The sequence below is a fragment of the Platalea leucorodia genome, assembly GCF_965183815.1.
Source record: "Platalea leucorodia genome assembly, chromosome: 1".
Taxonomy (NCBI): Eukaryota; Metazoa; Chordata; class Aves; order Pelecaniformes; family Threskiornithidae; genus Platalea; species Platalea leucorodia.
In genome coordinates, this window is record NC_138823.1 from 81,016,414 (window position 1) to 81,088,502 (window position 72,089).

Below are 72,089 nucleotides of genomic sequence, written 5' to 3' on the forward strand. Positions count from 1 at the left end.
AAGGAAAAATGTTAGCAAGACAACTATTATCTCAGGAAATATCAATTATTTTCCATCTCTAACACATCTCATGCCAGCTTTTACATATTTAACTAGTTTGGAGGGGGAAGGGGAATAACAGGTATTTATGCAGTCTGAAAGACTCAGAAAGGATATGAAAGATAAGGTCATCAGGGCTACAGTGAGAAATTTTCCCTAGGACACAATAAACCTCTTGTTCTTTTAGTTCTTTCCAGGTATGACTGATGTGAACTAGGATAGATGCCTTAACCATGGAGTTCAAAAATCGTGAATGATATGGGAGAATTTTATCCAAAACTACCAAAGCTCCATTGAAGTGCTAAAGCATTGATTTTCTTCAAAGCTTCCCAAAACATTAGTATTAATCTGTGGCTGTTCTGAAGGATTTAAAATGTGCTGAAGGTAGATAATAAGCAATATGCTTAAATTGAAGCATAACCAATTCAGTCAAAAATCTGTAGAGCTTCTGTTTTCAGAAACTAATGCTACCTGACAAAAGCTGGCTGTTAATATTTACGTATTATGTCTTATTATTCTGTGCTAGGAAAAAAGCAAAGAAAAACAAACCAAACCAAAAAACATTCAAAAAACATTCTTATTCACTAAGAATAAAATAGCTTTTGTACTACTACTGAACAGTAGTATCTGAGGTGCCTAAATACTTCTGTGGACCTGAACCTATGCACCTAAGTCAAAGCTTAGGAACACTTAATTAAATTATTCATAAGTATTCTAAGTCAGCTGATGCTGACACTGTCACTCCAATGGGATCAAATCTACTTCACTTTTAGGTATGCTTTCATATTACTTTTAAAGAAAAACTTACAGTAAGTGACAATGCCTCAAAGTTTCAAATACCACTCAGTGTGCTGTTCAGAAGAATGAAAGTTCAGCACCCGTATTGTTCATGGAAAAACAAAGGCAAACATAAATGTTCTCTTTAATCTAATATGGCACTATCAACTCTTAAGACCACCAACACAGTTTAGTGTGGCATTAGAAGCTGGCTGCCTGTCATGAATAACTTGCTGTTCTTGGCACAACCTTGTCATAAGGAAATAAGGAGCCAGTATTTCCTACCTTGAAGAATGTTTCAAAGGGCTGTGAAGTCATTCTCTAACCACTTTGCACTTCTTTAAATTAATTTTTACTCCATTTTTAAACTGCCAACATCATGTCAGTGCAAAGAATGTTAACCACATTAATTTAATTTGTGCACTTAGACTCCTAGGAATCATTGCAATGAGCAGCTTCCTAACAAATGAAAGAAGATCCCCAATCTAGTTATCATCCTCACTACTGGTAGATGTTTGAAGTGTTCAAAGCAAGAGACAAAAGGGCAATGATAATGTCTCAAGTGTTGAGCCAGCTTTTCAATCTCTCAGTTCTTACCCAGTTCATAGCTGTAGCATAACATTCCCTATGACTCTCAAAAAACTTGCGTTCAGACTGAGAGCCTGAACATACTAAAGTTTTGCAAATATAATTGTAGCGTACTGACCAGAAGAATGATTCAAACTACTTGATTTTTTCACGTGCATTTCCAATTGTAGTACTATGATATACTTGTTTGGTGCCTCAATTCCCTCATTCTTGCACATCACTTTACCTCATTCCTTTAGAATAATGTTGCATAGAAACATAGATTTTAATACACTGCATAGAAATTGTGGTTTTCTGTCAGGAAAATGGAGTTTGGTTGGGTCCTTTGCCTTCTCCTATCGATGGGATGCACCGTCATTCCTACCTTCATGCAAGACCTACACAAAACTAGTCAAAAAAATGGAAGGTGTAACTAGAATTGTCACACACTTAAGTAACTTTAGAAACATTTTAAAATTAATCCTCAGGATCATCATTATAAACCAAGCTGTTTATATGTAAGTGAACATTGTAGTATTGAGTGCCACAAATGTCTGCTTGAGATGCTGTGTTGTTAAACCAGACATCCTCTCCTCCTGCAAAAAAGTATGTCATGTCAAATTTAGGCTAGAATGGACCTCTATAGGTCATCTGGTCCACCCTCTGATCAAATGAGGGCTAACTTCAATGGCATATCTCATTGCTTAGGATGTTCTTCAGGTGAGTTTTGAGACCCTGCAGGAATGGAGTTTTCACAGCCTTCCAAGGCAACATCTTCCAGCAGTTAAGTGCTCCTTTCATGAAGAATTTTTGCCTTACATCTGGTTGGAAATTGCTCTTGTTGCAGCTTGTGATTGTGGCCTCTGTCTTATTAAGGTGCATTATGGAGAAGAGCCCGGCTCTGCCTTCATTATAACTTCCTAGGCTTGCCAAGCTGGTGAAGAGGCCTTTAAACTAAAGTTGCCGGGGGAGGGGAATCTCCATCCATCCCAATCCTACCAGTTGGATGCCAGTGCCAGCAATAGATAGCCAGAGCCTGAGGAAGGATCACAGGTCAGCAAGAGTGCACCTGAAGAGCAGCACAAAGGAATTCCAAACAGTAAGTTGGCTTCATCGGGGGCCCACTTAAATGCTTCTATGCAAATGCATGCAGCATGGGGAATAAACAAGAGGAGATAGAGACATGTGCACACCTGCAGGGCTATGATCTTATCGGCATCACAGAGATGTGGTGGGATGGCTCCTATGACGGGAGTGTTGGAATGGAAGGATACAGGAATGAGAGGCAGAGGAAACAAGGAGGGGGTGTCACCCTCTATGTCAATGACCAGCTGGAGTGCATGAAGCTCCGCCTGGGGATGGATGAGGAGCCAACAGAGAGCTTATGGGTCAGGATTAAAGGGAAAGCAGGGACAGGTGTGATTATAGTGGGGCTACAGGCCACCCAACCAGGAAGAACGAGCAGATGAGGCCCTCTATAGACAGATAGGAGCAGCCTCACATTCACAAGCCCTGGTCCTCATGGGGGACTTCTACCACCCTGACATCTGTTGGAGGGACAATGCAGGGCGTAAGCAATCTGTGAGGTTCCTGGAGTGCGTTGATGGTAACTTCCTTTTCCAAGTGATAGAGGAGCCAACAAGGAGAGGTGTTATGCTGGACCTTGTTCTCACCAACAAGGAGGGGCTGGTGGGGAATGTGAAGCTCAAGGGCAGCCTTGGCTGCAGTAACCATGAAATGGTGGAGTTCAAGATCCTTAGGGCACTGAGGAGGGCACGCAGCAAGCTCACTGCCTTGGACTTCAGGAGAGCAGACTTTGGCCTCTTCAAGGATCTTCTTGGTAGAGTACCATGGGATAAAGGCCTGGAGGGAAGAGGGGCCCAAGAAAGCTGGTTAATATTCAAGGATCACCTCCTCCAAGCTCAGGAGCAATGCATCCCAAAAAAGAAGTCAGGCAAAAACGCCAGGAGATCTGCACGGATGAACAAGGAGCTCCTGGACAAACTCAAACACAAAAAGGAAGCCTACAGAGGGTGGAAGCAAGGTCAGGTAGCCTGGGAGGAATACAGAGAAATTGTCCGAGCAGCCAGGGATCAGGTTAGTAAAGCTAATGCTCTGATAGAATTAGATCTGGCCAGGGATGTCAAGGGCAACAAGAAAAGCTTCTATAAGTATGTCAGTGATAAAAGGAAGACTTGGGAAAATGTGGGCCCTCTCCGGAAGGAAACAGGAGACCTGGTTACCAGGGATATGGAGAAGGCTGAGGTACTCAATGACTTTTCTGCCACAGTCTTCACCAGCAAGTGCTCAAGCCACACCACCCAAGTCACAGAATGTAAAGGCAGGGACTGGGAGAAGGAAGAACCGCCCACCGTAGGAGAAGATCAGGTTTAAGACCAACTAAGGAACCTGAAGGAGCACAAGTCCATGGAACCTGATGTGATGCATCCACGGGTCCTAAGGGAACTGGTGGATGAAGTTGCTAAGCCACTATCCGTCATATATGAGAAGCCGTGGCAGTCCGGTGAAGTTCCCACTGACTGGAAAAGGGGAAGCATAACCTCCATTTTTAAAAAGGGAAAAAAGGAGGCCCTGGGGAACTTTAGGCCAGTCAGCCTCACCTCTGTGCCCAGCAAGATCATGGAGCAGATCCTCCTGGAAACTATGCTAAGGAACATGGAAAATAAGGAGGTGATTGGTGACATCCAACATGGCTTCACTAAGGGCAAATCATGCCTGACAAATTTGGCGGCCTTCTACAATGGGGGTACAGTATTGGTGGATAAGGGAAGAGCAACAGATGTCATCTACCTGGAGTTGTGCAAAGCATTTGACACTGTCCTGCACAACATCCTTGTCTCTAAATTGGAGAGACATGGATTCAATGGATGGACCATTCGGTGGAAAAGGAATTGGCTGAATGGTTGCACTCAAAGAGTTGCAGTCAACAGCTTGATGTCCAAGAGGAGATCAGTGATGAGTGGTGTTCCTCAGGGGTCGGTATTGGGACTGGTGCTGTTTAACATCTTTGTTGGTGACATGGACAGTTGGATTGAGTGCACCCTCAGCAAGTTTGCCGATGACACCAAGCTGTGTGATGCAGTCAACATGCTGGATGGAAGGGATGCCATTCAAAGGGACCTTGACAGGCTGGAGAGGTGGGCCCCTGTGAACCTCATGAAGTTCAGAAAGGCCAAGTGCAAGGTCCTGCACATGGGTCGGGGCAATCCCAAGCACAAATACAGGCTGGGCAGAGAATGGATTGAGAGCAGCACTGAGAGAAGGACTTGGGGGTGTTGGTTGATGAGAAGCTCAGCATGAACTGGCAATGTGCACCTGCAGCCCAGAAAGCCAACCGTATCCTGGGCTGCATCAAAAGAAGCATGGGCAGCAGGATGAGGGAGGTGATTCTGCCCCTCTACTCCACTTTCATGAGGCCCCACCTGGAGTACTGCATTCAGCTCTGGGGCCCCCAACATAAGAAGGACATGGACCTGTTGGAGTGAGTCCAGAGGAGGGCCATGAAGATGATCAGAGGGCTGGAGCACCTCTCCTCTGAGGACAGGCTGATAGAGTTGGGGTTGTTCAGCCTGCAGAAGAGAAGGCTCTGGAGAGACCTTATAACAGCCTTCCAGTACCTGAAGGAAGCCTACAAGAAAGCTTGAGAAGGACTTTTTACAAGGGAGCATAGTGATAGGACAAGGGGTAACGGCTACAAACTGAAAGAGAATAGATTTAGATTAGATATAAGGAAGAAATTCTTTACTATGAGGGTGGTGAGGCACTGGAACAGGTTGCCCAGAGAAGCTGTGGATGTCCCATCCCTGAAAGTGTTCAAGGCCAAGCTGGATGGGGCTTTGAGCAACCTGGTCTAGTGGAAGGTGTCTCTGCCCATGGCAGGGGAGTTGGAACCAGATGATCTTTAAGGTCCCTTCCAACCCAAACCATTCTATGATTCTATGTTTCTCTTTAGGTAGATGAGGATTGCAATCAGATCTTTCCTTAGCTTTCTCTTCTACAGGCTAAACAAATCCAGTTCCCTCAGTTTCTCCTGGTATGTCATGTGCTCAAGTTACCAAGCCATTTAATGACCTTCCTCTGGACTCTGCAGTTTGTTGATATCCTGTACACAGGGTCAAAAATGGCCATCGTATCCCATCTGTAGGCACACAAGGGCTGCAGATCTTTGATGGAAGCTGATAGTAAGTTATTCGTAATGCTACCTGACTTTGTATCTTGCTATAGTTAGATTAGTACCTTACCTCCTTGTTTGCTAGATAACTCCTAGGGAGCTTACATCCAGGTGTCAGAACCTTTCTAGTGAAGAAATACTCTTGTGATAGCAATTGGACTGGTATCATCTAAGCAATGCCTTGAAATATTGATTGTTGACTCTCTGCAGTAATAGTATTACAACTGTGTATCATGTTTAAACTAAAGATTTCCTCATAAATAAAAATTAGTGCAGAGATGTTATGTGTGAATGATGCTGCCTGACAATGGAAATAATGAAAAAACTTAACGATGGTGGTGCACAGTCTTAGTGTAATAGCTGAAAGGGTAAGCTGCATTTGCATGAGCAGCTGGAATGGGAAATATCAACAGTGAATCTGTTGTGTTTATTTTGTGTCCTCCTGTTTGTCAGGAAATTTGTTACTTTTCTCAAGTGACTTCTCATGAAGATTGTATATTTTGTGTCAGGACTCCACTCCTCAATTATAATGGCTTAATATTTAAATCTTTTTAAAAGAATTTGCCAGTAATCTCATTCTGTTTGTGAATTCTTCCCTTAGAGTTTACCTTCGTTTTTTCCCCCCATTTGATCAAGAAACATTTGACAGCAAAAACTTTTGACTTCAAACATTTTAAGCTTTAAGGTGAGATGATACTGTATATATAACTTACTCTAGCCATCTTTAATTTCTTACCCCTGCAAGTCTTTGAAGTTAGTAACAAAACAAAAAAAACCCGCAAACCAAAACAAACCCCAGACTAACTTTCTTATCATATACAAATTAAATTTGAAGTTTGTTATATGGACCCTAATGGTATGTACTTTGAAGGACGTCATACTGGCCTATTTACCAAGCAGGGATTTTCCCTTCAAATCCATAAACTGCTTGGAAAAGGTATGAACAATTTTTGGAAGTAACAATGTCTTTTGTGAAGCAATTGAATGGATGGAATACACAATTAGATAATACGAATAGGATGATCTTGCTTAGAGTTTGTAGGGTTGAGTGAAGAACTGTGATTGCATTCAAGGCAACACCTCACACCAGTTCTAAAATAAATAATGTTTTTGTGCATTTAAAACGGTACTTAGTCGCACTTGGGCACTGTCTGTCTTCTTTGCATTTTCATCTATATTATAATGTTGCTCTTTCTTTACTCCCTATTTATACGTTACTCCATCAATCTTTTAAACTGCAAAACTCCTCAAAATGTTTACAAAGATGAAAATTTTAGAAATGCCAATATCAACTGCTCTACATTCTCTGTGGATTTGCTGCCTTAATAGCAATTTAAATTGAAAAGAAACAATTACTCAACCAAAAATCCCTGCTTTTAGCTTTTTTCCTTGTACTGTTGCTTGATCATCTTTTGAGAGCAGGACCACCAGATATACCATTATGCTACAAGATATAGATACAAATATGTGCTCTGTACTTCTTGTAATCATTGTGCTAAATGAAAAAAGACTAATGAGTTGTTTAAGAAACTCCTTAAAGCTCTAAGAGCTATAAATAATGTTAATGATTTATATCTTTACATTATAACACTACCTTCAATAACTTTACCACATTTTTCTAAATTATTATATTGGTAAAGTTATTAAATTTTAGAAAAATTAATTTTATAAATTGAACATGGTTCCACATTTGTACAGATATTACTTATAATGGCTATAGAGGTTTCTTTTTCCCCAGACTTTACAGGTACATGTTACATGTGTGTAGTAAATCTGTTGAGCATTGTTTGTAGCACTAAAACATCTACTAAGTCCAGAATGATCCTACATTCTAAAAGACCCTTATTTTACTTGCTGTCTAGTTGCAGATAGTGCCCTCTAATTTAATGTCCTCTAAGATAATAAAAAGTTTAGTGCTCAGAGATTATCACTAATTTATTTTCTTAGAAGCATTAACTCAATAGAACAATGTGTGTGTTAATGTGTGTGTGTGTGCATGCGCATGTGTATTAGCACACACGTGTGTTCATGTGCTAGGCAGGTTTTCAGAATGGAACTAGAAGTAAAAGAAGTTTGCAAGCAAGAGCAAGGGTATAGCTTAGCTTGCTAGTGAGGGAAAACAAAAGAAATAACTAGTTCCAAGTCTAAAGGCCATTCAAATAGCACTGAAGCAATACATTCATGTTCGTGTCCTGAAAGGGTTAAATGGTTCTGTATGAATTTTACTGTCATATTCATTCCCTCTGTAAACAATATTTAGGCATTATTAAGCCGAAAAGTATATTTCAAATATCTTACTGTCCTCTTTTTTTCCTTCTCTTCTAGTTCCTCCATGAGTTCAATAACAAGGGTTGTGCAGGGCCAACTAACAATTATTAGATGTGTCTAGTTTTTCAGAGCTGTTTCTAATGTTCCTGGGATTGTAAACAATTAATTCAATACAACAGTATGCACAAGTTGTTCATGACAGACAGGATGTGCAAGCAGTTGATGATAGTTCATCATCATTCAATTACCAGTAGATATTTAATCCAAAAAGTAAAGTTAGCAAGGAAACTATGGAGATGGAGATGAAGATGAAAACAGTACCTTGTGGCAGTGCCCCCCGCCCTGACATGACCTGACCTGACCTGACCTTTTGCCGTAACTCTGATCAAGTGATAACCACCAGTGGTGACCATGAGAGGTGCACCTGGCCTTGATGGCTGTATCTGGCTCAAGGTGGATTTGGGGGAGACAGATAACAACAAAACAGCCAAGGGCTAATTTATGGTAATGTGCCCACCTGACCACAGTGCTGGTCCATGCCTGACTCAAGCCAGATTTTGAAGAAACTGGCATCTGTGGTCAGTATGCTAATATGACTATAAGTCAGTCATCTTACCCCCATAAATAGCGAGCAGCCCAAGAGCCCTTTGAGCTCTTGTGAATGGTAGTGGGCTTCGTGCCAGGATCTCCCCTTGAGCAGGGATCTCTCTCAAGGTTGGGAGAATTATTGCATCAGATACTTGGTAAGTGAATTGGGAACAAATGCACTGAAACTTTGTAATCTTAGCTAAGTAGTATAAAGAATTGGTTGTGCATATATAATCTTTTAGACATAAACTGTTGACCAAGTCTGAGGTTAAGTCTGGATTCAGCTGCACATAAACCCTTCTCCGAGAAGGAGTTTAGAAAGAAATGGGGTCCTTTCTGAATCTTGTGACTCAATGGGAGGGTCTCCCTGACAGTCTTGGCTGACCCCGTCCCCTGTGCAGTAAATAATCCAGTATACCTTGCCATTGAATCTTGTTAAACCACTGTCACATTTACTATCAAACTTTGTTATCAGTAAACATACTGCTGCTTCTATCTTAGGAGTGAAGTGCATCACTCCATCTGTGACAAACCTAGATATGTTCTGTACACACATATCTCTGTCCATGACAGTGAATATAGTGAAGTTGAATATCTCATGCTTAATACCATGTAATCTGGATTCTAAATTTAACTTTCTGTACATGAAAGTACACAAGTGAGAAAAAAAAAAAAAAAGTACTGAGCATAACATTAATGCCAGAGCACAAGTTTAAGATGATGGAGCTAAAAGTAAGGGCTTTTATATTTCATGCTTCCATGAGAGATGACAAGTATTATGTAACTCTCAGACATTAGTTTACAGTGCTATAATGCTTTCCAATACCTTATTGTAAAATGAAACCAATGTCTAATTTGAGATTTAGTTAATCTTTCCCCATTGAAGGTTTCTTTTGTTTGTTTGTTGAGATAGGTGAATTGTTGTCACAGAGTCCAAACTGAAAATTATGAAGAGGCTGTCTGTAATCTTTTAAGTATTTTTTTAAATACTCTTCTCCTGGTGGGGTATAGTTAGTATAATTTAGTATACTGCTATGTATCTAAATACATCTCTGCATTGCAAAGTTTTCGTATGCTGTTTGTGGCATTATAGGGTAAAACCTAGTGCTTCTTTTCTGTAAACAAATAGATATCTCAGTGGCTTTTTTGTTTATTTAGTTGCTAGTGAATTTAACATTCATGCAGCCATATTGCTGTTTTCAGTCTACTTGATGATAAAGTTTGTTGGGAGAAGGAGAGGCTTGGTAATTTACAAAACTGCCTGAAGACTTACTAAGATGTGGAATTATGCGGACTGTATGGATCAAGCCATGAGAACTGAGATGGGGAAGATGTCAGCCTTACTGACAGACTATAGAAATAAGCTGAACAACGTAGCTTAGCTACTTGGTAAATACACCAGTGTTTGTTTAGTTTAGGTTGGGATAGGTTTTTGTTTGGAGAAAACTTAACATGGTTTTGAAGTGTTAAAGCTACTGAGATGCCTCAAAATTTCACACAGCCCCCATGCTGTCTTACTCCATGCCAGACAGCTTGTGAGTGCTGGTCACAGGAGGCTTTTTCCATATTACTTGTGTTTCCATTCAAAATGAAAATCTAGCAACAGGAGTTTTCAGAGAGGATATTAAATGCATGGAGTTTTTTTTGTTCCCTAAGTGTTATCTCCTATTCCTATTACTACTAAAGAATGCTTACACCTTTTGGGGATGCCCAGGTGTCACCCTCATCTACTCAGACAGTAATCAGCACCTGCTAGTGATCATCTAAATATTTAAATTAACAATTTGTTTATCACCTCTTCCTGTGAGGAAAACACTATTCCATCTAGTAGGTATGGTTTGTCTTTCTTTTTATGTCTAAATTTATTTTTTTTACATCAACCTGCAAGTACTTATATATATATACACACACACATATTTTGTATAAACCTAGATGACTATAGTAGACACAGTTTATGCTTAGCTCTGGTTTACAGATTTGCTAATCTGAAAGCACTTTGCAGTGGCAGAACACTTGAAGAGCATTATTCTAACTTGGCCTTAGAAGAATATCAGAAGCACTAATCTATTTTAATATCTTGAATAGCTGCAGCCAAGATGTTTTTATCAGAAAATGCTGCAGGCATAATTTTCATTGCTTTTTTTCCCTCAAAACTGAAAGAGTTTCAAGGTGGGTTTTTTAATTACCTCCCCCTGGGATCTAGTTGGACCAAAAGTGTTGTTGGAGTCGGTGAGTGTAGTCCCCTGCTATTGCTAGGCATCATTTGAAAAATGTGTTTTAAGATGACTGCTGGTCACATACTCTCCAAGACACTAGTGTCCTGGAAGCATCATCAGTAATAAATCTAGAAGTGTTAAATGCACAGCTGTAGGGAAGAAAAATAACTTGGGAGAAATGAACAAAACTCACTTGAGTCAGAAGGTACCACGTGGCATGATCTTTTTCTTAAATGTAACCACGTTTGCTATTTTGTCTTCTCTTCTTTCCTATCCTTGAACTGAAGAGAAAGCAAGCCCTGTCACGAATACACTTACTCCAGTTCCACTGTTTACAGGCTTAAAGACTTTCCTTCCTATATCTAGCACTCCTGCCTACTTTGTGAAATGTATAAGCATATCAAGTAATCTTCTACCATTTAATAAAAATTCTAAAGCAGTAACACTTCTAAGATTCAAACACCTCTCTCATTGAGATGTTAAACAAATTACACAGCCACAGAGCTGCCCAGGAAAGACAGTGGCTGTGGTGCTGACTTAACTTTTCATGATACATTTCTAACTGGGTGTTTTTCCTGTTGCTTCAAATGATTTGGAATCACAAGCAGCTATATTTTAGAGAAAGAGAAGACGAAGTGAAATCTCGGCTTTCCTAATACCCAGCCCACTATTAAAAGAGAAAAAGAAGCTGAGCTTTGAAAAATTACATTCATAATCCCTCAAACCTTAAGTCTCCTTACAAAATAGCTAAGCAATCAATAGTTATGAACAGTGCTGTTAACTAGTTGCACTAAAACTTGAGAAACTTTCTTTTTAAAAATATTCATTTTATTGTTTCAGGTTTCAGTAACACTAGTTTAAGACAAAGTATTTTTTTTGTTTCCTTGCAGCCTGTGGATAAACCTTGTAGAAAACCTTCTTTTGTGTAAAAGTCACAGCTGCTGGCAGCCAGTTGCAATAAAATTAGTATTTTAGTTGAAATCTGGCAACTCGAGTACCTCGATAGTGTTTTCCAGCTACAGACTTTGTAGCTTGTCCTCCCATGCATTGTGACAGAAGAAACATTCCTCTCACTTTCAAATAGCTGCTGTGTTAAAAGCCAGAAGTATTGCACCCAGCACTGAAATGTAGCAGAGTCCATCATTCTTACTGAGGTGCCTCTTGCTGAACCTCCATTAAAGTACTTGGGATTACGCAGGCTGCAGAATCTGGCATGGATATGTTACCTGGAAGTATGAAGGCCACTGTGCTTAAACTGGTGTTACAGCTCTTACTGGATGCATATAAGTAATTAAAAACAAAGAAAAACAAAAACAGTGGGGATTGTAAAGCACTTGAAAAGCCTTTTGAATCCCTTTAAGTTTAGAATTTGATCGCTAAGTCCATGAAGCAGAGTTTTATATACTTGCTGTGAAAAGTTCTATGCAGTTCTAATTAATTTTTCAGTGAACTATTATTTAGTGGAAAAAAAAGCATAATGATCTCACTGAAGTGCCAGCATTATTTTATTACCTTACCCACTTACTTATTCTTACTTCAAGTGTGTGTAGTATCTTGTGAAGGGCTAGGGTTTTGAAATTTTTTTCTCTGATTTGATTGTTTCAAAATGACATACATATGCCATTAATTTTCCTCTTTTTTTTTTTCCCCTGAGATTATATTTACTTTACTTTGGCAAAATGACAAGAATGCATCGGGGAGGGGGCAAGGTGAAGCCTTCCATCCATTGATTTGCTTTCTGGAGAGTGATCTGCTCTGATTTCCTTTATGACAAGAGCTCAGCTTCCAGTATTCTAGAAATACACTTGTAAATTACTTTGCCTACACTGATAGATAGTAGCTAGCTAAGTCAGTTGGTGGTACAAATTAATCTGACAATTGTCTTCAAATTCATACTGTTTTTAAAAAGTAGTTAATTTGGAGACCATGCAAGGTTAACTCCAATGTAATATAAAGTTCTTCCCATGACTAAAGCCAATTACCAAAACTTAAATATGACAAAATAGCAAATAGTAAGCTACCATTTTGAGTATCTGCTGTTCTTCTGAAAGATGATGAAAACAGGCACAAGAAAAAAAATTACTTTTAAGAGATAGAAAACCACTCTGTTCTGCGTATGCTAATCTGTCCATCAGATGCTTCACGTGTTCTATGTAGATTTAGACTCCTGGAGGAGAATAGAGTGCATGTGTTGTGCTCCTGGGTATTCAGAAGTCTTTGACGCATTGATAAATACTTTCTGCCTCGACCAAATTTTGGGTTGAAAAAGATAGCATGAAGAACTCAATTGTTTAGTATGCAAAACGTCAAGCCTTATATGTTCCCTGAGTTACTGAGGCTCCCTATGTATAAGCATAGAACTCCTGTGCTCAGGAGATTTCGGCATGTTCCTAGTACTTATAAGGGATAAAGCCTGCAGTACAGTCATTTGATGTTGAAGGAAATATATAAACCCAGGCCTCTTAAACAATATTTTGTGTGATGCTAAATGGTTTTTCAGTTCTAAGTTCTTCTTGAGAAATGGTTAAACCTCCTATAATTTTTTGCAAACCTTTGAAGTATAAGAGCAAAAGAATTACTGGAAGAGCTGAGAGTTTGAATTATAAATAATGCAATTGAAATTTAAAATTTGGCTTTATGGTTCTGATCAGCATTGTTAAAGCTGTACAAAATGTCAGGGATTTTTTTCACATCATTCTGTAGAATATCCAAAAGATTAAAGAGATTGCAAAATAAGTTTCCAAATTCAGTAGTCAAATGAACACATAACAGAAAAAGTCCTAATAACTTAAGCTTAGCCAGCGTATGAAATCCAGTAAAGACAATAGATCAGATGTTATTAAAAGTAATGTTTTAATGCTAAATACTTCATTCCAGTGGGAAACTATTTGGGTAACTCTGAAACTATGACTACTAAAGAAGCTAGTGATATCCTTGGCACTTTCTGAATTCTTTTGATGCTGGTAAACTGTATATATAAAGCACGTGTGAGAAAACCCAGGGTGCAAGCACAAGGGCTTCTTAACCCTGAATCTCATATTGTTGGCTGCTGGCATGGCTAGAGATGCCCAATCAGTCAGAGGTATTCTGGCATTCAGATAGGATAGTAATAGTGATGTTGGAAATTATCAAAATGAACTGTGTCTTACAAAACCAATTCTTGAAAATTCAATTAATTGCAACTGGGGTTGATTCCTGACTAAGGGGATCACTTAGGAGTTTTTCTATCAGGCCCAGAGACTGTTAGCTTAATAAGCTTACATTTTGTAAAATAATTTGTCTGCTGGTTAGAAACCCACACAGGAATCGGTACTCTCTCAGGGTCTTCAACTATGTCTGGCTTAAGAATAAATTTTACTTGGCTATGTATCAACTCTGTCAAGCTCGGGGATCCCCATGTAATTTTTCAAGGTTTGTTGAAGTTGTTTATCCCTGGTAAATTATTTTACTGTTTTTCTTAAAGTGTTTAACCCTGTTTGTAATAAGCAAGCAGCATATTCTCTCTCTACCATAGTGTAGTTACATTTTTATATTTATTGTGTGTGTATACATGCACACATATATACATATACTCCATATTTATACAGTGTATATATATACATTGTATATATACAATGACCCGAATATCAGTAAGACAGGCAGAAAGAAAGAGGGAAAGTGGCTGAGCCTCGAAGGTTTGAAACAGTGGTATTATTTTAATATTTATATATATATATGTATGCCTGTTGAGCTTGTGCTGCTGAAAGAGCACATCATACTGAAAAAAATGAAAGGGACACGAAAGGTAACTCAAGGAACCATCTTTTAGGAAGTCATCAAGAAAAAGCAATATATAACTAACAACAGATACAAAGATCTACTTTGTTACCCATTATACGTTAAGAGAAAGGAAGGAGCAGTGTATTCAAATAAAATATTTTTACTTGATAGCCTAAAAGAAAAAATATATTACAATATTTCACAGTAAATCACTTAATTTAAACTGTTTTTGGCTAATGTTAGACCTCATACAGGTATGGATGGACTCTAAAAAAAATAGTATTAGGGAAAAAATTCTGGTTTGGAGGCTGTTATGGAAAGCTGCTGTGTGCTATTTCAGTTTCCACTGAGGCTCACAATAAACTACCCAGTTTCATAGCATTTCTCAGTATCTCCATAATTCCTTACCCATAAAGATCTCAATTAAAATTCATTTATGAATTTCTACAAGAATTACTTTAGGCTAAGAATATTTCTTATACACAGAGAAGAATATGGTTAATTCCATACCTCCCTCACCCCCATATTTTTAAATCAATTCAAGTAATGTATACTTTTTGAAAGCAAGCATCTCTTACTGCACCACATGTTGTTCCATTGCTTTGGTGCCAGTGGTAGGTGGCCAGCTCTTTACAAAGCACTGAATCTGTAATACAGTTGTGTTATTCACACAATTGCTTTTAATGAGCTGGCTCTGAGCCAACGGTATCAGTGTCTCTGTCTGTGCTATCTCTGTGGTGTACACGATGACATAATAGTTTCTTGACTAATAAGCTATAATGTGAACCACATGGACTGTGGAAATCTAATTTACAAGCTAAGTGGTCATTTTGACTATGAATTGAAGATGCCACCACACAGAAACCAAAGATCTGAACTACACGATAGCATTTCTCTGTGTAGCTTGGTGTACACAGTGTAGCTCTCCACCTTGAACAGTAAAAAGCATCTGCTGCTGACAAATGAAAGTGCTTCTGGGAGACGGTTACAGAAGAGCAATATAGGATTAATACTGTATGCCAACTTAGCACAGAAGCAATTTATCAGTGACTGTGACAAGAAGCTCAAATTTTATGACTGTTTGCGTGCTGTTCAGGCCAGATGAATAAGTTAAGCAAAATAAAGAAAACAGCTGTTTTAAAATGTGAAACAGGTATCATGAAATACTGAAAGACTTTCAGTGTTACTCCTCAGTATATGCAATTTAAGCCTGCTAATTTATTGGAGACTCTTGGATTGTATGAGCTTTTTCCAGCTTCATGAATAATATAAAAGTGAAGATGGAGTTGGATATTTAAAAGATGCACGTATTTTTAAAAACGCTTAGAGCTTTTGTTTCACTTAACAGTACAGAAGAACTATGTTTTCTTGTACCTCCTTTTAAAAGACAGCGAAGTATGTAAGAATGCATCTTTCCAGGCATGTCCAGGCAAAATGGGAAGCATAACTCAACTAGTTTTTACCCACTGAATGTCATCACTGCTCAAGTGAATCAAAAGTTAAGTACTCTTTTTTTACTAGGCAACATGGTGTTTCACAAGAGATTAGCACTGACCATGAAAAGATGTGCACTAATTGCATTTTCTGGCAGATTTGTTAACTTCGGAAGAAATATTGATGTTTAATTAAAACATGGATAATGCCATTTTTAAGGGTTTTTTTTTAAAGAAAACAGTGCAGTCAAAGCTATTATGTTGCTTTTGCAGCTAGTTCTTTTGCTCGGCAAACAGAAAAAAATCAGATTGCCTGCCTGTTGTGGAAGTCCAAGCTGAAAGTAAAGAACAAACATTGGAGATAGATTGTGTGACTTTCTGGACCTAAAATTGTAATGAAACTTAACCAGTAAGTATGTTGCCTAACAGCCTGCACAGAATCTGTCTGCAGTTTCTAACAAGGGAGATGGGAGAGATAGGATGGCCCCTTGTGTTGCCCAGTTTCATGCCAAATTAACTGTACTTGTAGGGGGAAGTGATACAGACTGGCATACTCTGCAGGGAGTTTACCTATCACACAAAGAAGCAGCCTTTTTTAGGTTGGTCTTTCCAGAGAGGTGTGATAGATAGATAGAAACTGAATTTCTTATCACAAGAGAACTTCAGTAAGTCTTCATTTCTATTTCCAAATGAAAAATTCAGTTTGTTTGTTTGTTTTATTTTGAAAGAAGAGGGAGAAAAACACAGTGAGTGAATAGTCTGGGTCATCATTTTTGTGTGTGACACTCGAGTAGAATATCTTTTTCGGTGTCTAGGGACCTCACAATACTCTGCTGCTGCTTCTGCAGTAGAAGACCTTTGATAGTGATATCATTCAACAGGATTTTGCTACACATAGAAAAATGGAAGCATAAGGAACCCCATCAGAATTCTTATTCTGACATTTTAAAGAAATTGTGATTGGAAAATTTTTTCAGTAATGTTGACTTTTCTAGATTTAACTCTGTGGAAACTCTTTGGTTTGTTCTATAAGCTGCTATAGTTATCCTAGCACTAATAAGCACCATGTTACCTGGAGATTCAACACTGTAAAGCTCCTTACCTGTACTGTAAATCTCTGATCTAACTCTACTACTTGTTAGTTTCTTGATACAGATCTGATACGACAGATTTTTGTTTTAAATTCTTTATGACCATCAGATCATTCTCCTATCATAGCAATTATTCTGCCATAACAACTATTAAGCCAGAATAAATATTTAATTGCAAACACACACAGCATGAGTCCTTAATATAGTTCCATCAAGAAGTCACAGTATAGCAAATGACAGTTGTATGCTTTAGTTAAAACACAGGTTTATGGGTCAGTGAAGAAAGCAGTTGACAATAGGAATTACAAAATATTCTAAGGAATATATTTTTAAAAAGCTGGTTTTTAGTGGGTGGCTTTTGGGAACAGATTACTGTTCTGAAAGATCTCATTTTCTTTATCTAGGGGTCCAAACAGACAGCTATTGCCCCATTTTTTTTTTGGTTTTTCACTAGAGTAACTTGATAGTTTCGATTAATCTCAAAAAGATGATGATAATGAAAAAGAGCAACAGTAATGTTTACAGCAGGAAACTTATGTCAGGTCTTCAGGTTCTCACATAGAATCCTAGAATTGTCAAGGTTGGAAAAGACCTTCAAGATCAAGTCCAACCGTTAACCTAGCACTGCCAAGTCCATCACTAAACCATGTCCCAAAGCACCACATCTACACCTCTTTTAAATACCTCCACAGATGGGGACTCAACCACTTCCCTGGGCAGCCTGTTCCAATGCTTGATAACCCTTTCGATGAAGAAATTTTTCCTAATATCCAACCTAAACCTACCCTAGCACAACTTGAGCCCATTTCTTCTAGTCCTATCGCTTGCTACTTGGGAGAAGAGACTGACCCCCACCTCGCTACAACCTCCTTTCAGGTAGTTGTAGAGAGCAATAAGGTCTCCCCTCAGCCTCCTCTTCTCCAGACTAAACAACCCCAGTTCCCTCAGCCTCTCCTCATAAGACTTGTTCTCTAGACCCTTCATCAGCTTCATTGCCCTTCTTTGGACATGCTCTGGTACCTCGATGCCCTTCTTATAGCGAGGGGCCTAAAACTCAACACAGTACTCGAGGTGAGGCCTCACCCGTGCCGAGTACAGGGGCACTATCACCTCCCTGGTCCTGCTGGCAACACTATTCCTGATACAAACCAGGATGCCATTGGCCCTCTTGGCCACCTGGGCACATTGCTGGCTCATATTCAGACACCTGTCAACCAACACCCCCAGGTCCTTTTCTGCTGGGCAGCTTTCCAGCCACTCTTCCCCAAGCCTGTAGCATTGCATGGGATTGTTGTGACCCAAGTGCAGGACCCAGCACTTAGCCTTGTTGAACCTCATACAGTTGGTCTTGGCCCATCGGTCCAGCCTGTCCAGGTCCCTCTGTAGAGCCTTCCTACCCTCCAGCAGATCAACACTTCCACCCAACTTGGTGTTGTCTGCAAACTTATTGAGGGTGCACTCAATCCCCTCATCCAGATTGTTGATGAAGATTTTAAACAGGACTGGCCCCAATACTGAGGCCTGGGGAACACCACTTGTGACTGGCCACCAACTGGATTTAACTGCATTCACAACAGCTCTTTGGGCCCAGACATCCAGCCAGTTTTTTACCCAGTGAAGTGTATACTCATCCAAACCATGAGCAGCCAGTTTGTCCAGGAGAATGCTGTGTGAGACAGTGTCAAAGGCCTTACTAAAGTCCAGGTAGACAACATCCACAGCCTTCCTCTCATCCACTAAGCGGGTCACCTTGTCATAGAAGATCAGGTTAGTCAAGCAGGACCTGCCTTTCATAAACCCTTGCTGACTGGGCCTGATCACCTGTTTGTCTCGTACATGCTGCATGATGGCATTCAAGGTGATCTGCTCCGGCACTGCGGTCAGGCTGACAAGCCTGTAGTTCCCTGGATCCTCCTTCCGGCTCTTCTTGTAGATGGGCGTCACATTTTCTAACCTCCAGTCAACTGGGACCTCCCTGGTTAGCCAGGACTGCTGATAAAGGATTGGGAGTGGCTTGGTGAGCACTTCTGCCAGCTCCCTCAGTACCCTTGGGTGGATCCCATCTGGCCCCATAGACTTGTGTGTGTCTAAGTGGTGTAGCAGCTCAGAGAATACAGAACAGTTAAGGTTGGCAGGAACCCTGAAGTCATCTGGTCAAAACCCCCTGCTCAAGCAGAGTCACCTAGGGCAGACTACCAAGGACTATGTCCAGACAGCTTTTGAATATCTCCAAGAAGGGAGACTCTACAACCTCTCTGGGCAGCCTTGTGCCAGTGCTCAGTCACCCTCACAGTAAAAACGTGTTTTCTGATGTTTAGAGGGAACCTCGTGTTTTGGTTTGTGCCTATCGCCTCTGGTCCTGTCACTGAGCTCTGCTGAAAAGAGCCTGGCTCTCTCCTCTTTTCACCCTCCCTTCTGGTATTTGTACATACTGATGAGATCCCCCTGAGCCTTCTCTTCTCCAAGCTGAACAGTCCCAGCTCTCTCAGCCTTTCTTCGTAGGAGAGATGCTCCAGTTCCTTCATCTTTGTGGCCCTTCACTAGATTATCTCCAGTATGTTCATGTCTTTCTTGTACTGGAGAGCCCAGACCAGGACACAGAACTCCAGAGACAGAACTGTTTGAGGATGTTGTTAGCCTTTATTTTCTGCAAGGGCACATTGCTGCCTCATGTTCAACTTGGTGTCCACAAGGATCCCCAGGTCCTTTTCCGCAAAGTTGCTTTGCTGCCAGTCATGTATGTACTGGTGCATGCGACTGTTTCTCCCCATGTACAGGACTTTGCCCTTCCCCTTGTTGAACTTCATGAGGTTCCTGTTAGCCCATTTCTCCAGCCTGTCGAGGTCCCTCTGGATGACAGCATGACCCACTGGCATATCAGCCTGTCCTCCCAGTTTTGTGTCATCTGCAGACTTGCTGAGGGTACACTCGGCCCCATTATCCGTGTCATAAATGAAGATGTTGAACAGGATTGGACCCAGTGTTGACCCCTGGGTTACACTCGTAGTTACTGGTCTCCAACTAGTCTTTGAGCCACTGATTACCACCCTCCGGGCCCTGCAGTTCAGCCAGGTTTCAGTCTACCTCACTGTCTGCTCATCCAGCCCATACTTCATAAACTTCTCTAGGTAGAAGGTAGAAAATGCCTAGTTCTCTCCTCTCATCTACCGAGCCAGTCATTTCATCGTACAAGTTTATCAAGTTGGTCATTTTGTCTGGGTCCTTGCATTTCTGAAGACTGGTCTTGCTGCTAAAGACTGAGGTGAAGAAGGTATTTGGTACCTCAGCTTTTTCTATGTCCTGGGTCAACAGGACTCCTGACCCATTGAGCAACTAGCCCACACTTTTCCTAGTCTTCCTTTTGCTACTTATGTACTTATAGAAGCCCTTCTTGTTGCCTTTGACTTCCCTCACCAGATTCAATTCCAGGTGGGTGTTGGCTTTCCTAATTGTGTCTCTTCATGTTCTGACAGTGTCTCTATGGTCCATACCTGTCACTGCTTCTACCTTCTGTATACTTCCTTTTCATGTTTGAGTTTTGCCAGGAGCTCCTTGCTTATTCATGCAGGCTTCCTGGCATTTTTTACTTTTGCTCATTGAATGGACTGCTCATGAACCTGTAGGAGCTGATCCTTGAATTTCACTCAGTTTCCTTGGACCCCTCTTCCCTCCAGGGCCTTATCCCACAGGACACTTTCAAGCACATCCTTGAAGAAGCCAGAGTCTGCTATCCTTAAGTCCAGGACTGTGATCTTGCTTTTTGCCCTCCTCCCTCTTATCAGGATCCTGAATTCTACCATCTCATGGTCATTGCAGCCAAGGCTGCTTCATCCCTAACCAGACCTTCTTTGTTTATAAGCTGACATCTTTTAGAACAGAGATCTTCTCCAAAAAAAAAAAAAAAAAAAAAATCAGCATCTCCTCTGGCTGGCAAACCAGAATACGCTGGGTTTGCCTCTCTATCTTCTAAGCTGTATATATAGTTAATGTATATAACTATGTGTATGTTTTAAGCTCTGGCACACATTCCACTTCTATGATATCGTCCTACATAAAATCGTTTTCTTATCTGCCAGACTCAGAGGCATACATCTCACTATGGATTTGGGGTTTTTGTTCTATGAATTTTACAGGGTGATGTGTGTGAGGCACAACAGAAAGTGAAGGGAGAGGGGAAGGAACACAAAATTATAATGGCTGCTCTACCTGCAGAATAAAGTACCAAATCCAAGGATATAGAAAACCTCATCTATTTCTGGTTTATACTTTCCCCCGCAGCGAGAAATATTATTTGTATGATAGGAATGCCTAAACCACCATCCTTTGGGTGTTGTTATTTTGGGTTTTTTTCTTCCCCCCCCCCCCCCCCCCAGAAGAGTATTAATCAGAAATCTTCTATATGGGTACAGAATGAAATGCATATCAAGGTGTGTCTGTGGTGACCTAACTATGCTCCACATAGTGTTTCATACTGGGTGATTTTATCATCCTGTCACCCTGTTTCTTAAGAGTCTTCTGAAGTGTTACCCCTCAGGGTCTTCCTTGCACATGGACCCAAATTATTGAGTATTCATGTGTACCTGTGAAGCACTTTGTTTTATCTCGTCTTTGATATGGGCAAGAAGTAAGAAAAGTGTAGAATTCCTGCAGTCCTCCAGTTTTCCTGTGCCTTAAGACTGTGTGTTCAGGAACAGGGCTTACATCTACTTCCTCTCCTTCATGCTCATGTAGAATGGAAACCAGCCTCAATTGTTTATCAACCTACTTCCCGAATACGTAACATAATAAATCTAAAATGTTTACCAGTCAAACAAAAATCAAGAGCCAAGAAGTCATAAAATAAACCATCAGAACTTAGTTTCCACTATTTTGTAGTTGAAAAAAAACCCAAAGAAACACCAAAATCCCCAAAACCCAACCTTCATTTTAATGTAACACTTTTGATGACAGGACATTCAATAGTCAGCTTGCAAACTATAAAGACACATCTGCCTTAATGACTGAAAAGATCTTTTATAAGGCCATGAAGGGAGGAGATTTCCTCATGAAAGGTGCCAAGAGATCTATTCAAGCAGATCATGTGAATGAACTGAAAGAACCTGCTGAGCATATGAACTCTCTTTAAATCCAGTCTTGATTTGAAGACATCAATGCAAAACAACAACATACTTAAGAAGAGTGTTGAGTGTCTTACTTCATTTGTTGAGCTTGTAAGATTCACTGACTGCATCTCAGTATAACTTTGTTATCTAAATAGTAAATTCATCTACTGGATGCTTTTTTGTGCAGGTAAAAAAAAATCAAGGGTTATGATCAAACGAGCTTTTGTATTTTCATTTAACTCCTAATTTCTTCATTTGAGGAGTTCGTGTTTGTGAGTTCACTGTGTAGAGCAAACTTGCTGTTGGTGTGCTACTCCTTTTCACTTCTATTCATTGCTTATGCTGCACCATAACTTTGTATGTATCTATCTAGTATAGAAGTTCACTCCCATGAGCATATATAAACAAAATATATCTGCTGTTTCTCTGATGTGAAATATTAAAGCTAGAGGTGGATGCCCATATATGGGACAATGGAATGAATCCACAGGAATTCATGGGACTAATATATTATTGTTATTCATTTTGAAATTGCTAATTTTGACAAAGCATTACAGAGCTCCTTTTGCTAGAAAAAGAGTTCTTCAAAGTACTGGAGACATTTTATTTCATACTGAGTTTTCTACTCAGCAGCAATGATTGTGATTCTTATTATAATCAGTTATATTAGTTATTAGTATGTAACATTGGTAAATTGACCTATCAAAGGTAAAAATTTCACTGATAAATCACTGGTATTTTTTTGGATGATAAACGAAGGCTTTTATGTATGAAAGAAAAACCTTCAAATATCTAAATCTTAACTGATGAAATCTAGGCTTAATATGTCTCTTTATACTTGATTTCTCTTATCCTGCTTAATATCTCAATGAACTTTCAGTGCACAGCATGACAGATGCTCTTAGAAGATGGTTCTCTTTGTGATCAATAAAGAGGAATTATAAGCATGCAAGTCCCTGTAAATGAAAGCTGTTTCAAGTTTCATGGTAAATGCTTTAAGTAATATATTACTTCCTGAAGAACCTAGTAGTAGAAATTAGTCTCTAAAGGGACCATACAGAGAAAGTCCATGAAAGGGCCAGTTCTCACAAGGCTGAGAGAAATGCTGATGCTGGAATTTTTGCAGGTATATGCTACCATTAAAATAGCTGGATGTGACTCTAGCCATTTCCAAGAGGCCAACAGTTCAATACGGTGTCTTTTCCAAGTCATAGAAGAGCTACTTTGAGTTCGAAGATCATTAAATGACTCAGTTGTCTTCTAGATTAGTTACTCCTTAGTTTGGTCTTAAACCTGTGTTCTAATTTTACACATAATTAGTTTGCAATAGCATGAAACGTTGATTTTATTTTCTTCAAGGATCAAGTACTGAAACATCTGCTGAACAGAAGTTTCTTCTTTTTAATGCCATAACTGATGGAGAAAAAACTGCTATCCATCTTGGAAATATTAGAAATAAACTTTAAAATACTTGCCCCCTGGAGGGTTTTTAAAAGCCTGGTCTTGCACATCTGTCAGTTTCATAGCTCTGTCTTTGTCTCTGTTTCTTGTTCCTACTCTACTCTCCTGTTGCAGTGGGAGCTGCCTCTTTCTCCCTCTCGTCTTCTTTTTCTTTCTCCTTCTTTATTCACTGCTTTCCAGAAACTTCTCCCAGATGTGCTTGCTTAATGCCTCATATAGAAATAGCTGTCCCTTCCATGTAGAGGAGTCTGTATGATCCAAGAAATCAGACAGACAGCTCTTCTCTCTGTTGGTTAGCCATAAATTTTTAACAAAACAGAACATATAATAGATGTACTGTAACTGATAAACAAGAGTACATCAGCATTAATATCTAATAAGGTTGCCTTTAAGAAGCGTGAGAAACACTACGACAAAACTTGCCTACTAGAAGATCACTCAGATTTGTAGGAAATGGAACTTACACAGTTAGTCCTTGTTACAGCATGTCTACATGGGTGAGTATACCACTTGTGCATCAAATGCATATTGGTTTGACAACTTAGGCTAAAACAAATTATGTTGTCTGCATCATTATTAATTCTTTGAACAAAGTAATTTACCTACAAAGCCCCATGTAATACAGCTGTTGCTCAGTTAGCAATGGACCATATTTATTCTTATTTTTAGTATAAAAATTATTGGGGTTATTAGCTGCTCCTCTGTTAACAGATCAGATGCCTGTGCAATCAGTTTATTCTTTATATGGATCAACATTTTTACACCTGATTTAATTCCTACAAGGATAAAAATTAAGTGGACTCTATAATTGGATAGGGCTTCAAACATCTCATCACAATTAATGGGATGTGGCATATTACCTTGACAAGCAGGCTGTTTGTCTTATCGTCTTCTGCAAACTCACCCATCACTTTTCTTTCTAGTTAACATTTCAGCTGTTAGGAGCAGCACAACTGAGGCTTCTCCATGTGTGCTCTCCCCCAAATGTACAGATTCTCCCTTGACAATACCTATTGGATGTCTTTGTATTTTGTCCTCTCTAACTCCATCTCAGTTCATGTATGTGAATTTGTGTTTCTTTGGACCTGATGTGAGGTCCATGTGCTTGCAGAATGGCAATTCCTCTTTGGTGTTCCTATCTGAAATTTTTATTTTGACACCTTCTTTCCCTTAAGCTGCTTGAATAACGACTCCTTCTGAGAATCCCCTTCTGTATGTACTTGGTTTTGTTGCTTCCTAAAATTCATTACTCTCATATCAGTTTCTTTCTTTGCAAATGACCTGACCAAGACTGTTTTTCAGAAATTCATAGGCAACTAAGGCCCAAGTTTATACCTCCTTTCATTGTCATTTCTGTTTGCCCTTTACTCCCTACCTGTCCATTCCCTAATACTTCCTTCTCTGAGGCAGCATACATCTCCTGTTACTTGTTACCAGTTGCTCTTGAAAATAATTTTGCCCAAAAGCATGAGTTTCAAGATCTGTTTGGTTTTTTTGGAAATGATATTACATCTTTGGGTTAAATTTATATAACTTCAGATAATATTGCTTCCCTGTTGCACGCTCTGTAAGTCAGCTATTTAAGCTAGAATCTGCAATAGCTGGCATAAAAGACTCTTTATATTTGACAAAAAAAGAAAAGTCTCTGAATTCTACCTTTAATCCACATCCCTGGGATCAATGTGAGATTATCAAGGTCTGTTCAGGCTGTTTCTTCAGGATCTGATCCCATGTACTTATAGGACTAATCAAAGCAAAAGGCTGGAATGCATTTCTCCCAGAGCAGGCACCCTAAGAAATTTCTCCTTGCCTAAGGTATGCAGCTGTCAAACTTCAGAATGTGGTAAGGATAGCTGAAACTTTGTTTGCTTTTTAATCTTTTACACCAGCTATTACTTATGGTAGCTATGCTTCACATTGAAAAACAACAAAAAAAAGTCTAACAAGAATACATTGTATTGCTTTATGCCTGCCCTCACTAATACCACACACAGAGAAGTTGTCAGAGTGCTTTTCTCATCTGCCGTTGCACAGAGTTCCCTTGTACAAGTCCTGTCCAATGAAATATTTTCCAAAGATTTAAGGGATTGGATCTAGATAACAGCTAGAATTGCCTGAGATTTGTTGTTAAGATGGAACCAGGAAGGAATACATATTCCACTTCAAGATTTCACATTCTCCCCAACCTTTATTTTGTTCCTCAGAACTTCTAGATAATCTGAAAAAGTCCTGACATGGAAAGCCATCCATAGGCAGTGTTCAGGCTTATTCTTCAACTCTGATGCCAGCTGTATCTCTCCTGCCTCCAATTATCTAACAGATACAAATTCAAGTAGCAGTTGATTTGTCTTTGGGACCCACAAGGTCTGTGTAGACATAATATTGTCAATAGCAAGAATGATTAATGTGTCCATGAGGCTTCTTCAGCCTTAGTTTCTAGCACTGATACTCAAATTTTGAGTGAATATTGAAAAAAGAGGTTTTCATATAATTTGCCAAACTCTCACATTTCTCTGGCCTGAATAGCTGTATCTTTACTGCTGGACTGAAAATATATTTGTAGTGCAATATAATCATCTGAAAACTGAAGAATAAGGATCTTAACATGTATGCCCCCACTTAGAGTTCAGGGCCAGGCCTATAAAAAAAAAAAAAAATACAGTGTCTAAGTATGGACTTTTTTGATGGTCTAAAAAATAAAAACAAAACCCTGTGCTTAGATCTCAGCATAATGTGAATCCATCTTAAAAGCCATTTTATTACCCTATATGTTCTTTTTTTTTTTTTTTTTTTTTTTAATAACTTACTCTTCCCACTTATTATGCAGGAGCCTTTTCAGGGTGAAGAACTGTTTATAAAAGTGTAACCCATGGGTGCAATTCCACTACATGGGTCAGCATCACAGGCTCTCTGTGGGAATGCAAATCACTAACTGGGGTTTGATTTTTTTGTTTTCAACCAAAAGTTGTTTTACACAGCAGGGGATGTACTGTGATGCTACTTGTAGTTGTTAGTTTCTTTTCATGTTTTTATGGTACAGATTCTATCTAGGTTCGAATGTCTAGCCTATTCTGTCAAACTGAACTTTGCTGTACTGACTTGACCTTTTTTACATTTCTGCTGTTACTCCCAGGTTCATGCAATTGTAAAGAACAGAGATGATTGTCCGAATCACAGAATACTGAAAAGGTCAAAGTAGCAATGCAGGCTTCACTGTTTCTCCAGGTATACGGCGTTGAAACTGTATCCACATAGTTTTCATGACTAGACTTTAAATAAGCCTGGAAAATGGTCTATGCAAACTCTTGTTTTTGTTGGTGAGAGTGATGAAAATGCTAAATGGTAAGAATGCTGTTATTCTGAAGAGGGCCTTAAGATTTTGATTTTTTAATTCCTACTCTGTCAAATTAAGGTTATAAGCAATGTTTCACTATAGACATTTTGGTCTTTCATATAGGTTTCCCACAGCTGAACCATGGATGACATGTTTCCCAGGTGATGGTTATGTCTTGCAGCCTGTATTGTGTAAAACCTGTCGAAAGAATTCTATTCTTTTTCAATCTACCATGCTACCATAAAATTAGAATCATAGAATCGTCATAGAATCATTAAGGTTGGAAAAGACCTCTGAGATCATTGAGTCCAAGACTTAACCTAAATTCCCTAAGCACCACATCCACATGTTTTTTTAATACTTCCAGGGACTGTGATTGTACCACTTCCCTGGGCACTCTGTACCAATGCCTAACCACTCTCTCCATGAAGAAATTTTTCCTAATATCCAACCTAAACCTGCCCTGGCACAACTTGAGCCCATTTCCTCTTGTCCTATCACTTGTTCCTTGGGAGAAGAGACCGACCCCCACCTCACTACAACCTCCTTTCAGGGAGTTCTAGAGAGTGATAAGGTCTCCCCTCAGCCTCCTCTTCTCCAAACTAAACAACCCCAGCTCCCTCAGCCGCTCCTCATAAGACTTATGCTCCAGACCCTTCACCAGCTTCATTGCTCTTTGGCCACACTCCGGCATCTCAGAGTTATATAGATGATGTTTTTTACATCATCTATATAACTCTGCTTCCTTCTCTTTGAGTTCCAGCTAAAGTTCAAATGCTCTGTGACAGCCTGTCCTGATTAACACAACTTCTCACTGTTTGCTATACAATGACAACCTAAAGCAGGCCTTACCATATGCAGTATTCACAGGCCTAAGCTGAAGCTGGCAAGGCAAAAGACCCCTGCTTGCTACACAACTATTACCACCACTAAAGCAAGCTAAAACTGGCTCTGGCCAAGACAGACCACATCAAGTCCTGCAGCTTCGCACTGTCAGGTCAGTGCAAAGCCTGTGACCTTTTACTAGGAATGGCAAATGTTGTACCTGTGGGCTACAGTAAATATTAACTGATTTTTTTTTTTTTTTTAAAGAAACAAAAGATGCATAATTCAATCTGAACTTTCAACAGAAGAAAAATAAGGACTTACCTGTTGTGAAATTAGACTTAATAAGTAGGAAGATAGTTCCCCTTTCAAACTCCAGGATAGTGTCTCTCTTTACACAATATATGTGTGTGGCTACGATGTGGATCTCCTCTGATGTTCTAATTTGGTGACAAGAGAGCCATAGCTAATTAGAAAACTGGGCAATACTTTTTCTGTGCCTAGTGGAGCGACAGAAACATGAGATAAAATTTTGGCTTCAGCTATCTCAAAACTGCCTTTAGGACTATTATTCTAAAGCCTTCCTTTCTACTGGAGGTCAGAGCCAGATTCACAACAGTGAAGTCAGCACCCACCACTTTTCCCAGCAGCCAGACTTTTAAGGAACTCTCTCTGGGTACAACTCAGAAGTTCATTTTTTTCTTTGCCTTTCTTGTTGCCTTATATTTAACTGTACAGTAGGTACTAACTGTTATTCATTCAATCTGAGGTTAAAACTTTTTTTTGATCAAGGAAGACTGTAGAGTTTTATGATTCTAAATAACTTTAGGGTTTTTCTTGTTCAGTAGCTAAACCAAAATATTTTATGTCTGTAATCAACCAAAATTGACTTGCTAGCAATTTCCACTAAGAAGTATGAGCAACAGATGCACATTAAAAATATTGATAAAGTCTTTAATCTTGAAGATAGAACAAAATCTATTGTCACAAATCACTAAAGCATTCATGGAGTATGGTTCCATTGATTTTTACCCAATCCTGTCTTTTTCTTACATTTTTTGTTGGATCTGCCAAATTGGGATTTCAGAGCCAAAGACGAGAAGTCTTCCATATTGAAGGATATTCCAAACAGAATTTGGCTTATCTTTATAATTGTTTAAGACTGGAGTTTTGCTTGGACAGGAGCTTGTTTTAATATATTGATAGATTTCTATTCCTTTTGCTGTTCTGGAGAAGGTTAGTAAAGCTGTCAAGACCAGTCTCCACATTGTCATGGTGTGGGGATTTTTTTCTTTTCCTGCTTAATGCAATTGGTGGTCACTCAACATTCACAATCTAAATTCAGTTGCTGCAAGCTGAAGAAGCTTGAAGAAAGTGAATATAGAAAGAAAAGAGCATAGGTGAGTTTAAAAACCCTCTTTCTTAATACAGAAACAGTTGGATACTTCATAGAGTATCACTAATACTATATGAGTTTCAAAATCTTTGGAAGACCTCATGTTCTTGTGAAACACAAAAGAGAAGAGACTTATGCAAGGGATATATCATTCAAATCTTTGCAAGTGACAGCTGAATAGCTTAAGTTTCCATTAAAACATTTTGGGCACTTAGACCATGGTTTAACCCCAGCCAGCAACTAAGCACCACACAGCTGCTTGCTCGCTCCCCCCGACCCCGCCCTGCTGGGATGGGGGAGAGAATGGGAAGGGTGAAAGTGAGAAAACTCGTGGGTTGAGATAAGAACAGTTTAATAATTGAGGTAAAATAAATAGAATAGTAGCAATAGTAGTAGTAGTAGTAGTAATAATAATAATACAATAATAATATACAAAGCAAGTTATACACTATAAAATTGCTCACCACCCGCCGACCAATGCCCATCCCATCCCTGAGCAGCGATCACTGCTCCCCGGCCAACTCCCCCAGTTTATATACTGAGCATGACATCATGTGGTATTCAATAGCCCTTTGGCCAGTCTGGGTCAGCTGTCCTTGCTGTGCTCCCTCTCAGCTTCTTGTGCACCTGGCAGAGCATGGGAAGCTGAAAAGTCCTTGACTGGTGTAAGCACTACCTAGCAACAACTAAAACATCCGTATGTTATCAGCACTATTCTCATACTAAATCCAAAACACAGCACTATAGCAGCTACTAGGAAGAAAATTAACTGTATCCCAGCATAAACCAGGACAGGGGCCTGATGGGATTCATCCCAGAGTACTGAAGAGGCTAGCAGATGTTACAATAGGACCCCTCTCAATCATCTACCAAAGGTCTTGGGAGTCTGGCGAAGTCCCTGCTGACTGGAAGCTAGACAATGTTATTCCCATCTACAAAAAGGGTGTGAGGGAAGACCCAGGGAACTACAGGCTTGTTAGTCTAACCTCAATTCCTGAAAAAAATTATGGAGAAGGTCATACTGGGTACTATTAAAAGGCATTTACAGAATAATGCAATCATCAGGCACAGTCAACATGGGGTCACAAAGGGAAAGTCCTGTTTAACTAATTTGATAGCCCTCTATCATAAGGTCACCTGCCTAGACGATGAAGGGAAGGCATTGGATGTAGTTTTTCTGGATTTTAGTAAGGCTTTTGACACTGTCCCTCGCAGCATCCTTCTGGACAAATTGTCCAGTTGTGGGATAAGGGGGTTCACGGTGCGCTGGGTGAAGAGCTGCCTGAAGGGCAGAGCTCAAAGGGTTGTAGTGAATGGGGCTACATCTGACTGGGGACCGGCCACCGGCGGTGTTACTCAGGGTTCAATTCTAGGGCCAGTTCTGTTCAATGAATTTATCAACGGTCTGGATGCAGGAGTTGAATGCACCATTAGCAAGTTTGCTGATGATACCAAAATGGGAGGTGCTGTGGACTGTCTTGAGGGACAAGAGGCCTTGCAGAGGGATCTAGGTAGATTGGAGCATTGGGCTATGATTAATGGGATGACATTTAACAAGTCGAAATGCCGGATTTTGCACCCAGGATGGAGTAATGCTGGGCACAAGTATAAACTGGGAGAGGAGTGGCTGGAGTGCAGCCCTGCAGAAAGGGATTTGGGGTTGCTGGTTGACAGCAGGCTCTATATGAGTCAGCAGTGTGCCCTGGCAGCCAAGAGGGCAAACCGCATTGTGGAGTGCATCAAACACAGTATAACCAGCCGGTCCAAAAAGGTGTTTATCCCTCTGTATTCAGCGTTGGTGCAGCCTCAGCTTGAGTACTCTGTGCAGTTCTGGGCCCCATAATTTAAGAAGAATATTAAGGTCCTTGAATGTGTCCAGAGGATGGCAACAAACCTGGTGAAAGGGCTGGAAGGAATGTCCTATGAGGAGCAGCTCAGAGATACATATTGGCTCTTGGTCTCTGCTTTGTGTTGATTTTTCTGGAGCGAGGAAAATTTTGTGAGATGTTACATTCAAATTTTGTGGAGTCTGGGGAAGTTTCAGGAGATAAATGTTTTTCAGGTTTGTGCTAGAACAGGTGACTTGCACTGTGGTTGGAAAAGGAAGTGGCTGGGAAATTAATTTTCTACATTTGTTCTTTTGGAAAGGGTGATGACTTCCTGTACTTCCGCAATGGTTGGAATTTTTAACATACATGAAAGGAATGGGTAACAACTCAGCAAAATTACTTCTGCCTGCAACTTTTCTTTTCTAGATGTGTAGGCACATCTGCAAAAGGTATTGGAAGGTTTTGGAAGCTTCTCTTGCTTCTTGATTTGTAATAGAAATGCTTAATTTCCTGTAATTCTTGTCCTAAATTCTGTTTTTATCACAGAAATTCCAAATTAGTCTGTCCTTTGCCCTTTACCTCTGAGTCTGTTTCACATCTCCCTTAATCCCCAAGAGAAAGAAAAAAACCTTTTTATTATCTGCTTTTACTTTTTTATAAATAATAAAATTAGAGTGATGTTGTGGAAGAATTAACTAAGTGTAAAATTACAAAGACACTGAGACAATCCAAGGAAACAAACAAACAAAAACTTTCAAGAAATTGCTAGACAGATCAGCATTTTGGCTGTGACAGTTTTTCATGGTAAAATGAAAACAGCTTAACTTTAATCAGAGACAGTTATTTTCAAACTATGCCACGGAGGCTGTCAGAGCAATATACATTGGGATTTCTGAGACAAAGTTGGGAAAGAGAATATTTAATAAGATTGAATGGCAATATTTTTTTTTCCTTCGGGTTAATTCAACATAATAGTTTTGTTGGACTTGGAATTATCTCCATTTTTGTTTGACTCAACCAAACTTTTTCAGTTAACTACAGAACTAGATAGGGAATTATTATGAAGTAAAGCCTTGCTCTACTGAAAAACATTCTTTTCTTTAAGCCCCTCTTGGAAATACTTCAATGGAAATATGTTTTGTTTATTCTGTTGGAATATTTCCTGTCTTGTTTATTCTGTTGTAATATCTCCTGATTCTCTCAGTTAAGTGAGGTGCTGCTTTATCAGTATATAATTTGTCTTCTGTACCTGAACTCTTTTAGGTATAGAATACATCTCTAGTTGTAAAACACTGTACAAATTTAGGATGCTCTATAAATGATTAATAGCAATAATACAGCTGAGTAAATAGACATGACTTTTTTGAGGTTGGAAAATGCTGCTGCTTTATTAGAGAACAAAATTAAAAATAAACATTCTGGTATAACTGCACTGACTTTGGAGACAGTTTGCATGAAGGTCACCAATGTTTGTCTGTCTTGCCATTCTGAAGAATGCTTCACTTCATTCTCATTCTCTTTATGCTTGTTTCAACATGGTCATCTGTTCTGTTATCCTCTTTCCAAGACTTGTATAAATAGGACTTTTGTTCCTGGCAGACCATTTTAAGATTTGGCTTTAAAGTAAAGTAGGGAGAAATATGAGCGAAAGAGAAGGGAAAAACCATTGGAAACAAGGTTGGAGTGAAGTCCATGTATTATAGTAGTCATTACTAAGTCACAAAGTTTTTGTGGTGTTGTTTTTTGGGTTTTTTTTTTTCTTTTTTTTATTTTTACAGCAACCCTCCCTTTCGCTGTAAGGATCCAGCACTCCTGCTTACTAGTTTCTGCCTCTTTAAGCCTCTGTGGTGAAAACTCTCAGAGGGATCTAAGGTTAGAAGATAGCTGTCTACAAAAGCCAGATCATAGAATCATATAATCATTTCGGTTGGAAAAGACCCTTAAAATCCTCAAGTCCAGCTGTCAACCTAGCACTGCCTAGTCCACCACTAAATCATATCCTTAAGTGCCATGTCAACACATCTTTTAAATATTTAACTCCAGGGATGGTGACTCAAGCACTGACCTGGGCAGCCTGTTCCAGTGCCTGACTACCCTTTCGGTGAAGAAGTTTTTCCTAATATCCAACCTAAACCTGCCCTGGTGCAACTTGAGCCCATTTCCTCTCGTCCTATTGCTTGTTACTGGGGAGAAGAGACCAACCCCCACCTCGCTACAACCTCCTTTCAGGTAGTTGTAGAGAGTGATAAGGTCTCCCCTCAGCCTCCTCTTCTACAAACTAAACAACCCCAGCTCCCTCAGCCTCTCCTCATAAGACTTGTGCTCCAGACCCTTCACCAGCTTCATTGCTCTTCTTTGGACACGCTCCAGCACCTCGATGTCCTTGTAGGGAGGGGCCCAAAACTGAACACACTATTCGAGGTGAGGCCCCACCAGTGCCGAGTACAGGGGCACTATCACCTCCCTGGTCCTGCTGGCCACACTATTCCTGATACAAACCAGGATGCCATTGGCCCTCTTGGCCACCTGGGCACACTGCTGGCTCATATTCAGACACCTGTCAACCAACACTCCCAGGTCCTTTTCCACTGGGCAGCTCTCCAGCTACTCTTCCCCAAGCCTGTAGCGTTGCATGGGGTTGTTGTGACTGAAGTGCAGGACCCAGCACTTAGGCTTGTGGAACCTCATACAGTTGGCCTCAGCCCATTGATCCAGCCTGTCCAGGTCCCTCTGTAGAGCCTTCCTACCTTCAGGCAGATCAACACTCCTGCCCAACGTGGTGTTGTCTTACTGATGGTGCACTCAATCCCCTCATCCAGATCATCAATAAAGATGTTGAACAGAACTGGCCCCAATACTGAGCCCTGGGGGACACCACTCATGACCGGCCACCAACTGGATTCAGCTCCACTCACCACCACTCTCTAGGCTCGGCCATTTAGCCAGTTTTTTACCCATCAAAGAGTGTACTTATCCAAGCCACGAGCAGTCAATTCATCTAGGTGACAAGGTGAAAAACAGCAATTGCTCGAAAGTGCATCATGAAAGTAGTTAACATGAAGGAACAGGAACACATTTTGGATTTATTTTTTTTCCAAGCATGTTATTAAAAGACTTGTGTGTGCTATTCCCAGGTCTGTGCAGACAGTAGAGAAATGATTGTTGGACCCCTTAGTGTACTGGGAATGTCAAATGATTACAGACCAATGATCAAACAAAATGACTGCCTAGGCAAAAATGTGTGGGCAGATGAGTGAAGATATTTCTCGTTTCCTTGTAATTAGACAATCTGATACCATATGTTGTTGCTGCAGTAATAACTGCTCAGGATTTCATTCATATAAGCCACACTGTAAAGAAGAAAACTGTTCCAGCATTCACTCAGGTCAGAACTTCTTGATAACGTAGTGTTCTGCTTTTGCTTTTTTTTTTTTTTTCCCAGCTAAACTTAACCATAGAAAATTAACAAAAATGTCAAATGCCTGAAACAAAGCTATTAGCTGCATCTGCTATATCAATTCAGTTATTCTCTCAGCTGCTTTGTGCTTCTACAGGGGCCTGCAGATCTCCTTTGGTAACGTTTGTTCTGATTTGCAACAAATATGCCTGTGGATATGGTCTGTCCCCGAACCAGCTGAATACTTTATCTACCTAAAACAGACTTGGCAAAATAAATAGGTCTGTCCTTATCTCCCTTGCCTTAAGAGTAGCCATTTGGGCAAGATTATATTGTATGACTACATTTAACAGAAGAACATTGAAATCAAAGAATTATGAGGTTGCTTCCAAACCTTTCTTATTCAGTGTGTTTGAAATGTTGCTACATCTGTTCTGTAACATAAGGGTTTACAATGATGATTTTATACAACAGTAGGATACCCTCCATGATATCACTATTTATGTCTGTGCTGAGCAGCCAGCTGTGGTAGCAAGGCTGCATACCAATGTCTCAAACTGGTTTCTTACTAGTGTCTTTACAGAAGAACTAGAGTATCACCTGTGCTATAAGCCAGTTTCTCCTAGTAGAGAATCCTGTTTTCACAAAATTGGTGGAGAAACAGTTGACCTGCTCAGTGCATGGGACATATAAGCAAGTGCATGCTTTTTCTCCAACCCTGTAACTGTTCTCGTCTCCAAATTGAGCAGCTCTTTGAACTGATGAGACAGTGGAAATAGTTCAATCTTTTGATAAGATCAGTTACTAGTTGGGTATTATGTGAGACAGGATAACCTCTGTGCTTGCAAATCCTGTGAAAATTCCTGGTTGGTAGTTTAATATTGCCTCTAAAATGCCTCTTTTGATTTCATTTAGTCACTCTTAATTTAATTCTGCTTTGATATCTTATTTTGTTACTGACTTCTGTCAGAAAGATATTTGAAATATGAGACAATACTGCTTTTTTTTCTCTCATAACCTCTGTAAGTATATTCTTGGTCTATTTGCTCACTTCAGTCTTGAACAACTTGATTAGTCCATGTAATTGCTCTGTGACTAATGATACTAAAAGCAATTGGGAAGCATTTTGCCACTTCAATGAAATAAGTGCTTTTTGACCATCATACAAAATGCTAGCCTGAGATGGCTGGCTGAACAGTTTTTAAACCAATTAAAGGCCAAGAAGGTTGTTAAATGATGCTTTTTTTTTTTTTATTACAAAAAAGGAATATCCAAGGAGCAAGACACCAAAAAGCTCAGCATTCAGCAAAATAAGAGAAGATACGGTAAAGAATAGAACTGGTAGGCATATGTAAGCATAACTTTCTGGGGAAATGTCAGCATTGCTTGGATAAAGAGAAGTCCTTTCTTGAAAGGGTATTAGAACTCTCAGAAGAACTCAATAAACACGTGGAAAATGATTAATATATGCATCTATTTACCTGAATTTCCCCAAACCATATTTGTTTGTCAGATTCCTCTACCAGAACACTTAAAGAATATATGCAATCATTATTTAAGAAGGAAAAACTTGGCATAACTAAAAAGTAGCTTAAAACAGAGGACAGGGATAAATGTCCTTAAAGTCAGGTCATCCTAAGCATTGCACGGGAACTTTGGCTGGGAGCTGTGATGTTCAACATATTGAGACATTATTAGGAAAAGGAGACACTACTAAGGTGATTTTGTTAACAACATTACGTTAATTAGGGTGGTGAAGGTGAGGGTTAATGGCTAAGAATTACAAAAGGACCTTAAGAGACTGTGTGACTGGACAGTAAAAGGGTAAGTGATGTTTCATGTAGCTAAATGTCAAGTAGTGCACATGAGGGGGAAAACATTCCTAGTTCATGTATAAAATTATTTTCTCTGAGTTGATCATTACCACTCAAGAGTGAGATCTTGAGCTATAACAGAAAGGCCAGTTATCATACAAGGATAATAATCAGCAGCAATTAGCAAAGTGTATTCGGCTATTGCTGAACAGTACTTGCACAGCACTGAGGCCTTTTATGTTTCTCACACTGCCTCCCAGAGAGCAGGCTGGGGGTGGAAAAGACATTAAGAGGGGGCACAGCCGGGACAGCTGACCCCAACTGACCAAAGGGATATTCCGGACCATATTACATCCTGCTAAACAATAAAATTTGAGTGGAGTGTTTCCAAAGTAGCCATTGCTTACAGACTGTCTAGGCATCATTCTGCTGGTGAGAGGTGGTGAGTGATTACATTTGCATCATTTTGGGGTTTTTTGCTTTGTTTTTTTCCCTCCTTCACTTAATAAACTGTCTTTATCTTCACCCACACATTTTTCTTGCTTTTACCCTTCCAGTTCTCTCCCTCATCCTGCTGTGGGGGAAAGTGAGTGAGCAGCTGGTGGGTGATTAGATGCTGTCTGGGGCCAATGCACCACAGCATATATATATATATATATATTTTTATATATACCTACGTATATAATTATCAGTTGTGGAATTAGAGTTCTATGTGATGGGAGTGTTAAACAATAAATCAATCATGAAGGTCTTCAAAACACATTTACAGTGACTTTGATTGCTAACAAACAGTACCAGCCAATGGTTAGTTCTTATTCATTATCAGTCATTATCATCACATTTTCAAACAATTGGCCTTTACCAATTATACCCCACATCAGCTGTGAATGTACAGTACCTTAGAGCTGGTGCTGTGTAATTTAACACTGATGGTTGTGGTCCTTGATGGTCTCAGTGATCAGGCTTGAGCGCCCTTCAGTGAGGAAGGCCTGAAACAAAGCGAACATCTTCTTTCTTCCCCATCTTTTCTCATTCATTGTTGATTTTTTTTATAGTCCTCTCCCCTTCCACAAAAATAAAGAGGTGATCTCAGCTGCTCTCCACATAGACTATCTTAATTTTAAGACAAGGACTTGTGTGTCTATCAGACATCTTTCCTACTACTTCTACAGGATTATTCCTGTTTCACAACATGTATTTCCTGGCTGTTCTACATCCTTTGCTCTTACCTTGCAAATTTTGCTACTCACACATGTCTTGCTGTATTATTTACATACTTCTGCTTAACTTTGTTACAAAATGTTATACAATATCATTGGTTAACCTATTTTAGTGTGCTTATTTATGGCTTCAAAGAAAGCAAATATTAGTTATATTCTGCTTAGTATACTTCGAATTTATCGGTGCAACAAGCCTCTACATTACTATACAACTATCATCTCCTGAATTTCTGAACAAGCACATTGTTCTGTACAAGTAATGAGGCTGTTAAATCTTCTGACTTAATTACTCATACAAGGTGGAAAGCTAATCCACAAGTAAGACAGAAGAAGCCCCAAAGGGAGAGAACAAAGAGTTGATGCAATCCTTACCACCTATGATGGCTCAGGATATTCAGCAGTGAGATGCCTGAGAACAAAAATTTTCTCTTTCATCTTTCAGACTGCAGGATGGAAACTACAGCTTCTGGTGAAAAATTAAACTACAATTATTTTGTAATTTGAGTGTGCAAGAGGCTTGACAAGTACTGAGAGAATTATCTCATAGCAGTTGTGAGGGTAAGGCCCTATTCTACCCCATTTTATTTGCTTTGTTAATGGTTTGAAAGGCTGAAGGAATTAAATGTATGAGATCCTGTATTACATCTCAGTTTGAGCAATCCTTGTATTCTCAGCAAAATTTTATATCAAGCTTAATGTAACATAGTAATAGGATCAGAAATTCAATCTATTTCTAAATGCTTGTCCACAAGCTGCACAGACTGATGCACTTCCCAAGACCTTTGCTAAAAATAAAATAGATACTGACCTCAAAAGAAGTAAACTGTGTCTATTGGTAGAGGAATTCCTGGAGGAAAAAAACACGTTTGTCATGAAGTTACATAATAACAAGTTTTGATTTTCTCAGTTGCCAGGTGTGAGTCAATAGTTTATGTTTCTCACCATGCTCTTGATGAGTAGGCTATAGAGGACAATTACCATCTAATGTCATTTAATGGAGAAGTACTCTTTTTTCATGACAGACTTCTTATGGAAAAGAAAAAAAAATGTTATTGCCATGACTAGTCTCCAAGAAAGTGGATTTAAAAATAGGTGAGCAAAATAAGACAGCCCTTACTTGTCACGGAAGGAGGACTGAGACTTCACACAAGCTGCAAAACTCATGATATCTTTGAAAGAGGGAGGTGATCTACCACGAAATAAGCAGTGAGCTAAACTATATCTAATGTTTACATTAATAATTTTCAATGAAATTGTTAACTGGCCACCTTTCTTTCAGTTTCTCAAGGAGTTTTCTCACACCAAAGTTTTGCAGTTTAGAAGCATAGTAAACACAATCTATGTTATCTCAAACATGAACACTTGTATATTTGTTTCAACTGTTCACACAAGTCACTGAGCTGGTGTTTGGAGTTGAACAAGTGGTGCAGTGAAACAGTGAAATGATATTGGGATTTTTATGATTAGAATAGAAAATGCTGGTGGAATTCACATAAAATTACTTAAATATATGTTGGGAATCATTTGACTTATACTGTTGGGCTTTTGTTAACTTTTTTGAGTGAGTAAATGTCAGCTCTCTTATGAACTTCTGCAATAACAAGGACTAGAAGAGCTGTGGTAAAAGGTGTTGGACGTAACGTGCTCATAAGAACATGATTTTAAGTACAAGGATGTTCTCTGAATTAATGAGATCAAAACCAGATTGCATTGTAATGTACTGATTAAAAAAGGAAAACAGCAGATCCCATGTTTAGCAACTGTTATTAAGTTCAATCATTTCAAAACAGCTAATACGTTACAGCTGAGACAACTTACTGATTAATTTTTACTCATCAGTCAAATAAATCAATTTTGCTTATTTTGATTGTTCTGTAATCAGAATTACTATAAAACGGTAAAAGCTTTCCATTATATTTCATATGAGCTCCTGCCAGCTAGTTTCTTGTGCAACTGTGAATAATTGCATGCTTTGGTATTCAAGGGGGTTGGCTCTACACAGAAGCCCAGAATAGATTTCAGGTTAAGAGTTACAAACTGGGGTTAAATGTGAGATATGCCCACAGAGCTGATGCATCTATCACTTTCTTTAATCACCATTTTTCTTTAGATGGTTCACTGCTCTGGGATACAGAGACAGAGCTCTCTTTACCTCTTTAATAGACAGAGCAGGGGAAACGGGACAGACGATATTGAATATCTTCTAAAACATAGCTGTAGCAAACAGAGAGTTAAGAAAAGTTTAACTGGATTCAATGGGTTACCCACATCTTCTGAAAATTACATGTCAGTAGAGTTCCAGAGGTACTTCTGTTCCTTACCTCAACTACCATGTCCAAAGCTTGAAATTTTTTGTGAAGCAATAGGATGTCATTCCTCAAGATATATACCTGTGTCCTAAGTCAGGAGTATAAATTGTCTGAGTGCAAGAGATTAGCTTCAGTACTCTTGGTTAACCAAAAATAACTTAAGACGTTTCCACTCTTGATGCTTCCATTGAATAATTTATGGCCTCCCATGCTGGGTAAGATTACTTATTAGACAAAAGGGATTCTTGTGGTTGTGTTAATTCTCCATTCATCATCTCAGCTGAATGAGAAATCACTGTCTCCCCTTTTTTAAGATTGTAGGGAAAAGGCAAATTCGACCTTAGGAACTGCTAGGAAGGAAGGAAGAAAGAAACTGAGAAAACTTACGCCACTGTGTTGATTCAAAGTCTGCCCACACTTAGAATACGATGTGCAGTCTGGTCGCTCTGTCTAAAAACTTTAAATCAAACTCATAAAGGTTCTCAAAAGGGCAGCAAGGGTGATTACATGTATGAAATGGTTTACCATATGAAGAAATTTCTAAATAAACTTGGATTTTTTAGCCTGGAAGTCATTAAAGGGAGATAAAGGTGACATTGAAGAAGAAAAGGTATTAGCTCTTCACACCCTATTCTAATAAAAGAATTAGGTAAAATCAAATGAACCTATCAAGCAACAGGTACAAACCAAATAAAATAAGTTAACGGGTAATTAAGCAGTTGAATTCCTTGCCACCACTGTTGTGGATGTTAAGTTTACTTACGTGGGCTTGAAAAGACTTTGGACAAATCAATAGAAAATAAATCCACAGAGACTCTTTTACCTAGAAATTCATTGTGACATGGCTAAGCTGAAAGTTATTGGAGACAGTAAGTATATTGCATGGAGTATATTTACGTGCTTCCTTTGTTCTTTTACCCCTTCATAAGTATCTGCTTTTGGGACAGTTGAAAACGGGATGCAGGCCATGCTGGCCTGTGGTGTAACACAATGTTACAGTTCTTAGGTTCAGAAGACAGTTCAGAAGATAGATTTGGATTTTAATGACAGGTCCCTCTTCAGACATAAACAAGTATTCTTTTCTAAAACAGAAGCACATCAGAACAACAGGGTTTCTGTTAGCTTTTAACATTGTGGAATTCTCTTGTGTGAAGGGGAATGATAGGTCAAACAGAGGCACTTCAGGAAAAGAAAGATTAGACAAAAAATGGAAAAAGAGCAGAGCATTCATGTCTGGCTTTCAGCTTCTGGAAATTCTAGAAGCTGCGACATGGAGATAATCTCTTATTTTTGTTTATGCAGTGCTCAAGAAGACAGCACTATAGGAAATACTTATTAATAATTACGTTACTGAATCAATTTCACCTAAGGGTGAACCTGCTGATTCCTTAACATTGACTAACCAACTGAATTACAGAAGCACACACCATGAGAATCTGCCTCAGATTACAGACTAAAGTGACTTCAAAACAGAAGAGTTAAAATTTTTGATTTATAGCCCTTCCTTGTCATGGGAGAATCTTGTACATAAATATTGAAATTGACCTTCTAAATTGCTTTGCAAACATGAATCATCTAAATTATTTACGAGATAAGTAATTAAGAACCAGGAAGTTTTTTTCTGAAGAATAAACCAGCTCAATCTCTAAAGACAATTCAGTCTTAGCGAAGACCACATTTCAGTGCCTGACAGAACAATTTATAAGTGTTCTCCAGTGCCACATCCAAATTTTCAGCTTGAGATTTTAAAGAATAGCAATGGGATTTGTTTAGCTCTTGTCATCAACCAGTGATATTTACTTTTGTTTAATATTTTAAATTTACAAAGACCAGCTTCCTCCTCAAAAGAATCACACTTTAAAATCAGACTTTAAATTCTCATTTGAAGGCAATTCATAATTCCACTGATGAAAGCACTGGAGTACAGCCTAATTTCTTCCCAGTTCTAAGGCCAAGTGAGCAAGTCTAACTCAAAACTGCAATCTCAAAACCATATCTCCATTTTCATTAACACACAAAGTCACTTGGTAGCACACTGGTTTTTCTTGTGCTCACTTTTTGTAAGCAACAGACAAATGAAAATAGTGGAGTAAGTACAAGAGAACGTAGGATTGTATTCTTTAAAATATTTTCTAAAAGCATATACTGCTTATGTATTTAGGCTATATTTGACTTATCAATGTTGAGAGTTTCCATAATTTCAGAAGCCTTAGTTCAAATTTGTTTGAAAATATCAGGATAAAAATTTACTGTACTTTCTTCGGATATAAGACATTAATTTTCTAGGCCTCAAAAATTTTGCATGCGTTTGTTTGCTGGTGTGATGAAGCCATCCCTTAACACTGAGACACACTGGCATGCTGTCATTGGACAGTGGACTAGGAGTGCCTGCTCAGCCCTTGAGCACATACATGCTAATGTAGCACTCTTTCTTTGATCTTCGCAACAATAGCAGAAAAGGACACTAGTGTGCATCTCAGAAACAGCGCCTGGACAGTATGTGGGAGAAAAAATGCGCTTTTACTTTCCTTCAAACATTGAAAACTCCCAACCATCATTCACTTCTACACATCCAAACTGCCTAACAAGCTCTTAGCTGTTACAGAGTTCTTTCCACTTGACATCAGGGAGATATTCGCAGCCAGCCACAGAAGAGACAAATTCTTGGCTAGCACTGTAAACCACTCTCAGGGCAGAAGACACTGTTTCTTGTTCCACTGTCCCAGCTGCCTCCTTCCATAGACATCCTCCTTGCTTTAAGAGGTTAATAAAATTGTTGATATGCTTAAATACAGAGAAGAAAACTTCAAGCAAATCTTACAGCCAGCTTTTTGGCTTCAGAGTGGTTTCTTTGTTCTCTTTGGGAAAACTAAATGTCAAGATGTTTCATGCAGCTCTGTAGGGCCAAGTTCTCTTCTAAGAAGCACCTGTGATCTAGTCTTTCCTCCTTTGAAAGAAGCATTGATTTGCCTTGGAACATCCCTTACTTTCTGAGTGTAAAATCATCCGTGTAGGTTTCTGCAATCCCTACTTTTGACAACAGAATCACTTCAGCCATTAGTGTGTCCCTTCCCTGCTTGCCCCATCCCCCATACGGTTAACAATTTTTGTTAAACAGAGTTTCTAAACTGTATCATGCAGGTGTGTTAAAAATATTCCTCACTGTTCTGTGGGCTTTGGTTAAGCTAACAATATCCATTTACAAAAGGTAAATGTGCCTATTCTAGCAGACAATATGTAGCATCACCTTGGGGTATATGTGAATGTCTATATGCCTAATTTTATTATTTGAATTTCTTCTGTAACAGCTCCAGAATTTTCACTGTGTGTACACAGATGGGAATAAAGAATGCAAGTCATTAGCAGGGTCTGACTAAAAGCAAGGACAAACAAATGTGTGGATGGCAGTATGTAAGATGTGATTGGTGGTGTGATGTTATGCCTCCTTGTTTAAGAGAACATCATTACTAAAAAATTTATATGAAACTCTACCACACTATTTCTGAGAACAATTATCAGAGCAGTCATGCTTTAAATGCATGTCATTCACTCGAGTGAAGAGGATGTATTTCTGAGATCAATCAGGTTACCTGAGCCCTACCTTAAATTGTTTGGTTTTTTGTTTCCTATCTAAATACTCTGTTTCACAGTCTGAAGCCTAGAAAAATAGTAGCCTTTCCTTAGAAAATTGCATATATTAACTTTTTGCTATGACAACTTTTCTGAGAAGTGTACTTTCCTTCATACCCGAGCAATTACAGCTTTTCCATTAATCAACTATCTTTGTCTTATTCCCAGGGTGAAATGTGTCAAGAAAAAGGTTCTGAACTTGTTTTCATTCTCATCCCTTACATATTTACCAAGGAAAAGCATTTAGTTGTTTTCTTCATCTCATGGAAACATCAAAAAGAACAGTCAGCAAATTTAAAAGTTGGATTTCTTCAGCTTTCTTTTCAAATATTAGGAAGCCTTTTCTTTAATTCACTGTTCAATATCCATCAAGTGTTTTCATCAATGCAATGGCTTTAAAATTTGTTATCAATGGAGAAGAGAAAATTTCAAAGTAATTTTGTTTTGCAGGATGAATGGAAAAAATCTTTTTTAAATGTAAATATGATCTAAAAAGTCAACAGAGGAGCTATTGTGGACAGGTATAATTTTGGCCCTTTTCTGACAGTTTCTCATAAAAGAGCTTAAAGATCTTTGTTTAGTAACTTGTAAGTATGTGAACGTAACCCAGGTTTACAATTGAAGACCCAAAGGAGTGCTGCAATCTGATTTTAAAGGCTAAAATATTCTTTTTATCAGTGTTTATTTCTTCTTTTTCTTTAGCTTACATATTACTGAACTTACATTTTACTAAAAAAAACCAACCAAACAAACAAACAAAAAAGATAAAGTACCCCCACAAAAACCTGATTAAATTGTGTCAGCTATTAGGTATGGGTAGAAACTAAGTAATCACAAATTGCTTGCAGTATAGCAAGATGTAATGCTACTTTGAAGCCACAAGTTGCAGATTGACAAAGCTGTTTTAAAACTCAGATTTCTTTGAAATGTTCTAAGTAGATCATTCATCTTGAATATGTCTGTGTTTGCTCTTAGCAATCTCTTCAGTACACAGCTATTATTAAGCTGAAAAATAATACACCCATATGCATAGTAATATGCTTTTCTTTATCTCTTTGAAAATAATTGGATGTTGCTTTGATGCTGTTGGTAGATATTTGTGTCCAGGAAATGGTTTACTGCTGGATATTCATCAGAGTGCATAGAAGAGAATGGGTAAACGTGCAGATACTTTTTACTCAAACACTTAAAATAGAATTAAAATTGAAAAGGATTGACGCCAAAGATAAGTCAAGGCACATTTAACTAAGTTGTTAGATAAAAACCACATACTATAAAATACAATTTCTTAGCAATTCTACTTTTTTAATACATGGATAATAAGATTAAACTATGCCAATTCCACTGAATCTTTATGCTTATTTGCGTTACTAGATGACAATAGGAAACATGCATGCATACACCTGGGAACTTCAGGAATAGACTAGCAGACATAATTGAAAGAAGATCACAGACAACAAAGGACATTCTCCTGCATAAGAAACAACCTTAGAAACAAAGATTCTATAATTAACTGATGAACCTATGTAATGTTTAAAGAATTATTAATTTCTGTTGAAAAGTATCTGACATTATTTTGCATAAGAAAGATGGTTTGAAATCTAGGAAGTTTCTTTTCTTTACAGGTGCTTTAAAATTAATGTAATAATGATTGTACCAAATCTTTTCTCATTGGTAGTGATGCTACTATAAGTTATTTCCCATGGAATTTCTTTGTGTGAGACAAGTTACTACCTGTAATAACAGAATAGCTGTGTCCTCTACAGAATAGTTCAGAAGGGACTGCTAAGAATTGCTAAATTCTTGGATATTGGTACTGTGTCAGCATTTTCATGTTTTTCAGCAGTATTTTTTTTTTTTAAAGAAAATTTGGTTAGTTCCTTCAACCTCTCTTTTTTTTTTTTTTTTTTTTTTCTTCTTTTTCCATACCAGGTATTAAACTAAAGTATTTAGAGGACAATTTCATGTCATAACCTGTTTTTATAGAAATGAAATAATCCAGATGATAGGAGGCAAGCACGTAAAATCAAGAGAAAAATCCCAAGTGATGTAAATTCTCAGTTATTACAGTAGAAGGAGAAAGGACAGTAGTGTCATGATTGTACAAAGTAGTAATTTCAGAATTCAATGACTGACCCTACTTACCTTCAGAGAAAAAAAAGAAAAAAAAAATAACAAAAGCAAACAAAAACACAAAAACCCCAAACCCTTAAGAATCCATCTGGAGGTGAGGAGGTCTTACTAAGTGTTTGAAGCATGTAATGCTTCCAGCATAGCAATTTAGGTTTTACTGTATGTTTAAATCTCTGGTTGGATAGAGTAGGCCTGGAAGAGCGTCACATGGTGATACCAGGATACTTGATTCATCCATGTTGGTGTTCTCCTGTTAGCCAGGGAAAGCACCCCTCAGCCTCCTGACCTTGGCAGTAGGTTCGGCTCTCGTGGTATGGTCGGTTTCATTTATTGTCCAGATGTAACCTATGGTGACCAAGCAGGAGCTAGGGTATCAATCTCCAGAAAGACCCAATTACATAATATTCATACCTCCAACTCCTCTGTGAAGGTGAGCTGTGTGTCACATAACTGCCACTGATCAGTGCTGTATGAGCTGGCATGTTCTGGAGCTCCTTTCCCACCTCCAACAGGTGTGCTCGAGGGAACTTCTAGGGGTTTCTTGGGAGTCTGTTTGCCCTGTTTATTCAATTAAGAGAAAAATACTTGCTGCTGAGAGCACAGCATCCACAATAGCTGTGTTTCACAGGGGTATAAAGGACTTGCTCTAGTCTCATCCCACAGGCCGAGTGTCTATTAATAATTGCAGTGCACTTCTGAAGCACATCCTCAGGTTTAGTTTCATTTACAGAGAATCCAGGTCACATTTTTGAAGATCATACCCTTAGATGTGAAGCCAAATACAGTAAGTGGGGATAATCTGGAGATTCACTTCCCTTTTTGAACTGAACTGCTCATATAGATGAACTCTGAGACGTCCGTTGACAATGTGTCCTTATGGATATCTCAGAGGCAGCAGCCCTCATGCCAGAAAATCATGACACATTACTCCAGATTTCTTGGAACAAAAGTAGACATGGAGGAATGGGACACTAAGGGAAGGAGATTTCTGAGTACTGAGGTAGTTTTCCCCATCTTTCTGCAAGTGCTAGGAATTTCAACAAACAGGTCAGTAGCTGAGTTCAGTATTATGAAATGTATTAACTTACTCCCATGACCCAGCTTTGGTTATGAACACCTTCCAAATGATGTGTGAAAAATAAGCTTGTAGATTTGTGTGTTCAGCTTTGAGCCCTGAGAATTACAATATCCCTGCATTCCTACAAGGATGGACTTCCATACTCTTGGGGCAGGTAAGACCACCTGGCTTCTGAAAAACTGAGATCCTGATCCTTGAGTAAACATATTTAGACACCGATCAAAGGCATTTTAGATAATATTTCTGTATGTTCTATGCATGAAAGTTACTTAAAATTCTCTTCCTTCAGTGACAGAAGTTGCAACATTAATAAGTACTTTAAAGCTGTGTCACAATACAAAATTTGAAATTTCTGGTAAGTCCTCCCTCTTTCATGAACAAAAATATTACAGTTCCTTCATGTTCAAATTAAACAATAAGAAAAGAAAGAAACCAATGGAAAATAAGTGTTCTGTTGGAAAGGTAGGGAAAAAGTTTGGGAATAGGAAAGAACATTTCTTTGGCACACCAATTTAGAAGAAGTGTGGAATAAGAAGGTTCTTCTGCTCTATTTATTGTTCAGGTTCATACATTTTCTTTCAATTTTTAATCTTTGTGTTGGTAACTTTAATGCCAAATAAAGAGTTATTGGTGCATATAAATAAGAATATATGAAATGGGAAAAACCCCTCATAATTAGATTCATAGGATGGCTGAATTTCAAATATGTGCTGAGGAAAAAAAAGAAGTGATTCTTAAAACCAGTAGCAGTGAATATGAAATCAAATAGAATAATCATTCATTACTAATTTGTCATACTTACTGTTGAATTTTACAGTAAAAAATAGCTGAAACTCATTAAAGATACTGTTCATTCAACCCTGTTCTGGTCTATCTTTCAAACCACATTTGTGAAAGGGGAAGTCACTTTTATTGTGGGATTGGGTGCAATTGTTTGATATTGTATCCTTGAGCAATCTTCTTATAACTCATTTTCTCTTTTTGACATTTTTGTGTGCCTTGCTAAAAGATGTTTTCCCTTCTGTGTTTTTTTTTCTTTTTTCTTTTTTCTTTTTTTTTTTTTCTTCCTTTTTACAATGTAAATACATGGATCCCTACATCTTTTGGGATGTAGGTCACCTGTGTTTCTTTGGTTTTTGTTCAATAACTTTATCTCTTAATTTGTTTTACTTAGTTATTAAACTGTGATTGATTTATAAATTACACATATTCATGATTTGATTTACAATGGTTAGCTACCAGCCAAAAGCTGATATTGTATTATATTTGTATCCTTTAATCACATTTTTTTCTGACTTATTGGGAAAAAAATCTGCCCTTTTCCACCCTTATTAAATTGCCAGAATGAAGTGGTTGTGTCTTGGGGAGAAATGGAGGATATTTCAGTACAGTTTTGTAATACAGGTCAAGAGTTGAGATTTTTCCAATGTGACTAAGAAGAAAAATATTGAATCAAAAGTAAAAGTCACAGAGTAACTAACTTTGTTATAGGAGACTGGGCGGGATCCAGGAAAAGCAGGGACTGGAAAAATTCCAACACACTCATTAAGGATAGACTAATGGTAAAGGACCTAAAAATATTTGTTGCCCTTCCATAAACTAGAAATAAAACTTGCTGAAAATGTATACACTAACTTTAGAACAATCTTGTTGTTGTTGTTGTTGATTCTCCAATATTGCCTTCAATCTTCATTAGACTTCTGACATACTTCACAATAATATGTGCTTAAAGCTTTGCCTATTTTCACTGAATTTGATATGTATAAAAAAGAACAGTCTTGTGTTTTTATGAAATGATATGGTTGTGATAACCAGAAGGTATGCATCACTTTTCTTTCATCAAGTACACCTTTCTAACAAATAATCTGTGATCAGTAAATGCTCCTAGCTTAAATACCCCACTCAAACAAGTTTAACTACAAAACTTTTTTTTTAAACTTGTTTTTTACAAAACAAGTTTAACTACAAAACAGGGTATGGCTTTATGGGTGTAGAAGTCATTGTGGTATAAACCCTGCTAGAACTCAAATCTAGAGTACTTTCAAGAAAACAAAATGGCAATTAAAGGTTTGCAAGATAAATCCATGAGGTATGGAGCAGAAATTATTACATTTAGTTCATGTACTGAATCCACATCTTACAGAGATCTGAAATTCTGCCAGTTGGTTTGGAGAGTGTTTCTGTGTACAGCAAGGGCAACACAGACAAATCTGCAGGACAATGAATCCACTCCTGCTTCCTTTCAGTAGAACATTAGGGCTCAGTCACATTTTCTCAGTCTCAGCATGAAAGACTTAATAGTTGGCATAATAGCTAGATTGGAAATTGACCAGTAAATGATCCCTAATTTGATTACATAATCCATGAACACTGGGTGTACCTATGGATTATGCCTCTCCATATGTCAAAGGAGCAGAAAATCTGTGAATTCAGTCTCTTAATAAAGATTATATAGCAAGTGTCTTGTTGAGTAAATACCAGTTAATATTTTGTTTCTGAGATGAGTGTTTGTGCATATGTAATGGTTTTATGAGCCTCCTGGGGAGAAAAACTATTGACAAAGCAATGAGAGTGCTCTAAGCAACCTGTTTCATTTATACATGTGTATCAGTCTTGGATTATAGGCAATCAAACAACAGATATTTTTTGTGTAACTCAATCCAATGGAATTCAGAGATCCTAGAAACATTCCTCACAGAATTAAATGTGCAGCATAAAGTCCCTTGCTCTTCTGATAAGTCACTTATTTCCAACTTAATTCCAAATTGAAAAGAACAGAAATTTGTCACAAAGAAGTGCTTTCATTCGTGCACATCCTACTTACCGGGTGTCTGCAATGCTTTGCATTGCATTTGGGAATGCAAGGTACTTATATTTAGAAGAAATACAAAAAGGGATGTATAAGTGATAACATAATACCAAAATATTTCTTGGATTGCCTGAAATTTTTGCCTGTGTCTGTGTGAACTTTCTTATATGACATGTTCCTCTGTACTATGTGGTGCCTCGAAATCTGTTTTCGTGACTAGCTGCTGAAACTTGGGAATCATAGAAATTGCTACAGAACCAAAACATCTCTGCTTCCAATTGTCATCTTTCTTTGAAGCGGTAATTCCAAAATTTAGCTTATTCTTCCCTTTCTCTTTTAAGAAAAAAAGTATTTGGACTCCAGATATATGTCAAATAATTTGTCTGGAAGTTCAAATGGAAGCCTGTTTGGTTACAGAATATAAAATATACCTAATAACTCCAAGTAGGTATTATTTAAATTGGTGTTGGAACAGTAGAGTGTGTTGTACTGTTTGGGCTGCTCCAGAAATGCTGTGTCGCCAATACTTTCAACAGGTCTAGAATATTGCAGAAAGACACCTTAATGAATTCCTTGAAACAACTTAGAGCAAGTTTGTAATTGCCTGAACAATTTATTGACAACTGCTATGAGCAAAACGTGTAAGCAACGCTGAAACTGCTTGCAGCTTCCCAAGGGACCAAGCAGGCTTTGAACTAACTTCAGCCTAAAAAATGACACTGCATAAGGATTTTCATACCCTACAGTTATACATTGTGAACTAGATTCTTAAGTAAGTTCTGTGGACAAAAAGTTCATATGTCAAAATAGAAAGTATCCATACTGAAAAACAGAAATTTCTATTCCATGAGGACAAATTAACCACTTTTACTCAACTAAAAACGTAAAACAGGGTCATTTTAAGTACATGGAAATATTTTTGTATTTGTTTGTTATCAAGAAAATTCAATGAAAATATAGAAAATTTCAAGGAAATATAAAAGTAACTCCAAATACAATTGGCAAGTTAATTCACATGGTAGATTATAACCATGTGTTAGTAGGAGGAAAAAAAAAAATCTACATACAGACATCATTTCTCATGTTACCAGATTTTAAGTAAGCTTCTCAGAAAAGGGTGTTTTCATGTTATGTGGTTCCCACAAGTTGAGCATTATTTACCACTTCGACCAGTTTATCTTTTAGTTTGGTATATTTATTGTAAGCTTTGAGTATTCAGGCTCTTTGAATATCTGTTGCTTGTTTTCAATTTCAGTGGCTGCAGGAATATATTCAGAGTAACTCCTTACTCTATGATGTGCTGAACTTGTGACACCATGTTCAGTAGATCAAAGGGCTCTTGCTTGCAAAATTGTCTGACCTGAGTTTAGGAGAAGATTCATAACAGTTTGCACTTCAATGGAGACAAAAACTTCCAGTTTTTTTTTTTTTCTTTCCCCCCCCCTCTGAATTAGGTTCCCTATGCCATAAACATCGACATTTTCTTGCTTATCATTTTGTTTCTTTAAAAGTAGCTATGAGGAAACTGTAACTAATGGTATCTAGGTTTATATGTTCCTCACTGACACAAAAGCATTTAAGTGGCTTACTGCTGATAGCAAGAAGTTTGTCCTTAACATCTTCCTTTACCAATTTCACATGCTTGCTTCCCAACATTGAAAAATCAAACAAACAAAAATGCTATTTATTTTGCCTGAATATTGGAATATAAATGAATTTCTATCACTATTAGATAGGTGCTATAGACCTAAATTATGATGTAGATTTGATCAATGATTTTCAGACAAGAACACAAATTAGGAAGGAAATAACATGAATTAGGTAGGAAGCTTATGAGAGTTTAGTTTTATTGAAAGACCATTTATTTGGTTTTTTAGGGTGGGATTTAACTGTGACTTTGTCTGCAGACAGGTTTGACACCGCAGTAATCTTAAAGAAAAAAATAATTACAGTGCAGGTATGTGCTTCCTTATTGGCTGCTATGTGAAAAAGCTGAAGTGTCTCTTACTTCTGTAAAGGATCATTATCTTTGAATAGATTGCATTGATGCTCTGTCATGTCCTGTATAGGATTAGTTCTGTTCACTCTGTCTTTCAACAGGCTTGTTTTTAAGTGATTCTATCCTTCCATGTTACAAGATTTTACAGTTTCTGAAATCCATGTGTTTGTCCTAGTCAATACCGTTTGTTACCAACCTACAGTGAAAAAAGACGTCTCTTAAAATATAGTGTAAAAAAAAAAAGACATGAAAATGATATGACCCTTCTGTAAAATTTAATATATTTTGTTATTTTCACTTCTTAATTCTTGGAGTATTTTCACAAGGGTTCAGTATAACAGAAACTGGAACAGAACAACTGTAAAAAGAAAGAAGTGGAAATCAAGACAGTCACTAGCTAAGATAATGAATGTCTGATTTAGACATTAAAGAAAGCTTGATTGTTGCTTTTGGTGGTGTTTGCGATAACTCAGTACTGGATTATAGTATCTCCAGGCAGCACTGCCTATAGAAATTAAAAGTACTTGTTTAGGCCAGCAATGTTCCAGGATATTTAAAGGATTCTGTTACCAGTACTGAGTACAATTTAGCAGGAGCTGGGAAGCAAACTGCAATAGATTCTTCAAAAGTGTCCCACCATGAAAATTCAAATATTGATTAGAATAATAGATTTGTAATCATTAGTGTCTTCCAATGAACACATTTTTCACTGGAAGTGAAAAACAGATTGTCTGTACTTTGAACTGAGCAGATTTTTCTGTCTCTTAAAGTGTCAGACAGGCAAAAGAACTCTCCCCAACCAATCTCACTGATATAAACTGTATGTCACAGTCTATAAGAACCAGGGTTCCTCTTAGTCTCTACTGACTATAGAATCCAAGCTTCAGAGCATTTTTTACTTACATGTGCGTCTCCAATGAAAAGTCGGTTTTGATTAAGTATATATATATTTTTAAAAAACCCACTGTGTAGGTTATTTTTTTGTTTGCTTTTGGGGATGATGGAGTGAGCAGTGTGTCAGAAGGAAAGTCCTCTGTTATCTCTTTTTCTTCCTCTGTGATCTTAGTAAAAAGCAATTGCAATTTTTTAAAATTTTTCCTATGAGAAACTGGGAGAAGAAAAGGCTTGATTCTCACCTAATTAAAAAGCTCTTTCTCTTGAAGTTACAAAACCATTTCCAAAAAAACCCCACAACCCCAAACAAAAAACTAACCCACAAAAAATATAAAAAAATATAAAATATATATTTATATAAAATATACATTTATATAAAATATACATGGAAATATAAACTAGATAGGAATGTGGATCAGTGTTTTTAGTGCAGCTTTTGAGGCAGCAAATTTACACTGCAGAGTGTAACCCTGAAACACAGTCATTGTTAGCATATAATTTGTAGAAAACAAATCAATCAAAATATGGATATTTCTGTCCATAAAAATTAAAAAGTTCACTTACAGTAAAATTTTGGTTATTAATAGTGATCTAAGGAAGAAGAAATTTACATTGGTCAAGTATATTCAATTGCAAGAGTTCCTTCACTTTCTTCTCCTCATTTTCTACAGTGTGATTACGTCCAACTGCTGTCCGTCTAGTCTTCATGACATAAAAAGTCTATTGAAACAATAAACTAATGTTTATGGGTCATCTATATTACTGTGTGATGCCCAGCACACAGTAATTATGGAAGAAATTATGATGATTTAGATAGCCTGTTGTAAGCTGGTCTTTGATTCTATTTATTTTTAGTTAAGTCATAAGAGAAATATCCCAGAGATTAAGATAAAGGTTTAAACCAGTAGATCTGAAGGAATTGGGTAAGATGCATGTGTAAGATGTGTGTGTAATAGATTTTTTAATTCATGCCCGTTATTAGTGACTCCATCAAGGTAATTGAAATTCAATGAAGTAAAAATGGTGTGAGGAAGATTGTGTGTTCCATCTTTTGGACCACACTGTTTAAATCCAGAAATTAAGTTAAAAAATTGTATTCTCAACTCTATTTCTGACTTGAATTTTCAGCCATAAAGCCTTTCTGTCTTCATTAAATGTAAACTGCAATATTCAAAGTTCAATACACAATGAATTGTTTGAGCAAATATTTTTGTTCTGAGGAGAAAATCTTTTTATATTTATAAATAAAAGTTTGCTGCTGGCAAATTTTTCAGACTTACTGTTGATCATTGATTTTTTTTTTTTCTGAACACATTTCTGTCTTTTAAATGGGACAGCTTTTCAGCCATTTGAGACACATGACATACAGCAAGTGCCAATCCAGCTTGCGCTACTGAGACAACTATAGACCTTTTAGTTTATTGGTTCCTATTCAGATAATTGGACATCTATAACTAAGATATTTATGTGAAACAGAAGTGCGGGGAAACCCTTGGTGGCTTTTGTTAAGGATAAAATAAACCAGAATAAACCAGGAAAATTTTGGTAGCTTTTCGCAAGGATAAAATAAAACACAATCAAAAGATATTTGCAATGTTGGGAAAAGCCTGGATTGTTAATACACTTTATTGCTATTCTGGTTAGTAATTCAGGATTCCTAATTTGAAATTTCCCCTCAATAAGATGAAAATGTTATTTGCCCGATGTCTGCTATAGTATTTCTTATGTTTAATGAAATGTTGCAGTAGAATGTTAGAGATGTGTTAATATGATGGAGCTGGTAACATAAGAAGATAATTCAATTATTCCCTGACTACTGCTTGCAATATATGTGTGAGGATAGTGTGGAATATTGTCTGTAAAGAATGAACTTGACTAGAATTGAACTGTCTGTATCAAAACCAACAATAGATCAAAACTAAGAATCTGCATCTTGCATTAACACCCAAAATTTCAGTAATAACTTCATCCTTCATTGATACAGCTGATACAGAGCTGATACAGAATGGTACGTGGAAGGAAAATATTGCATCATTGTTTTATAAAAGCAGCATAGAAGCATAAAATGAAGTGAGGAAGAAGCTCAGAGGACATACCAGACTGCATTCTGAAACTGCCCTTCATTAAAGAAGTATTGAGGTCTTCACAACTGGAATGATCCTGACTGGAAGACCATTGCTCATGGAGGAGCTGGTGACCCACATAACTGTCAACCTGAGTAGGAGCAGACCTGTGCCATGCTGCACATGCAGCTTGGGTATTCAGGCCTGTGCATTTGACAGTAGAAATGATGAATAGAGTTGTTTCATTTGAAGAAAAATCCTATAATAACTTGAATAACCGAAACAGGGTAACCCTTCATGGATAGGATCTTCATAAGTGTGCTGCACCATGACTGGAGGCTCATTTGATGCTGCACAGCTTAGGGTTCACAGCATCTGAAGGGACATAAGATTACTTCTACTATCCTCTCTTTCTTTACAGTGTTAATAATAAATAATAAAAGCTAATAAATGACACTTTGAATGACACTTTATAGAGTCTCAGTGCCTTTCTTACTGGGATCATAATAAATCAACACCTCCTGGTACAAAACAATGACTCACTATACTTAACATGAAGTACTAAAGTAGAAAGCAATCAGGTTCATAATTAAGTATTTTTGGTAGCTACTTGGAATTTTGGAAAGTAGAAAAATTCTGGTGGAATTCACCAAAGACAAGTCTTTTTTCTACTAAGGGAATAAAACATTACTACGGGAAACCCTGGTTAGTTATATATGTGCACTGGCTAAATAACTGTAGAAATTAATACTTTCCTATAAATTTGATTGGGCAACTTTCAATGTGTCTATTCACAAAAAAGGCCCTCAATGTTTTGACTGTTTTATTTATCTTTTATTTAGTTTATCTGTAGAGTTTCATTTTGTTTTGTTATGTTTTGTTTTGTTTTGTTTTTTCATTCCAGTGAGATGGCTGGTGTTGGCATAACTCTTTTCTTTCTTTGTCAATTCACACAAAACTATTATTTATAGTTGTTATATGTAAAGGTGCATGCATACTTACACATTATAGCTATTATTTAGCTAAATGCTTGAGACATCTGAGAGTTCCTGGAAAGCCATAAACATTTTGTTACAATTATTCTATAATTATATATCTTTGCATGCTCTGTTGTTCCAGCACCTGTAAACAAAGAGGGTTGAATTTTCAATCAAATTTTAAACTGGTGGTGCATTCTCCTGATAATCACAGTCAAAATGGACCATAATGGAACACGCTGCAGTACTAAAAATAAGACAGACTTATGCTTAGTTTTTGGCGGAGGATTTTTTAAATGTTTTTTGTTGATTGTTCTGAGAAGATTCTAGTATCTACATTAAAACATTCATTTCTTTTTTACAATAGAACAGTCAAAACTCACCCATTAACTTCTGTTTTTTCTTTTTTTAAAAAATAAGATTGGCTATTCAGTCTAATAACAATTCTTTGAGAGTGACTTTAAAAGCATTCACTAAATAAAGGCAGATAAATTAATCTAAATTAATTGCATTTCATAAATACTTTTCACAGTCTGAAGACTTAGCAGTGCTATGAGAAACCATTCTCTCACCTCATGTCAGGTAGCTGTTGGCAGCTTTGAAATTAAACTCATTTAAAATAACCAGATTAGAGACTCAGAAATTGAACATTATTGCAGAAGCAATGTGAACATATATCTGACTTTAAAACTATCACATGACATCTGAAATGTGATGTCATGTGATTTCTCAAACACATTAATGCTTATTCCAGTAATTGCTGGAATTTGTTTTCAAGGCAATACGTTTGACTTTGGTAGTTGCAACAAAGTTCAAACAAACATGTACTGTTCACAGAGTTCTGGTAATATTTCACTTTAGTTTTAAGTCTTTTAAAATGCTACCCAACTATACATTAACTTGTAAACATCCCACAGAAGAACAGCAGCAGATATTATACTGCTGAAGAATCATATTTCTAGCATAATATGTGTTTTCCTGTATGTTGCATTGGAAAACATTTCATAGAGTCTGTACATAGGTTGGTTCTGAACACAGAACAGGTTGAAGCAAAACCCTTTAACTAGCAACATGCAACCTTTCATTCCCTGACCAAAATCCTAGTTCATAACTCCTAACCTTTAAAGTGCGTCTTTTCACATAGGATTCAACATACCTGTATTTCACTGGATGGGATCAGTATTGGTTAGGACTGTTGGTATCAACAGAGCCATCACTAAGGTATTGGCAGTAGTTGCTTTTTGACCTCTGATACAAGTATCATTTACTTTACCTTAATGATTTAGCAGTACAGGATCTAGTATCAAACAGACTTAAAATCACAGACCTACACATTGCTCTTTTAGCTCTGATTTTCATGGTCGATGTTTGAAAGTCAAACTTTATAACTCTGAAAACAATAGAGTTCACTGAGAATGACTGTACATTTCCTCTTTGCTATATATTCGCTTGCTTGTGAACACATGCAATGTATGTTTGTCCTGTTTTGGCTTTTGAGACATAGCGCCTGTCATGAAAGACTGACATCTTCTGCTAGTTAGATTTGTGATAACAATGGTTAACTCTTGATTTCATCCTTCTTGTAAAATGTCACTCAAAGAAACATTGTTTACCAAGTACAAATGATTGTTTGCTGCATGCATCTATTTTCTATACTTTCTCCTCTCCCTCAGACTTCTTGAAACTGACGCACTTGCAGAAGCCCAGTGTTGCAAGAGCAGAAATCTATTTTCTCTTATTCTTCTGTGTGTATTTGAAGGACTCTTTTCTTTCTAGGAGAACTAGGACAGAGGACAACATTTGTGTTCTGAACACCAATGATTTCTTGATATGCACCAGGCCACTAGGAAATGTCCAGTACAATTTCCTGTGTACAGCATGAAGGAATTGATGCATAACTGCATATGTGCATAATGTCAAGATCTTTTTGACTCATACATAATCTCTGCTTAAGCTATGATGATATTGTTCAGTAAAAAAACAACTTTACTGCAGAAAACTCATATGGAGTATTTTCCTTCTGTTACAGGAAATCCCATTTGTAGCAATCATTCAAGTCTATTGCTGTTGGACATCTAGCCTGATTTTATAGATGCAGGCTGATTCTAGAGTTTTCTGGATATTTACTTATTCTGACCTGCACCAAACTAGAAATCGTTTTCATCTTAGGCTATATACTTTTTTTTTCATTTATTCTTTTATAATGGAATACTACAACTTTTCCTTCTTGTTATCCACTGAACGAAAAATTAACTGTTTTGTTTACTGAATCTATTCTGGTTACAGATAGGATTGAAACTATCTTTTTTTTAACTTAAAAATGTCAGCGCTACTGAAGAAGTGTCTTTGATTCATGCCTTTACTCTGAGACTGGGAGGTGTTAAAATATCATTATTCGTATATGTTTTGAGATTCTTCAGGGCACAATTTGAGCCTGCAATTTGGTATGTATTTGTACTAAACGAAGTCTACAGCTTATATGAAGTTGTAGTTTTCCTTAAAAATAAATCTATACTTGAGGGATTAAGGCTAATGTGACAGTTTCTAGAATTTACTTTGTTATATTAGAAATTCAACACTAGAAGACCTCTCGAAATCTACACCAGTTTGGTTCATTTATTGCTTTGAAGGCTCAAAGACGTCATTAAAAATCAACATGAATTCTGGGCACTTTTTCATATATACAAACTTTTCCCATTGTACAATAAGTGTATCTCAAGGATCTTTCCATATTCTAGTAAAAGTACTTTCCAACAAATCCACTCAAATTGCCTTTGTGAGCCAGACATCTCTGGTCTTGCCTTCATCAGCAAAAACAGCGTAGTATTTTAGTTACTGCTGCTGCTGCTAACATCAGCACTCAGAGAGGAGGAAGAGAAGAGTTTGCATGAGAGAAGAGTAGATTTCCAAAGTCAAGTAATGCCATTAGAAAGTGCATTAAAGTTCAGTTGAATTGCCTGGAAGGGGAATCCTATAGTATTATCTGCAGTGCCTGTTAATCTCTGAGGAACAAAAGATTGGTACACCTTTGAAAGTTGAATTATTCAGAATTATACTTGGTAAAGATACATATACTAATAGTAGTACTGGAGAAATTATTCCCTGACAATAGCAATAATCTGAATTCATCTCATGATCCCATCCAATCATGGGAAGATGACGATGTTGAGAACGTTGTCAAACTCAGTGAGTGTTAGCTTACTTTGCTGATTCCCTGAAAGGGTCCTACTCTTTCTCAACTTGCTAGTGAAATTGCTGAAATCAGAATTACCTCTGATTTTTGACATGAATGTTTACCTAGAATGACAGGTTTTTTTTTCTTCACTGTAGCTGCAGAATACGTGAATCATGCAGTATTAAAAAAAAATATAAATTATACTGCAGCCAATTAAAATAATGCCCCTGTTAAAAAAGAGAAGCAAATGCGACTCAATTATGTATGCATGATTGTGTGCACAGATGAGGGATTTAAGGAAAAATTGCACTTTCTGATAGGGAAAAAAAAAATTGGACTTGACACATCCATGGATGAATATTGTCAAGCTGCTTACTTGGCCTGTTTGGAAAAGGGCCATACTTTGGAATTAGAAGGCTCAAGTTGTATTTTATCAAATGACTGAAAACTCAGAAGCTATTTCTAAAGAATAGTCTGGATCGACCCTTGAAAATATAAAACCTTGACATAACAATTTCTGATTTAGACTGCCAGGTCTTTCCTCTCTCTTGGTTAGTCATTGGTTTTGTTCTTATTATTTTAAGTTTTTGCTGTTGCAAAGCTTTATGTCAACACCAAGTGGTGTGTGTAGTGTTGGTAGTTGAAAGGTCAAAAAACCAAAACTCCATAGATTTTTTTCTTTCTTAAAATGGTATTAATCCTGACAACTGCCTCATTGTTGCATGGCAGATGGTCATAAATCCAGCCAACATTTGGTCACAGATCACCTTGTCCAAAACTGCAAAACAAGTATTATTTTTACATAAAAGCTATTACTTCATTTTTAGACTCATATTTGGCGCCTACAGAAATGTGAGCAAAATGATGAAGAAAATTATTCTGTCCAGCCTGCCAGATTTTTGTGGCATCTTCATTCTCTCGTTCTCTCCTTCTAAGCAGATTCTCACACCTGTTACCAGACTGTTATGCTTGTCAAAAACAATAAAAGCAAATGGTTTTAATTGTTAAGAACAGTCCTCGAGGCAGGACCATTAGGGAATCCTACTCATCATCCAGCTGGTCATCCAAGAATCTATTTGCTGCTGCAGTCTGCGAGCAAAAGGTTCTTTTGCATCCAGTGTTTGAAAGCTACTTTTTAATTTTGACCTTGGTTTTTGGACCACAAATGTCTGTCATACTTCAAGTGCTAGATTTACTACCTGACAGCAAGAAGCTTTTAATGCTATTACAAAATTGCTGAAAAGAAATGAAACTCACACTATGTCAGTTTGCTCTTTTAGTTTGTCTGCATCCATAATTTTGACTGGCATGTTGAATAAAAAATTTTCCTCAAAAGCATAAAACAAAATTGTCACATCTTTTGGCAAAAATATGAACACCTCTAAATGTATTCAGTGAAACCAAAATAATTTCAAGACGACGAATGTGGTTTTTAAAGCTTTTTAAACTCCAGTAAATATCAGTAAAGAAGGTCAGTCATTGGTGCTCTGTAAAAATACATTTCAAAAGTGAATGTTGGAGTATTCCTACCTGTTTTAAAATAATGGCAAGTACATGGTTTTCTTGTTTACATGTAAAGGAAAACTGGTAGGTGAGGAAGTGATTGCTGATATATTTATTTTTATATATATATATTTATATGAGAAAAGTGCTTCATACAATCTGAGTAGATAAATGCTCATATTGCATTTTAAATTTTTGCCTAAAATACTTTTGAAATAAAATATTCTTAAACAGTTTGTCATTGGCTAGGAGAAAGCATTTTTAGTTGTCTCTTATTCCCATCCCTCCTTTTAGTAATTTCTTGTCTAGTACTTTCCAAAAGTTAAAAACAGAATGTGTGGAAGATCGTAAATGAGTCATTCTCTAATGTAGCAAGGAGGCAACTTATGCACAGGGTTTTTTCACAATGACAAAAACTAAGCACCCACAGATATATAAAGTTCTGTTAGATGCGCTGGCCAGCTTCCACAAAGTGAGTGCATTAGATATATTTAACACTCCATGTGGAAGTGCTGTATAGTAGAAAATGCTCCAGACAACATCTGGTATGATGCCTATGCTAAGTAACTTCTGCAGACTACTATAAAACACAGGAGAGAGCTGATGTTGCCTATCACTTTCTGCTACTGCTTATTGTAACTCTAAACTAAGAATACGCATGACGGAGACTGAAAAGACTTCTGAATACGGTAAAACCTGTGCTGCTTCAGCTGGTTCATACTGAGTTGCACTCCCAATTTACTTAATAGCATTTTTTGTCTTACTGTCCTTTTATGAGGGAGCATTCTACTTACAAGGTACGTGGAAATGTATGACTTTTTGGGCAGCTGTTTAAGTGATTGCTTAAATACAATATCTAGTAGAGGAATGAAACTGTGCTGCCATTCTTAGGGACCTGTACAGGCTGAAGAGTTGGCGAAGAAAAGCTTTAAAAAGTTCAACAGGGACAAATGCCAAGTCCTGCCGTGGGCAGGAAGCACCCTGTGCAGCTGTACAGTCTGGTGCCTGCCTGGCTGTGGGCACGGCTGTGAGAAGGGATCTGGGGATCTTGGTAGATACACACTGAGCATGAGCCAGCAGTGTGCCCTGGCTGCAGAGACAGCCAACAGTGCCCTGGGAGGTATCCACAGGGGCACAGCCAGGACATCGAGGGGAGGGATTATCCCCTTATACCCAGCACATCTAGCATACCACATCCAATTCTGAGCCTCCAAATACAGGAAAGACATCAACAGGTCCCTGATCTTGTCCCTGACATCAATGGTCCCTAATCATCCTAGGCCTCGGGTGGTCAGGGACAGGGGCATGTGCCCTATAAGGAGAGGCTGAGGGACTAGGGCTTGTTTGGTCTGGAGAAGAGATGACTTTAAGGGGGTCTAACAGCAGCGTGCCAGGACTTACAAAGGGCTCTCGAGAAGACAGAGCCAGGCACTTCAAAGAAGTGTATCATGGGAGGATGAGACACATTTAACACAGTAAGGTGTGACTGGATATAAGGAGAAACTTTTCACCACTAGGACAGTCCAGACCAGAGACAGGTTGCCCAGCAGGGTTATGCTGTCTCTTGCCCTGAAGGTTTTCAAGCCGTGGTTGATTAAAGCCTTCTGTAACCTGATCAGACCTGACTTCCTGTGAGTAAGAGGTTGGACTAAAGCCTTTCTGAGATGCCTTCCATCCAGAATTATCCTAGGAAAATTCAAAGTCTTTTGCAAAGCATTGAATGTTCCACATTCCCAGAATATTTCATGAATACGAAGTGAGAAGCTCTGGATGCCAGGAAGTTCTCTGTTACAAATGTCACCTCTCCAACAAAAGCTGGTGATTCTGCTCCTGTTACTCATGCTGACTACTTGTAAGTATTCTGAGTACTTCCACTGAAATTAGTATGGTTACTGTCAGAATAAGATATAACCAGTGAGAAAGAACGGCAGAACTAAGCTGTCAGTGTTAGCTAGGCCTTGAGAGGCTTATCACTTCCTCTTCAGTTGTGAATTAAATGGCAAAGACTTAAAAAGCAATAGGACATTTTAAGAGAGCAGACTAATTTGCTTACTTTAAATTTTAATAATACCTAATATCTGGCAGGATCTTTGGCCAAAAGAGAGAAGAATGTTGATTCTAGTGTTTTTGCTTACTCAGAAACTGATCTGCAGTATAGAAGTACAGCTAAACTGAACAATATCTAAATTTTAATTATGACAAGTAGACCTTTTCTTATTTAACAAGTGTTTTCTATCATTATATGATTTGATATATGGCTAATAAAGTTAAATTATGCTAGAGACATATAAAATTCACCCAGAGACTCTCCCATATTAATGTGCATCATAATTTAACTTACAATACATGTTCACCAGAGTAGAATTCTACTGATTAATATTTGCCATGTAAACTGCAATATGCTGGTGAAGAATGAGTCTTACTGATTGTATGAACGGAGTAAATAAGAGTCCCACCTAATGACCTATCAAACTGATAAGTAATATCATGTAGAGAATTTACAAGTGAAAATTAATATCTGCTACAATAAAAATGTGTCCAACAGGAAAGAGAAAAGACTGTTCAGTGTTCAGTCATTCTTCTGGCTTTTTCACTTCTTTTTTACTGGGGGTAAGGATTTCAGGTTCTTTAATTCTCACATTGTACAATAAACAGATGGGGTTTTTTGTAAGGCTTGTGTTACAATGAACTACATTTAAGTTAGAGTGAAATCCTGTGGGAGACTTTTAAATTCCAAGTGTTGATTGCATGAAGTACTAAGTTTGAAACATAGCTGATTTATGTGATAGAATTCACACAGACAGTCTAAAAATTTAAATATAATCTGCAACTGCTTAGAAGGGCAGGATCACAGCCTTCCAATCCTAGCCTTAGCTGTTGTGATCCCACCATATTAGAACTATTCAGGAGACTATGTAGGATCATAGAATCATAGAACGTCCTGAGTTGGAAGGGACCCACAAAGATCATCGAGTCCAACTCCTGTCCCTGCATAGGACAACCCCAAAATTCACACCGTATGTCTGAGGGCATTGTCCAAATGCTTCTTGAATATTGTCAGGCTTGGTGCCATGACTACCTCCCAGGGGAGCCTGTTCCAGTGCTCCACCACTCTCTGGGTGAAGAACCTTTTCCTAATATCAAACCTAAACCTCCCCTGGCATAGCTTCCTGCTGTTCCCTTGGGTCCTATCATTGGTTGCCAGGGAGAAGAGATCAGCGCCCGCCTCTCTTCCCCTTGTGAGGAAGCTGTAGACCGCAATGAGGCCTCCTCTCATGTCTCCTCTTCTCCAGGCTGAACAGACCAAGTGACTTCAGCCGCTCCTTGTATAGCTTCCCCTCTACACCCTTCACCATCTTTGTGGCTCTCCTCTGGATGCTCTCTAGTAGCTTCGTATCCTTTTTATACTGTGGCGCCCAAAACTGCACACAGTACTCAAGATGAGGCCGCACCAGTGCAGAGTAGAGTGGGACAATCACTTCCCTCGACCGGCTAGCAATACAGTGCTTGATGCACCCCAGGACACAGTTGGCCCTCTTGGCTGCCAGGGCATACTGTTGGCTCATGTTCAACTTGCTGTCAACCAGAACCCCCAGATCCTTCTCCGCGGGGCTGCTCTCCAGCCTCTTGTTCCTCAGTCTGTATGTATATCCAGGGTTGCCATGTCCCAGGTACAAAATCCGGCACTTGCTCTTGTTAAACTTCATACGGTTGGTGATTGCCCAGCTCTCTAATTTGTCTAGATCTCTCTGCAGGGCATCTCTGCCCTCAAGAGTCTCAACAGCTCCTCCCAACTTTGTGTCATCGGCAAACTTAGATAGTAGTCCTTCAAGTCCTGCATCCAAGTCATTTATGAAGACATTAAAGAGCACTGGCCCTAAGATGGATCCCTGCAGAACCCCACTAGTGACTGCTTGCCAGCCCAATGTAACCCCATTTACTATAACCCTTTGAGCCCAACCCATCAGCCAATTGCTCACTCATTGCATTATGCGTTTATCCAGCTGTACACTGGACATTTTTCCCAGGAGGATACTGTCAAAGGCAGTATCGAAACCTTTACTGAAATCCAAAAAGATTACATCGACTGGCTTCCCTTGGTCAACTAGGTGGGTAACCTTGTCATAGAAAGAAATTAAGTTTGTTAAGCAGGACTTTCCCCTTGTGAACCCGTGCTGGCTGGGACCAATGACTGCATTGTCTTTCAGGTGTTTTTCAATAACTCCCAGAATAATCTCCTCCATAATTTTGCCAGGCACAGAGGTGAGACTGACAGGCCTGTAGTGACCGGGGTCATCCCTATTGCCCTTCTTGAAGACTGGGACAGCATTTGCCAGCTTCCAGTCAACTGGGACCTCTCCAGATTCCCAAGAGCATTGAAAAATCATTGAGAGAGGTCTTGCTATGACATCAGCCAGCTCTTTCAGTACCCTCAGATGAATCCCATCAGGCCCCATTGACTTATAGGGATCAAGCTGGAGCAGCAAATCCCACACAAGTTCAGGGTTGGTTGGGAGTTTATCATTCTCACAGTCATGGTTCTCTAGCCCAGGGCTCGGGGGGTCCCAAAGCCCATCATCGGTGTTGAAGACCGAGGCAAAGAAATCATTAAACATCTCTGCATTGTCTATGTCCTTATTTGTGAGGTGACCATGCTCATCAAGTAAAGGGCCAATGTTATTTCTGGCCTGCCTTTTGCTATTGACATATTTTAAAAAGCCCTTTTTATTGTCCCTCACAGTACTGGCCAGCTTCAGCTCTAATTGAGCTTTGGCCACGTGAATTTCCTCCCTACAGTGGCAAACAGCATCTCTGTAGTCCTCCCATGTCACCTGACCTTGCTTCCACTGGCCATACATTTTCTTTTCTTGTCTTAGTTCTAGCATAAGATCCCTACTCAGCCAAGCTGGCCTTCTACCTCACCTGCTTGACTTCTGACATTTTGGAATTGCCTGCTCCTGTGCTCTTAGGAGGTGGTACTTAAAAAGTGACCAGCACTGATGGATCCCAGCACCTTTTTTTCCCAGGAGACCTTACTAAGTAGTTCCCTGAGCAGCCTGAAGTCAGCTCTCCTCATATCCAGAGTTGATGTCTTGCTGGCAGTTTTCCTCCTGTTACCATAGATTTTAAACTTGACTGCTTCATGGTCACTGTGGCCAAGGCAGCCACCAATCGCCACTTCACTCATGAGACCCGCTCTGTTAATAAGCAACAAATCGAGCAAGGCACCTTCCCTGGTTGGTTCCCTTAGTACCTGTACCAAGAAGTGATCATCCAGATGGTTTAGGAATCTTCTGGACCTGTTTGTACCAGCTGTGTGGTATTCCCAGTTGACATCTGGTAAGTTGAAGTCCCCCATAAAGACAAGGGCAAATGACTTAGAAGCACCCCTTAGTTCCTTAAAGAATAACTCATCCGTGTCGTCATCCTGGCTGGGTGGCCTATAGCAGACTCCCACAACAACATCCCCTTTATTTGTCTGTCCCTTAATCCTTACCCAGAGGCTCTCAACTGTGCCATCGCTAACTGCTAGCTCCATGCATTCCAGCCTCTCCACTACATACAATGCCACGCTCCTGCCTCGCCTGCCCTGCCTATCCCTCCTGAAGAGCCTGTAACCATCCATCATGGCACACCAGTCACAGGACTCATCCCACCAGGTTTCACTTATGCCTATGATGTCATATCTCTGGGACTGGGCCAAGGCATCTAGCTCCTCTTACTTGTTCCTCATGCTGCGCGCATTTGTGTAGAAACACTTCCAAGTGCGGTTCATCGTGCCCATTACCTGGTGGAGCAGTTTTAGGAATCTCACTAGCATGCAGCTCTTCGAACTTTGGCATTCCATCCCGTTGCTCGTCACTGACTAGCCTGGTATTGTCTCTTTCCCCCTTCCAATCTAGTTTAAAGCTCTATCAATCAGCCCTCATCTGCTAGCTCCTGAGCAAAAACCCTTTTCCCCTTCTGAGAAAGGTGAACTCCTCAGGTAATTTATAATGTCTGGTATTCAGTATTGTGCTATAATTAAAAGATACTAGTATAAAGGCTCCGTAAAAAACCGCATGATTTGTTTCCACTGTTTCTGTTGTAGTGTGTAGTGCTGTGGATGTAGTCATGAAGATGATGGTGCTGTCCCTCTCTCCCTCCTGTGACAGGGTATATGCTGTATTGGCTTTTAGTAAGTGAGGATATTAGCTTTTCCATCCCCCTGCTGCCTCCACACTAGTAAATCTGTACCTGTCTGTATACAGGAAATGAGATTGGCACTGTCTTGTCTGAATTCTGAAAATGTATTTAAAAAAATTACTTATTTCTTAGGTTTTCTTAGTCTAACCTAAATATTAAAGCATGTTTGCTGCAGTTAAGACTGCAGTTTGATCATATGCCTTCCACAAGATGAATCCTGTGATTCCTGTGAAATGTATAAACGCTTCAAGCAGGGGAAGAATATTGTCAGCAATGTTCACTGAATTATCTCTTTAAATGCAGTGGATACTCCTTTTGATACAGCCATCTGGACTGGTAGGGATACTTACCCCCAGGTGCTACACTGAAAACACTGGTGTTGCCTCTGCAATGAATTTCTCCCTAAAAATCTACAAAGGGTTGTGCTCTCTGCCCGTGAGAAAGACAGATTACTCATTCACATTTTTCATTCTTTCAAATGTAGGATCCCCAGTGCTTATAACTTGCTCCTATATCAGAAAGGGAACTGATTTCATGTCATAATATCACTACACCACCACTCTTTATGATCTCACGTAGTTTACTGTTGAGGAGTACAGCATCTGGAGGGGGTGATTTCACAGGGGAAAATTGTTCAATTCACAAAGTTTAAATTGAATCAGGGCTGAAGAGGTTTATTGCCATGTAATTAATTGGTAATCAGTGAACTATACATTGAGGGTCAGTATCATAATTGCAGCAGCTAAACCACTGTCCTAGACACTTACAAAATGCCTGCATATACCTACAAATTTCTAAACAACCGTCTCTAACTAATCCTTAAGAGTTCTGTGAACAGACACATACACACACAGAGACACGATTACGTGCACACCCACCCCCTCTCAGAGGATGTGTGGGTCAAAAGCACACACTCCAGCTCCTCACACCACCTCCTGCAGCCCTCCAATGCATACATACAGTAAGAGAGCATCCCATGAGGTGACATACATACAACTGAGGTGTGGGTCCCCCTCTCCTGCGCTCTGGCATGCTTGTTCCTCCAACAGGAGGCAACTCCATCAGATAAGGATGGATGCCAGCAGGGTAACTTCTGGCAATATCAAAACAGATTTTCATTGCTGCTCTGTTACACTCTCCTTTGTCTCCACCATTGAGACTTTTTATGCTCCTTTCATACTTCTCAAGTTGAATCTTTCTTTGTTTCAAAAGGTTTTTGATATTCCCCTGGTTACTGTTTAATCTGACTCATGTTTGTTGTTTTCTTTCTCTTTAGTGTCACTAGGTTTGGGGAAAATGCCCTCCTAGACAGGTTTGGATGGTCCACTCAACCACACACTTGGCACACAGGTTCCTATCTTACCAACTGCTGTTATCCAGGCCATTTAGCACAGAGCAAGGACTGTGCAGGTTAAATCTCTTGTGACGTGTTTGCCACTGATAATAGTCCTGTGTCCTAGTCCAGCCATACCTGCCAAAAGTTTGCTACCCCTGCTGTAAGTTCTTAATGTAAGTCTTTAGTTGTATGCTCTGTTATCAATGGCATCACAACCCTACTTTGGATAGGCTTGCCTATCACCATAAGAATGGTGTCACCATAAGAATAGTGACAATGGTTCAGACCAGTGATCTATGTGATCAGCAGCAGTTGCCACCAGCAGATGCTTAAGGAAGAATATTAGAACAGGGCAAATGTAGTGATGCTTCTTGAAAATCCTCTCCCAGCCTCCAACATCTGTGGCTCAGAGACATCCTAAGCCATAAATAACATTTTTTAATCTGACATCCCTCAGCTGATTTCTCTTTCATGACGGTCTTTAGCCCTCTGTGAACCCACATTCACTTTTATCATGTACAGCTTCCCGCGGCAAGGGGCTCCACAGCTTGGCGACATGTTAAGAATCATCTCCTTTTGTTTCATTCTTGCATTGCACAGGACAATGAACGGCTGATTGATATGCACCCCTGTCCAAGCAAATCACAACTTTGCAGTCTGTATCATAGACATTCTCATTCAGCTGTTTTCCAGGCTGAAGAATCCTAGTCCATTTATCACTTTTTAGATTCTTCTCATTGTCCTGCTCTGACCCTTTTCAGTTCTGTTGTATTCTTTTTGAGGTAGGGCACCAGAAAAACGCAAAGTAATGACTGATGTGGAAGAAATTCCCAGGTGCCGGCTCCAGGTTCCTGATTTCTAATTGTTCTACGCAGCAAGCTAAGCACATGCTTGTTCTTGGTAGAGTTCAATATTACTTGGCCATTGCTCTTATTTTACTTATGATTACTTGTTCCATTACTTGCAATGCAGCAAAGAGTTCCTGTAGCTAGGAGTCTCCTTGAGATGGAAAAATCGTAAGCTAGCATGAGCCATGTGCTCTGGATCCTTTCTTGGATAAAATACATTTTTTACCTCAACAGTATATCTTATTTGCATGTGGTTAATAATGCTGTCCTAAAAAATGTAATTAATAAGAATTTTAGTGGATTAGCTGATTAATTAAAGATTGGGGGAAATATACATTTTAAAATGTTAGCTTCACAGCATCTGTTTTTTAAAAAAATAAATATAGGTGGAATTCAGTTGAGCAAAGGGCATTGCAGAAATATTGCAGATTTTCAATATAAAATAAAATGACAGTGTGGTCAGCAAGCTCAACAGGCGTGAATCTGATGCTAGAATGGCAACTGAGAGCTCAGGAAATGGATTTTTGGTGTGAACTTCTGCATGAGTTTTCAGACAAGCAGTTTTGGAAGATGAGTTCAAATGATCATTTTGATCATTTTCTGTCATTTGGAATGTACATGAATGAACAGATATGTTTCAGAAGAGCGTTTTTATCTGGAGTGGTTCTTATATGCTAGCATGGTTTTTTCTTTCTTTAACATGAAACTGAAGCTATTAAAGCTTTGAATACTAACGAATGCTGAATAGAGGCCTGCCTTCTTCATAACAATAATTAAATTGTTAGTAAACACAATTCATTCTTAGTCACTGTCAAACTTTTGGCTTTTGGATTAATTTGGCAATTTTCCTTTGTCTTTTTTCATGTGGAATACTGGGAAATCAGACTCACTACTTCCAGTTGGCCACAGAAGTCCCTCTCTCTTTCTAAGCAGTCTCTTCAGGACTGACGCATCACTACTAGAAAGTATTAAGAATTCTAGCTGGATACCAGTATGTGGGGTATTCAGTAGAAGTTTTCCATTACTGCCTGACAAATCTGGTGGCCTTCTATGATAAAGTGACTTGCTCAGTTGACATGGGTCGAGCGGCCGATGATGTCTACTTGGATTTCTTCAAGGCCTTCAATACAGTTCCCCACGGCCTCCTCCTGGAGAAACTGATGTGTTATGGCCTGGACAAGTGGTCTGTGCAGTGGGTGAGAAATCGGCTGACAGGCTGCACCCAAAGGGTGGTGGTAAATGGCTCTTTTTCAAACTGGCAACCCGTCACAAGTGAGGTCCCCAGGGATCAATATTGGGCCCAACGCTATTCAATATCTTCATAAGTGATCTGGATAACGGGATCAAGTGTAGCCTGATGAAGTTCACAGATGACACCAAATTGAGTGGGGAAGTAGACACTATGGAAGGGAGAGCCACCCTGCAGGAAGACCTGGATAGGCTGGAAGAGCAGGCTAACAAGAACCTTATGAAGTTTAACAAGGACAAGTGTAAGGTCTTGCACCTGGGAAAACATAATCCAGGAGTGCAGCTCAGACTGGGATCCACCTGGCTGGAGAGCAGCTCCGTGGAAAGGGACCTGGGGGTCCTGGTGGACAGGAAGCTCAACATGAGTGAACAGTGTGCTGCTGCGGCCAAGAAGGCCAACAGGATGCTGGGTTGCATCAAAAAGGGCATCACCAGCAGAGGTAAAGAAGTCATTATCCCTCTCTACTCAGCGCTTGTCAGGCCACACCTGGAATACTGTGTACAGTTCTGGTCCCCGTTATACAAAAAAGATGTGGACAGGCTGGAGGGGGTCCAGAGAAGGGCCACCAAGATGATCAAGGGTCTGGGAAGCCTGCCGTATGAGGATAGGCTGAGAGAGCTGGGTTTGTTCAGGCTTGAGAAAAGGAGGCTTAGAGGTGATCTCATCACCATGTACCAGTACTTAAAGGGGAGCTACAAATAAGATGGAGACTCCCTTTTTACAGGGAGTCACATGGTGACAACAAGGGGTAACGGGTACAAGTTACTCCCAGGGAGATTCTGATTGGACATGAGAGGTAAATTTTTCACAATGAGAACAGTCAATCATTGGAATAATCTCCCCAGGGAAGTGGTTGACTCCGCTACGCTGAACACGTTTAAGACTCAGATGGACATGGTGCTGGGCCATCTCGTCTAGATTGTGCTAGAAAGGTTGGACCAGATGATCCTTGAGGTCCTTTCCAACCTGGTATTCTATGATAAATGGAAAACAAACATGTCCTTCCCACATCTACATATTTTTTCAGTTCAGTTCCTTTCCCTTTTTCTTTCTCGGTTTTAAATGGAAAACAAATATTTCTTTCCTACATATATACATATATATTTTTTTTTCCAGTTCAGTTACTTCTCTTGTTTCTCTCTCCAGAATCTCTACACATTTTTTTAATTATTTCACTCACTGCACCTCTAAATATTAAAATTGTCCAGTTTTAGAAGATACTTTTTTGTCTTAAAAGAGGTTGTGTTTCAATAGTTCAAGAAATGCAAGCTGCCTGACAAAAACTTTTATTTTTCATGGAACCTTTACTTAGTGTTGCATCAATCCTATAAGCAAAAGAATTCTTTTGAGCAAATTAAGAAGCCAGGTAGTACTGCTACTTATAATCTCTGTTCTTTTCTCTGGCACTTTAGGATTCATTGTCACAGGTCTTCAAAGTATTCTGGTATTTGGTAATCTTTAGGGAGCTTACAAAAAAAAAAAGGCTAAACCATCTGGCTTTTTTTTTTTTAAACATAGAAAATGATGCAAGGTGTTCTGGTGGACGCGTGGACATACGTACAAGGAATGGGGCAGAGCATCAAAACTTCCATGACAGAGGAAAAGACAATACTAACTCAAGAGAGAATGGCCTTGGGAAAGCACCTCTACCTTCCAGCAGCTCCATAGGCTACTGAGTGCAGACAGGGAAGTTTTAGACTCCTGCAGTCCTAGTCATGATCCATATACACGTATCCGATCTAAATGCCAATGGTGAGCAGGCATCTTGGCCTAGACCTGGCAATGCAGTATTACTGAAGCCATACTATCAGACAGGTAGGTTACAGGGGTAAAACTGGTAGAAACACTGCTGCTAGGGAGACACAGAGATTTTGCAGAACTGCTCTGGTTTTCACTGTGGCAATAAATCCATATTTGTGATTAAACTGGTGAAGCCTTTTCCCACAAAATGTTTTCTTAGAAATTGTTGGAAAGTTCCTTTTGTTAGTTTTCTAGTGCTATTATTAAAATGTTAAAAAATACTCTACAATTCTGTATGTCAAAATGAAACATTGATCCAGCCTCAAATGATGATGTGATTCCAGTTATTATTTTGGTGTCTGTTTCTTGTGAATTCCTTTCACAGATGGGATTGATGGGAGGAAGAGCTTCCTACTCATTTGTTATGCTGCCTGTATTAGTTATTCGTACAGTCTAGATCTCATTATGGCTTTTCACAATTTTAATTTGTAGCAGATCTTTCTTAAAATTATTTACATTACAGCAATGGTCCTATTTGTCCTATCACTGTAAATTATAGAAAGATATCAGTGCATGTGTATTGCTGTGATCTTATGGCTATGGATGCTTGTTCACGTTAAATCTTACCTGTATCTTCTAATTTTTATATGGTCCTCAGAAGGATATACTAAATTTAAAATGTGCCTGTATGTGTTGCTAATTTGGAGGAGACAATCCAGCTTTGAAAAGTACATGAAACCAATTGGTGGCGTTTGACTGTTTTTTCCCCTGAAAAACTTGACAGGGACTTTGCGTAAAGCACTTTGCTACATTCTCCAATCAATTGACCTAAACTGAATGATTGCTTTACAT